Source organism: Quercus robur, chromosome 1 (genome assembly GCF_932294415.1).
Source record: "Quercus robur chromosome 1, dhQueRobu3.1, whole genome shotgun sequence".
In the NCBI taxonomy this organism is placed as follows: Eukaryota; Viridiplantae; Streptophyta; class Magnoliopsida; order Fagales; family Fagaceae; genus Quercus; species Quercus robur.
Genome location: NC_065534.1, coordinates 1,783,998 through 1,842,666, shown reverse-complemented (window position 1 = coordinate 1,842,666; position 58,669 = coordinate 1,783,998). Strand labels below are relative to the sequence as shown.

The window sequence follows — 58,669 nt, the reverse complement described above, 5'->3', positions numbered from 1 at the left end:
TTTTGGCTATATGTTATTAATTATGGAAATCAGTGCTAATTGACTAGAACTTTTTTTCAAACATTAGTGACTTTTTAAACTATCCATTGATATCTTTTCTTATTAAACATTTTCAAATGTTACTAGTTTATCCTCGATAAAAATGATTTTGAAATGATATTATGGTATGTACAAAGAAAATCAATTAGTGATTAATAAGAAAACTAATGTAGTATGTGCTTTTTAAAATATTTTTCCTAATTTTATACTAATGACATAATTACTTTCCACCCAAGTGAAAGTTAGAATCATGATATAAATTATTTGACTTTACAAGGAAGGAATAATTAGCAATCACTTATATAAATGGTGTTTTAAATGTTAATAATAAATTTGCTTTTTATCTAATGCAATTGAAGATTTATTATAGCTATTGTTTTTAGCCGAAAACCAAAATGAGAAAGGAAAGTTGTTAATTAAGGATTACACAATTAGGAGAGTAATTAATTTTATCTCATTCAACTTTATATAGTATTATTTTTGTGTGTGGATAAAGTATAGTATTATTAAAATGGTTTCACATAAGAGTATATAATTAAGAATTAATTTTTATTTATTATAAAAAGGATATGATTTTGGTAAATAGGAGAAACAAACCATAAGAATATCCTTACCAGTAATTTAGATATTCCTTTTATAGCATTATGAATCTTTTTTTGTTAAATTTCTGAAATTGTGTAATTTTTGTTTTGGTTTTTTTTTTTCACTTTTTTTTTTTTATGGAAGTTCAAAGAGTTTGAATTAACCTTGATAATAAATATAATTTGGCAGTAATTATTCAAGTTATCAATACATTCTTTTTTGTTAATACTTTTGACTTTATAATGTCAAATTAATATTGTACTCAATCAATATGGATATAAAACTCTCTCTCTATATAAAAGATGCAATTCAAATTTAAAAATCCGGTCAACCAACAATTAAATAATGAATAATAGTATACATTGGGTTAAAATGCTAAATTAGTACTATATTTCTATCTGTTCTTAAAGCAAAAATCACAAGCTAAAATCAAGGACCACTTAAAAACAACCTCTCTAATCTCATGCATGCATACAAAACAAAAATATAGCATTAGATTGCATAGGATAACGTCTGACGTGTGCAAAATCAACTAAATTAGATACTATAATATAATAATACAATATTATATAATATTTTCATCCTCTATTATATTATAATATAATATAATAGTCTTTTTTACTTCAAAATTTCATGAGCTAAAATGAGGCCAAATTATTAAGTATGCTACTCCAATTCTTAATATTGAGATTCTTTTGAGCTTTAAAGAAAGAGCTTTTAGTTTGCTATTCCTTCATTAAAAGTTTGCTATTCCATCTGAGTAAGATTAGATTTATGTTTTATTAATTAGGTGGTTTTATTGCAAATTGTGAATGAATATTGGGAAAATATCACTATCATTCTTAATTTTTTTGGTTCCTTTTACATGTTTTATGAATTAGTTTTGCTTGTTTAGTGTGGATATTCTTATTGAAAAATAACTTATAATTATACAAATTTTTGCCTTTAGTAGATTACTAATTGTTTCCCTTTTCTTTTTATTATTCAAGTGATATGGCGATACGAATTCTTTTTCTTCTACTGGCTTGTATCACCATCACCACCACCACCACTACCAACTTCACCTCCTCCCATATCTCCACCTCCACCATTGCCTTCAATGCTAAAATAGGACTAGTTGAGACACAAACCAACCCTACTGATGATAGAAAATCATGGAAGTTAGAAGTGGTACATAGAGATTGGATTCACCCTAATAGCTTTCAATAGCGCATGAAATGCGATGCCAAAAGGGTGGCAAATCTTATCCACCAATTAGATGAAGATGGAGAGTTTTAACACATTCCACCTCAGGATAGTAAACTCCATCTTCATCTAATTGGTGGATAAGATTTGCCACCCTTTTGGCATCGCGTTTCATGCGCTATTGAAAGCTATTAGGGTGAATCCTATCTCTATGTACCACTTCTAACTTCCATGATTTTATCTCATCATTAGGGTTGGTCTGTGTCTCAACTAGTCCTATTTTAGCTTTGAAGGCAATGGTGGAGGTGGAGGTATGGGAGGAGGTGAAGTTGGTAGTGGTGGTGGTGGTGGTGGTGATACAAGCCAGTAGAAGAAAAAGAACTCGAATCGCCATATCACTTGAATAATAAAAAGAAAAGGAAAACGATTAGTAATCTACTAAAGGCAAAAATTTGTATAATTATGAGTTATTTTTCAATAAGAATATCCACACTAAACGAGCAACACTAATTCATAAAACATGTAAAAGGAACCGAAAAAATTAAGAATGATAGTGATATTTTCCCAATATTCATTTACAATTTGCAATAAAACCACCTCATTAATAAAACATAAATCTAATCTTACTCAGATGGAATAGCAAACTTTTAATGAAGGAATAGCAAACTAAAAGCTCTTTCTTTAAAGCTCAAAAGAATCTCAATATTAAGAATTGGAGTAGCATACTTAATAATTTGGCCTTATTTTAGCTCATGAAATTTTGAAGTAAAAAAAGACTATTATATTATATTATAATATAATAGAGGATGAAAATATTATATAATATTGTATTATTATATTATAGTATCTAATTTAATTGATTTTGCAGACGTCAGACGTCATCCTATGCAATCTAATTCTATATTTTTGTTTTGTATGCATGCATGAGATTAGAGAGGTTGTTTTTACGTGGTCCTTGATTTTAGCTTGTGATTTTTGCTTTAAGAACAGATAGAAATATAGTACTAATTTAGCATTTTAACCCAATGTATACTATTATTCATTATTTAATTGTTGGTTGACCGGATTTTTAAATTTGAATTGCATCTTTTATATATATATAGAGAGAGAGTTTTATATCCATGTTGATTGAGTACAATATTAATTTGACATTATAAAGTCAAAAGTATTAACAAAAAAGAATGTATTGATAACTTGAATAATTACTGCCAAATTATATTTATTATCAAGGTTAATTCAAACTCTTTGAACTTCCATTAAAAAATTGAAAAAAAAAAAAAAAAAAAAACCAAAACAAAATTACACAATTTCATAAATTTAACAAAAAAGATTCATAATACTATAAAAAGAATATCTAAATTAATGGTAAGGATATTCTTATCGTTTGTTTCTCCTATTTACCAAAATCATATCCTTTTATAATATTTAAAAATTAATTCTTAATTATATACTCTTATGTGAAACCATTTTAATAATACTATACTTTATCCACACAAAAAAAAAAAAAAAAAAAAAAATACTATCAAGTTGAATGAGATCAAATTAATTACTCTCCTAATTACTTCATCCTTAATTAACATCTTTCCTTTCTCATTTTGGTTTTCGGCTAAAAACAATAGCTATAAGTAACCTTCAATTGCATTAGATAAAAAGCAAATTTATTATTAACCTTTAAAACACCATTTATATAAGTGATTGCTAATTGTTCCTTCCTTGTAAAGTCAAATAATTTATATCATGATTCTAACTTTCACTTGGATGGAAAGTAATTATGTCATTAGTATAATATTAGGAAAAATATTTTAAAAAGCACATACTACATTAGTTTTCTTATTAATAACTAATTGATTTTCTTTGTACATACCATAATATCATTTCAAAATCATTTTTAATGATGTTAAACTAGTAATGTGGGGCCCAGTAGTTTATGGGCCCGGCTCGCTCGCTTATAGGGAGTCCACATGCCCCAAACTAAAGGAGGCCAGGGTCCAAGCCCAAAAATAGTGAGCCCGAAATGGCCCAAAGATACGTCCGAGGACCGCTCAGTCCTCGGAAGACCCAGAATCCCATTGACGAAAGTGGAATACAAGCAAACTTAAAAGATCAGAAAATATCTCAAGGAAATAGTCCTTAATACCCTTCATTGACATGACGCCGCACCTAACAGAGCCGGATTCTTAGGCTTTATTGACCATCTCCCACAATTTCGGGATTAGACTGATGGGACAAATCTCTGTCTTGGGAAAGTCGACCCTACACGTGGACGGGGGATAATGAACGTAGGTTAGTATAAAAGAAAACGCAAGGTAACAAAGTAGGGATCCTCCATCTCACTTCCGAAAAAAAAGACTCTAAGAATAAGAATGCCCGGAGAGTATATGCGCTCACCAGGGAGAACCCATCGACGGGTAACCGGAGAATACACTAGTGCTCCTCGGACACGATCCGAGGAGCCCAATCCCTCAATTCATAAAGTTAATGGGCTTAATAACCGGACCAAAGCCTTTTCTGGTCTAGGTTTATCTAATGTCCGGTCTGTACTAACGCCCCGTGACCCAACTCCAGCCTTTCAAGCCCACTCTCTACAAAATTTATTGTGAGGGATCCATCACGCGCGAGCCCAACGTCATTGTTGGACCGCTTGAAAATCGTGTCCCTACAATTGGCGCCGTCTGTGGGAAGGCTTGCGCGTTGGCGCGAGTGGCGCATAAGTCAGCTCTCTAGCAAGCAGAGATTCACGAGTCTTTCTCATCTCCGGCGATGTGCAGTTGTTGCTCCGCCATAAACTTCTGCTAGGGGCTACGCCTTGCGCCGCTAACGGCGCGGGCTTCTCTAGGGGCTTCCGACCCCAAGTCAGCTTCCCCCGTCATGGCCAAGGGGCTGACCTCCAAAACAAGAAATCTTACAAATTTTGGACAGAACCAAGGCCTTGCATGGTCCTCGGACCCAAGCCTATGGGGAAACCAAGTACAAACAAGAAATCTTACAAATTTTGGACAGAGCCAAGGCCTTGCATGGTCCTCGGACCCAAGCCTATGGGGAAACCAAGTACAAACGAGAAATCTTAAAAATTTTGGACAGAACCAAGGCCTTGCATGGTCCTCGGACCCAAGCCTATGGGGAAACCAAGTACAAACAAGAAATCTTACAAATTTTGGACAGAACCAAGGCCTTGCATGGTCCTCGGACCCAAGCCTATGGGGAAACCAAGTACAAACAAGAAATCTTACAAATTTTGGACAGAACCAAGGCCTTGCATGGTCCTCGGACCCAAGCCTATGGGGAAACCAAGTACAAACAAGAAATCTTACAAATTTTGGACAGAACCAAGGCCTTGCATGGTCCTCGGACCCAAGCCTATGGGGAAACCAAGTACAAACAAGAAATCTTACAAATTTTGGACAGAACCAAGGCCTTGCATGGTCCTCGGACCCAAGCCTATGGGGAAACCAAGTACAAACGAGAAATCTTAAAAGTTTTGGACAGAACCAAGGCCTTGCATGGTCCTCGGACCCAAGCCTATGGGGAAACCAAGTACAAACAAGAAATCTTAAAAGTTTTGGACAGAACCAAGGCCTTGCATGGTCCTCGGACCCAAGCCTATGGGGAAACCAAGTACAAACAAGAAATCTTACAAATTTTGGACAGAACCGAGGCCTTGCATGGTCCTCGGACCCAAGCCTATGGGGAAACCAAGTACAAACGAGAAATCTTAAAAGTTTTGGACAGAACCAAGGCCTTGCATGGTCCTCGGACCCAAGCCTATGGGGAAACCAAGTACAAACAAGAAATCTTAAAAGTTTTGGACAGAACCAAGGCCTTGCATGGTCCTCGGACCTAAGCCTATGGGGAAACCAAGTACAAACAAGAAATCTTACAAATTTTGGACAGAACCAAGGCCTTGCATGGTTCTCGGACCCAAGCCTATGGGGAAACCAAGTACAAACGAGAAATCTTAAAAGTTTTGGACAGAACCAAGGCCTTGCATGGTCCTCGGACCCAAGCCTATGGGGAAACCAAGTACAAACAAGAAATCTTAAAAGTTTTGGACAGAACCAAGGCCTTGCATGGTCCTCGGACCCAAGCCTATGGGGAAACCAAGTACAAACAAGAAATCTTAAAAGTTTTGGACAGAACCAAGGCCTTGCATGGTCCTCGGACCCAAGCCTATGGGGAAACCAAGTACAAACAAGAAATCTTACAAATTTTGGACAGAACCAAGGCCTTGCATGGTCCTCGGACCCAAGCCTATGGGGAAACCAAGTACAAACAAGAAATCTTAAAAGTTTTGGACAGAACCAAGGCCTTGCATGGTCCTCGGACCCAAGCCTATGGGGAAACCAAGTACAAACAAGAAATCTTACAAATTTTGGACAGAACCAAGGCCTTGCATGGTCCTCGGACCCAAGCCTATGGGGAAACCAAGTACAAACAAGAAATTTTAAAAGTTTTGGACAGAACCAAGGCCTTGCATGGTCCTCGGACCCAAGCCTATGGGGAAACCAAGTACAAACAAGAAATCTTAAAAGTTTTGGACAGAACCAAGGCCTTGCATGGTCCTCGGACCCAAGCCTATGGGGAAACCAAGTACAAACAAGAAATCTTAAAAGTTTTGGACAGAACCAAGGCCTTGCATGGTCCTCGGACCTAAGCCTATGGGGAAACCAAGTACAAATGAGAAATCTTACAAATTTTGGACAGAACCAAGGCCTTGCATGGTCCTCGGACCCAAGCCTATGGGGAAACCAAGTACAAACAAGAAATCTTAAAAGTTTTGGACAGAACCAGGGCCTTGCATGGTCCTCGGACCCAAGCCTATGGGGAAACCAAGTACACAAAAGCATCATCGGAGTTCCCTATCTCCCAGCCGATTGCTCAGATGGATTATTTGGAGATTATCAGCCTTGGACGGTGTTCACGCACTTATCACAAAGTGTTCGACTGTTATCCCGGTTAGTTTCCTAAGTTTGATTTACTATGAATTATCGATATAATGCCTGGTAGCATTGATAAATTGGAGTTAGTTAGATTATGTTTCAAGCTATTTTGCTCTAAATATTCTGAAAGAAACACACGCATGGGGCACACTCACTCACAAGTAGTGTAATCAGAGGAACAGTATCCAAAACAAGTAAAGAAATTTCCATTACCACTAAAACAAAGAAATAGTACAGCGTACAATGAAAAGCTGGAATCAGTTTGCGTCAAAGCTCATTACATAACCGAAAAGAAAGGAAGATACAAGAGAATAAAATGAAGCTGAGGGAGTAGGTCAGAGGAGAGGTTGGCTACAGCCCCCAGACCTTGTTCTTCCTCAATGCTTTCACATGCCCACAACTCAAACAGCCAAAGAGACCCAACTTGAGCCTGACACCGTTGAAGGAAAGGTGTAGGGAGTTGGAGGTTGATGGGCTTTCTCTAAATATACGCCTGCCGCAAAGCAGAGGCGCTGATGGCGGAAAATCTTTCTTCTGACATACCAAAATTCTGGCATGAACAGAACCTGCTTCGGATTTTGGCTAAAAGAGGGAGAGACACCCTTCCCCCTCGGTCGAAATGGAGTATTCTCCTGAACTTATGCTTCCTATGCCCATACCGTACTATTCTGAGTCTCATAAAGGCACGGTGCTTCTGCGGCGGAGAGAGTTCTTTCTTCCCAACCCTTGCCTTAAACATGTTGTGCTAAGAGGGGAGAGCTCCAAATGTGGGAGTTACGATATGGGAGAAAACTGAAGGATTTGTGCGTATATAAAGCAACTTCCTCTCTCTCCTATTTATTGGAAAAGACAAGGGGGTGGCAGTCAACTCGCGCGGCATCCCCAGGGTGCGCTACAGACAAAACAGTTTTGGCTCAACTTCCAACATCAACTGCAACCACAAGATTAAAGAAGCCTCGTAAAGGCGCGCCTTGGTCATGGTGACATCAGAGAGTACCGCGTGGCCAGAAGTTGCAGGAATATCTCTTAATTCATGGGCTAAGGGGATTCGCGGCCCAGGCCCGCTTTGCGTGAGGGCCCAGATACTGTGGCCCATACCGAGAAACAGCCGTTGCCGAGGACGACCCCTGCTCGGCACCTTATGAAATGCCTGATGAAAGGGAGAATCTAAACTCGAAGAGTTTTGGACAGAACCTAGGACTTGTACGGTCCTCGGACTCAAGCCTATGGGGAAACCAAGGACGTAAAAGTCTTGGACAGAACCTGGGACTTGTATGATCCTCGGACTCAAGCCTATGGGGAAACCAAAGACATAGAGGTTTTGGACAGAACCTAGGGCTTGCATGGTCCTCGGACTCAAGTCTAGGGGGAAGCCAAATACATAAAAGGAAAAAAGCATAAGTTTTAAGTGAAATCCAGGCTTTGCGAAGTCCTCGGACTCAAGCCTTTTTGGGGAGTCAACTGCTCGTATGGAGAAGCTTCTCGGATCAAATACGGGAAAAAGTTGAGGCCAGTGCGTTAAGGAGACGGTGAAACGAACTGATGATCGTTAGCCTAAGGAAATTGTTCATTGGGAAGGTGACATGTCCTCGGATAACTACTTATTACACCTTATTGAACACTTAATCCCCATCTCGACTAATTTTAAGGTAAGTCTCGCTCCTCACTGGTCGGATTGTTATGTTGAATAGTAATTTTGTTAACGTTATTATGGCATCCTTTTTATTAGCGAGTATTGTAGCCTTAGTTATCATTGATTCAAATGCTATACTACTGTGCCGAGCAGACCTTGCAAATTTATTAAAACAAATAAACAGAACATGCGAAATAGAGTAACAGTAACTTTTATTAATATAAAAAAAAAATTTATTACAACGTACAAGGAAGGGCTTAAACAAGCCTATACAAAAAATGAACTGCCGAAGCAGTAATAACATCCGTAATACAGATAAGTAAACCGTCAGGTGTCCTTTAAACTCGCCTTCAAAGTCTCTCTGAAATCTCTGCCTCAGTACTGCTCATATCAGGAGAAGAACCTTATATAGAAAAGATGAAGGAGAAGGAAGAAGAATTGGAACACATGGAAGCACTTCAGCAAGCTCTTGTCGCTGAGGAGTGCAAAGGAAAAAGAAGATGGAAGACATGAGCAGGAAGGAGGAGAAGAAGAGGGAAGCAATGAAAAGAAAGTAAAAGGAGCAAAAGAGGGAAAAGGGGAGCCATATTAGGTATGCCCATGAGAGAGCGGATGGAGATGACAAGGGGGGTTTTCGACTCAGTCACACCGGAAGTGGGGTGTGACGAGTCCCTGCTTCGAATTTTGGCTAAAAGAATGGGGAGGCAAATCTTGAGTCTCCGCCATCCTTGTCCTGACCGAGCCATCTCAAGTTTTGTTAGGACATGGCGTTTCTGAGAAAGGAAGGATTTATTCATGGCTGACTATTATGGAGGATGTATTATTGGATAAGGAGTAACCAGACGGAAGAAGTGAACTATGAGAAGGGCCTGAGGGATTCAGATATGAGAGAATCACCTTTTGTCTTCTCTCTTTATATAGGGGAGTAAGACGAGGGTACGTAACACGTTCTGATCCCCAAGGAAATCTGCGAATAAATGTGTATCCGTTTCATTCCCCCACGCTATCAGTAACCGTTAGATTGGGGAGATCTCATAAAAGGAAGATATTTAAGGCGTGCTACGGATAACCAAACGGTATAAGCGCATCACGCGTAAATCGAGGGAAATATCTTGTAGATCGGTGCATTCCTCGTGGAGGTGAAAAGTCGCCCATGTTGATCAAGGGCCGAATTAAATGAGCCGCAATAAAGGCTCGGTATTACCAAAACCCACCTTTCCAACCAAGACGTTGGACAGCAGGGTTTTGAGGGGCTATTGTGGGGCCCAGTAGTTTATGGGCCCGGCTCGCTCGCTTATAGGGAGTCCACAGGCCCCAAACTAAAGGAGGCCAGGGTCCAAGCCCAAAAATAGTGAGCCCGAAATGGCCCAAAGATACGTCCGAGGACCGCTCAGTCCTCGGAAGACCCAGAATCCCATTGACGAAAGTGGAATACAAGCAAACTTAAAAGATCATAAAATATCTCAGGGAAATAGTCCTTAATACCCTTCATTGACATGACGCCGCACCTAACAGAGCCAGATTCTTAGGCTTTATTGACCATCTCCCACAATTTCGGGATTAGACTAATGGGACAAATCTCTGTCCTGGGAAAGTCGACCCTACACGTGGACGGGGGATAATGAACGTAGGCTAGTATAAAAGAAAACGCAAGGTAACAAAGTAGGGATCCTCCATCTCACTTCCGAAAAAAAAGACTCTAAGAATGAGAATGCCCGGAGAGTATATGCGTTCCACCAGGGAGAACCCATCGACGGGTAACCGGAGAATACACTAGTGCTCCTCGGACACGATCCGAGGAGCCCAATCCCTCAATTCATAAAGTTAATGGGCTTAATAACCGGACCAAAGCCTTTTCTGGTCTAGGTTTATCTAATGTCCGGTCTGTACTAACGCCCCGTGACCCAACTCCAGCCTTTCAAGCCCACTCTCTACAAAATTTATTGTGAGGGATCCATCACGCGCGAGCCCAACGTCATTGTTGGACCGCTTAAGAATCGTGTCCCTACAAGTAACATTTGGAAATGTTTAATAAGAAAAGATATCAATTGATAGTTTAAAATGTCACTAATGTTTGAAAAAAATTTCTAGTCAATTAGCACTGATTTCCATAATTAATAACATATAGCCGTCAAAAACCCCAACCAAGCCAAATTTTAATAAAAATTTATTAGTGTTTTTTTTTATTAGCCAATTAGTGATTCGCGATTCTTAGAAATATTAATGTGGGGCCCAGCCCAAAAATGATGGGCCATTCCAAGCTCAGGTCCGTCCGAGGAGCGTCCTGTCCAAAGAAAAGCCTCATATGAAGCGCTATTCAACCCCAATAGCGCCAAGGAAACCTGTCCGAGGAGCAAATCCTCCTCAGACATCACGAAGCCCAGACGAGGAACTTGCCTCAGCCATTTCAGCTCGTCTTCCCAACATATAAAATGAATTAAATTCAAAATATCTCACGGAAGGCTACCACCACATTAATTGCGCCCCAACCACCCTCTTGGCCGCATTAATGAGGAAAAGACTCCTGAACAGTACCGCCTTGGCCTCTGCAACTCACAAAGGGTCTGATGAGGGCGTCTGATGGGACAGGTGCTCAAGTGGATGCCTGGATGACTAACAAGTGTAAGGCTAAGATGAAAAGAAGAAGAATATATAATGTAGTGGAGTCCCTCAAAGAAGGGGACGGGAGAACTGTATCAGGAACAAAAAAGAAATAAAATCAGACTTGAGAAAGATCCATTCTGGTGTTTTCTATTTTCTTTTTTGCAAACCATATTGTCCATGCATTAGACCGAACAGGCTCACTGAGGCCAAGTTATTTGACCCATCCTCTACAAATAATTATTATGGGTTGCGCTTTGGGCCAGGGCCTAATCAATATAAGTTGGGCCAGGAAAATCGTGCAACCACAATTGGCGCCGTCTGTGGGGAGAGCTAGGGCATCAGCTAGTGCAACGGTCGAGCATGGAAGAACTAGATCCCCACCAGGAGGATCCTCACCAAGCTAACTCCCAACAGACACGACCCGCCGAGTCCCAGAGGCAAAATAACCCAACCAACCCAGGCGGCAGGGGGAATCGTGAGGGAAGTGTGCATACTATCCGGACGAGCCAGAGTCACACTCAGACAGGAAGTCATGTGTCTCAGAGGCGAAATAGTCACCAGGCCATGCAGCAAGAGATAGATGACTTGAAAAGGAAGTTACGACGCGTACAGCGAAGACGATCTCCCCCTGACTCAGGCGAGTCTTCTAATGCGGAGGACATGAGTTACAGATGAAGGTCAAGGACCCCCCCAAGTGAGACCACGCCCAGTACGGAAGTACGAGAGCCCATCCAGCAAAGGTTCGGGGAGCGACGCCATGAAGAAGGCGTTGGATCAGGTCTCAAGGTCACCCTTCACGAGTAGAATCGAAGGGGCTAAGCTGCCAAGACGCTTCAACCAACCGGTATTCGCCATCTATACCGGCAGAATAGACCCGGTAGAGCACGTGAGTCAGTTCAACCAAAAAATGGCGATCTATTCGCAAAACGAAGCCCTAATGTGCAAGATCTTCCCATCCAGCTTGGGATCGATGGCAATGAGGTGGTTCAACAGCCTGATGGCAATGAGGTGGTTCAACAGCCTGAAGGCAAACTCCGTAGGCTCCTACAAGCAGCTCACTCAAGCTTTTTGCTCCCGTTTTATCACAAACACCAGAGTCCCTCGACCTCTCAGTTCGCTACTGTCCTTATCCATGCACGAAGGAGAGACCTTGAAAGCGTACTCGGATAGGTATTGGGAGGTGTATAACGATTTGGATGACAACCATGATAATGTTGCTATCAGCACGTTCAAAAGCAGCCTCCCTACCTGGCATGGCTTAAGGAAATCCCTCACCGGAAAACCAGTTACTGACGTCCAACAGCTAATGGATAGGATCGACAAATACAAGAGAGTGGAGGAGGATCAGCTGCAAGGGAAGGGAAAGGAGAAGGTTATCCCCCTTAAAGCAAATGATTTCAGAACGGAACGTCACAATCCTGGTCAGCCGAGGAGAGATTTTCCGCGACAGGCTGGGCAGAACAACCCGCAAACAGTGAATGCCGTATTCAGAGAGCCGGTACAACAAGTACTGGAGAAAGTAAGGGATGAACCCTATTTCAGATGGCCGGGAAAGATGGCTGGAAACCCTGCCAGACGTAATCAGAACTTGTATTGCCACTACCATCAGGACCACGGGCATACTACTGAGGACTGCAGGAATCTGTGGAATCACCTGGATCAATTGGTCCGAGAAGGAAAGCTACGTCACCTGCTGCACCCATCGAGCGGCCATCCCGGCCCAGCAACGCAAGAACCTCAAAGGGACGTGTCTTTAAGACCCCCCACCGGGACGATACATGTCATCCTCGCTGCACCGGGAAGAACTGGGCCACCCATCCCCAGGGTATTAGCTGTGGATCGCCTTCCCTTCGAAGGCAGGCAAAGGGAGCCCAACAAGTTAAAAAAGGGAAGCTCTTTGATACTGGGGTTCTCGGATGAGGATAAGAGAGGAACAATTCAACCTCACGATGACGCTTTGGTGGTCACCTTGCGCATTGGGGGTTTCGATGTGAAAAGGGTATTAGTAGACTCTGGAAGTGCGGTGGAGATAATGTACCCCGACCTATACAAGGGGCTGAATTTGAAGCCGGAAGATTTGACAGCTTATGACTCCCCCCTCCTCAGCTTCGAGGGGAAGCTCGTTACGCCAAAGAGGCAAATCCGACTGCCCGTACAGACTGGGGCGGAAGTGGTGGAGGTGAATTTCATCGTGGTCGACGCTTATTCACCCTACACCGCGATAGTCGCAAGGCCATGGATCCACAGCCTAGAGGCCGTGACCTCCACACTTCACCAGAAAGTGAAATACCCATCCAGAGGACGAGTGGAAGAGATCCGAGGAGATCAGGCCGTGGCCAGGAAGTGTGTGGTGGCCGCCATTTTACATCGGCCCTTGGTCGAGTCCTCGGCCCCAAAGGGCTTATAGCAACCAGCCTCCTCGGCAAAGCAAGACGAGGGGCTAGCCGAGGAGATAAGGTGTGAAGGTTTAGATAAGGTTGCTGTCAGCAATGACCCGGAGAAGTTCTTTCAGGTCGGCTCTGAATTGCCCTCTCAAGAAAAGGAAGAACTGGTCAGATTTCTCAGAGAAAATGTTGACGTATTCGCTTGGGACGCCTACGATGCCCCTGGAGTTGATCCCAGCCTCATCTGCCACCACCTGAACGTCAACCCCTCTTCCACTCCGAGGAAGCAACCACCCCGACGCCCTTCAAAGGAACACGCTAGTGCCGTAAGAGACGAGGTGGCAAAATTGAAAAGAGCAGGGGCTATCAAAGAGGTCTTTTATCCCGAATGGTTAGCGAACACAGTGGTGGTAAGGAAGAAGACGGGGAAGTGGAGAGTCTGCGTAGACTTCACGGACCTGAACAAGGCGTGCCCCAAGGACCCATTCCCTCTACCCAAAATCGATCGATTGGTGGATGCAACCGTGGGGCACCCTCGAATGAGCTTCCTGGACGCCTTCCAGGGCTATCATCAGATACCCCTTGCGCTAGAGGACCAAGAGAAAACGGCCTTCATGACGCCCATCGGAAATTATCATTATAAGGTGATGCCATTCGGGCTAAGGAACGCGGGCTCAACCTACCAAAGGATGATGACCCGGATGTTCGAGCCACAACTGGGCAAGATCATTGAGGTGTATATAGACGATATGGTTGTGAAGAGTAAAAGGGAGTCCGAACACGTAAAAGACCTTGGAACAGTCTTCGCCATCTTAAGGGAGCACCGGTTGCGGCTGAATGCCTCCAAGTGTTCATTCGGGGTCGGGTCTGGGAAATTCCTAAGGTACATGGTCACCCATAGGGGAATAGAAGTAAGTCCCGACCAAATAAAAGCCATTAACAGTCTACAGACTCCTCGGAACCCGAAGGAGGTGCAGAAGCTCACTGGCATGATTGCGGCATTAAACCGGTTCATATCGCGATCGGCGGATCGATGTCGGCCTTTTTACCTCCTGATAAACAAGTGGAAAGAGTTTAAATGGTCGGAGGATTGCGTTCAGGCTTTCCAACAGCTTAAAGACTACCTGTCCCGACCACCCATCATGTCTAGCCCGGAGGCGGATGAGGTGCTGTTTGCCTACATCGCCGTAGCTCCCCACGCCGTAAGCCTGGTGCTGATACGGGATGATAATGGGGTGCAGCGACCGGTGTACTATGTGAGCAAGTCACTACATGAGGCCGAGGTGCGATACCTACCCTTAGAGAAGGCAATTTTGGCGATAGTGCATGCAACCCGGAAGCTTCCTCATTACTTTCAGGCGCACACGGTCATCGTCCTGACTCAGCTTCCACTTCGAGCTGTGCTTCGAAGCGCTGACTACACAGGAAGGATCGCCATGTGGAGTGCTCTTCTGGGGGCTTTTGATATTAAATATATGCCCAGACCCTCCGTCAAAGGACAGGTCCTCGCAGACTTGGTAGCGGAGTTTGCTGAGCCCTCTATAGAGACGATGACCGAGAAGAAAGACCTGGGTGGAAAACTGATTAGCGCGATTTCGGCCGGGGAAACCATGCATTGGAAGGTCTACGTGGATGGCGCGGCCAACCAGAGAGGATCAGGAGTTGGGATAGTTTTAATATCGCCGGACGGCGCTGTCATTGAAAAATCATTAAGACTCGGATTCTCGGCTACGAACAATGAAGCCGAATACGAAGCCTTACTTCAAGGAATGGAAATGGTTCAAAGATTGGGTGGAAGAGTAATAGAAGCCTTCTCGGACTCCAGATTAGTGGTCGGGCAAGTGATGGGAGAGCTAGAAGCTCGAGATACTAGGATGCAAGAGTATCTGGCACGAGTCAGGCGGCTAAAGACGAGTTTTGAGTCCTTCAGTTTGACGCACATCTCCAGGAGCGTAAACACTCATGCAGACTTGCTGGCCACTCTTGCCACCTCCTCGGCACGTAATTTGCCACGAATGATCCTAGTCGAAGATCTAGTCAAGGCCAGTCCCATCAGCGGAAACCCGACCCAAGTCCATCAGATTGGACAGAGCCCCAGTTGGATGGACCCCATAAGGAATTTCCTCCAAGACGATATCCTTCCGGAAGAAAAACTAGAAGCCGAGAAGATACGTAGAAATGCTCCTCGTTTTTGGCTATCAGAGGATCGCAAACTTTATCGGCGCTCCTACTCTGGACCGTACTTACTCTGCGTACATCCAGAAGAGTCCGAGTCTCTTCTTGAGGAGTTGCATGAGGGAGTATGTGGAAGTCACACCGGAGGAAGATCGCTGGCGCACAGGGCACTCACCCAAGGATACTGGTGGCCGAACATGCAGAGACAGGCCCAGGAATACGCTAAGAAGTGCGATCAGTGCCAAAGATTCGCCCCAAATATCCACCAACCCGGAGGGGTTCTCAACCCACTCTCCAGTCCATGGCCTTTCGCGCAATGGGGTCTTGATATTGTCGGGCCTTTCCCCAAGGCTGTGGGGAACAAGCGATACATAATAGTCGGAACTGATTACTTCACTAAATGGGTGGAGGCTGAACCTTTGGCCAACATCAGGGACGTGGACGCCCAGAAATTCATCTGGAAGAACATTATCACCCGCTTCGGAACTCCGAGAACCCTCATTTCCGACAATGGTCTTCAGTTTGACAGCAAGAATTTTAGGGAGTATTGCCGTGAGTTTGGGATCATTAATCGATATTCCACCCCCGCATACCCCCAAGGAAATGGGCAAGTCGAGGCCGTAAACAAGGTCATAGTGAACGGATTGAAGAAAAGACTGGACGAGTCAAAGGGGAGATGGGTAGAAGAACTACCGCACGTCTTATGGACCTATCGGACAACGCCGCGGCGTTCAACCGGTGAAACCCCCTTCTCAATGACTTACGGGGCTGAGGCTGTGCTTCCGATCGAGAACAATTTCCCCACGTTGAGGTCTAGCTCGTTTACCCCAAGCGATAACGATGAGTTGCTAGGAAGAAGTCTGGACCTAGCCGAGGAAAGAAGGGAGAAGGCCACGATTCACATGGCCTATTATCACCAGAAGCTAAGACAAGGGTATGATGCTAACGTCAAATTACAGCCTCTGGGTCCAGGTGATCTCGTGATGAGGAAGATTCTCGGCAGCGCAAAGAACCCCTCTTGGGGCAAGTTGGGGCCCAATTGGGAAGGACCATACCGTGTCACATCCGTGGCCGGAATAGGCGCCTACTACCTAGAAGATTTGGATGAAAAAGCTGTACCTCGACCATGGAATGTAAATAACCTCAGGAGGTATTATTATTAATATGAATGGCTTAGTATACGTTTTCTTTTATGACTATTTGCCGCTTGCCAGTCTACATTACAATTATTTACAAGTTTTAAACAAAACCTAAGTCCTGCATGGCTCCTCGGACCACAGACTTGGCGGAAATTATTATTTAAGCCAACTATTTATAAGTTTTAAACAGAACCAAAGTCCTGCATGGCTCCTCGGACCACAGACTTTTGGGGAAGTTATTACTCATGACAGCTCATAGTTTTAAACAGAACCTAAGTCCTGCATGGCTCCTCGGACCACAGACTTTTGGGGAAATTATTACTCATGACAATTCATAGTTTTAAGCAGAACCTAAGTCCTGCCTGGCTCCTCGGACCACAGACTTTTGGGGAGATTATTACTTGTGATAGATTGGGAGATTATTACTTAAAGGAAATCACTTTTAATACATGCGCACAGTCTAGTACCATCGCGACCCTCAAATGCGCAACCCAAAAACCCATTTTCATTTTGACCGTTTGCCTGTATCTGCCTCGTTGCAAATGTTTAAAAAGAAAAAAGAAGAGCGCTATTGACATACATTCATAGTAAGCAAAACGAACATTTTATATTAATATTCCGAGTACATTAGAAAGAGAGGTCCTTACAAAAGAATGAAAAAACAAGACAACTCTCATTTTAAAAAAAAAAAAAAAAAAAAAGGCGAAGAGTACGAAGATCAAAAGCCTAAAAGGCTAAGCCTTAGCGGGAGAATTTTCTTTCTGCTCGGGTTGAGGAGGAGGAACCTCAATGGTAGAGTCTGTGGCAGGATCCTTAGCCATATCAGGCACAAGGACGGCATCAGGCACCGCCAGGTCTTGCTCCGAAGCGACTTGGGCTTCATCAAGGTTAGCTCGAATCTCCGGAGGATAGAAGATGCTCTCGGGCAGTCTTAGGGCCGAATCCGCAGGCACTCCTGCAGCGTCGAGAGCATGAGCCCATGAAATGTCGCAGTACTCTCTGCATACCTCAGGAATCTCCTCAGATAGCCTGGCCTCCGTCTCTTCGGCCCCGAGCTAGCGAGCAGCATTCTTCTCGGCCTCTGTGGCCTCTCGGATCAGCTGGGCCTCCTCCTTTACCAGTCTCAGCTCATCCTCTACCTTCTGCAGGGCAGTCCTAAGATCCTGTACTACCTGCCTCTCGGTGGTGAGGTCAAGCTGCGTCGCGTACAGCTCTTTGCGCTGGTCCTCCGCCTGGGTCTCAGCACTCTTTAAACCAGCCTCTGCACTTTTGCGCCGGTTCTCCGACACCTTAAAGTCGTCCGTGAGCTTAAGGTGCTCGTGCTTGAGGGACCCCAAGGCTTTCTCCATCTCTGCCCGAGCCTGGGTCTCAGCCTCAACCCGACTTCGGCTATCGCGGCAAAACTCATCAGCCACGAACACCTGTTGGGTAATCTGCGAACGAAACAAGAGTGTTACAGAAATCTAACAAGATAGGAAAATCAATAGAACAGTAAAAGGATTACTTACCAACGCGAGATCCCTTTTTAGGGATAGGAAGAGCTCGGGCTAGGAGAATCGCCTATAGGCCTCCATGTCCCGAGGAAGGAGTAAGGATTGCTCTAAGGCATCCGCCACGTACCCTGCCCGGCCTCGGTTATACTCTCGGACCGAAGCATTGTAGGAGATGGCAACCCCATCCAGCTCCAGCTTGGGGTTCCATACACGAGGGGAGGCGCGAACGTCAGCAAGGTTCTCCTCATCCCGGCTCTCCGAGGAGTTACCCCTTCTGCTCCTTGGCGCCCGCGTGGTCTTTTGCTGCTTGGTCGGCTGGGCAATCACCTCACCTTCCTCAGTAGTGTCAACCGGCCTCTTCTTCTTCAGGTCCGGATTAACCTTAAGACCAGGGTCCGAGACGCCCTGGGGCACCACAGGGGGAAGGGATTTGACCTTTGATGGACTTGGTCCCTTCGATGGCTGAACCTTTGATGACTGACCTTTCCCCCGGGAGGACATCAGCTCCTTTAGAGTCTTTCCCTTTCCTGCCATGGGCTCTACCTCTTCGTCTGAAGTATCGTCCGAGCAGATAACGATTGAGGGAACACCAACTGCGGAATGTTGGTCCTGCTCTGCTTCGGGATTAGAAAGCTCCACCAAGGGGTTTTGCTGAATTTCCTCCTCGAAATAAAACTTGTCTATTTCTTCCTCAAGGGAAAGACGAGATGATTCAGCTCCTTCTTCAACCAAAACAGCAGCACCAGGCTCGTTTACCGGAGGTAGCTGCTCTGCCAAGTAGGGATTTCTGACACCTGGCAACACCACTGGTGGCAAATCGTGGTCAGCTAGGAATCCATCCTGGGACACGTCAATTCTAGCCAGCCTCGGACTGCCAGCCCTTATAGCGTGACCGACTGCCTGGAAAGCACTGCTCAGAGGTTGATAGCCCAAAACCAGATGGGCCGCACGCAACTGTCCGTCCTCGGTAGTGTAAATCTCCGACCTGAGAAGATAGTTTAGCGCTGGCACGTTCACAAGGCTTAGCCGAGGAGCAACGTGAATTTTGTCTGCAAACAAACCAAGAAAAGTGAGGTTAGACCATGAAATTTTCCAATTACAAAGAAAGCAAGAAAAATAACCCCTCAACACTAAATCCTTTCCCAAAAAGAACCAATCCTAAAAGCACCGCACCTGGGTTTCCTGCCCGAGTTGGACAATGAATACCGTCGAACCACTCCCCAGAAGCAATGAGGAAGTCATTCTTCACGGTCTTATTGGAGACTGGAAGACAAGAGATCAACCTAACGTCCTCGTTCCGGGATTTAAGATAATACCCATCATCCCCGAGGCGGTGACATTCGTACAGATAAGCCACATCGTGCCAAGTAAGGCCTAGATTCATCCGCTCGTCTAAGACATCTACACAGCCTAGTATCTTGAATATATTCGGGGCACACTGATACGGCGTCAACTTATGGTTGAACAGGTATTCCCTTGTGATCCTACGCATGGGAAGTGTCATCCCTCCCTCTATGAAAGCAATCATGGGGATAACGACTTCTCCCTCAACTCTATCGGTCAATATTCCTTCAAGAGGACAGTGCCGCAGCCCAACCCTCGGGGGAATGTGGTATTTCGTCCTAAAGGCTTCCATAGCGGCAGGAGTTTTTACTAATTTTTCGAATCTACCCATCTGAACTGAACTGGGGAAATGAAAGTAAAGACTGAAAAAAAAAGTAGAGTCCGAGGAGGGAATTGAAACGGAGAGAAAAGCGAAATGTACTGGTACCTTCACAAAACGCTCAAGGGGACGCCTGGAAATCTCTCTTGGACGAAACGCTTCACAAAAACGGCTACGACGGCGTAACGGACGCGAGCGTTCGTGTATCTCTGGGATTCGATGGAGTTCTCTGGAGTCTTTTGAGGTTTGTGAAATGCAGATGAAAGAAGAAACTGAACCCCTCTGACGTCTTATATAGCCGGGAGGAGAGAGAAAAAATCATCCCTGCCTAACAATACGGGAAAAAACGATGGCCGTTCGATCCACGCCAAGCCGTTGGATGAAGGGAACATAACGCCTCCAGAAGTTAATGGCCACGCCTCGTAAATTGTAGCGCGTCAAAAGTAACGGCCCGCACGCGCGCCCCACGATCTCCTTATTTCCCTCCACTCACAAACATCAAAACCCCACCTTTCCCCTCGGAGGGAGGTAAAAACCGGAGTTTTGAGGGGCTATTGTGGGGCCCGGCCCAAAAATGATGGGCCATTCCAAGCTCAGGCCCGTCCGAGGAGCGTCCTGTCCAAAGAAAAGCCTCATATGAAGCGCTATTCAACCCCAATAGCGCCAAGGAAACCTGTCCGAGGAGCAAATCCTCCTCGGACATCACGAAGCCCAGACGAGGAACTTGCCTCAGCCATTTCAGCTCGTCTTCCCAACATATAAAATGAATTAAATTCAAAATATCTCACGGAAGGCTACCACCACATTAATTGCGCCCCAACCACCCTCTTGGCCGCATTAATGAGGAAAAGACTCCTGAACAGTACCGCCTTGGCCTCTACAACTCACAAAGGGTCTGATGAGGGTGTCTGATGGGACAGGTGCTCAAGTGGATGCCTGAATGACTAACAAGTGTAAGGCTAAGATGAAAAGAAGAAGAATATATAATGTAGTGGAGTCCCTCAAAGAAGGGGACGGGAGAACTGTATCAGGAACAAAAAAGAAATAAAATCAGACTTGAGAAAGATCCATTCTGGTGTTTTCTATTTTCTTTTTTGCAAACCATATTGTCCATGCATTAGACCGAACAGGCTCACTGAGGCCAAGTTCTTTGACCCATCCTCTACAAATAATTATTGTGGGTTGCGCTTTGGGCCAGGGCCTAATCAATATAAGTTGGGCCAGGAAAATCGTGCAACCACAATTAAGTATATTTTTTATAAGGAAAATTTCCATATTAATAGGAGTTCTATTTCTATAACGTTCTAGAAAGAGAGAGTTCTAGCTTCATACATTTCTCAAGATATTATAATACTAATTCTAATGATTTATCTGAATTGCATTGTCATCTTTTACAATTTTTTGTTTTTGTTTTTAATGCATTCATAAAGATTAGAGATGTTGTGAAATACTAAGTGTAGGGTCACGTTTTTCAGCCCAAGCCCAAGATGTATGGGATCTTGGACCAGTGAACCCAGTACAATAAATTTGTAGAAAGTAGGTCGAAGAGCTAGGCTTTAGTGCACGTATAACAGTTAATATGGTGTTTGTCATGATCAAGCTGAGATGAACTGAGTTTATCAAGGAAGATTGATCCTTGGCACAACCCGAGGAGCCTTCTCCAGTTCGCGTTGAGTGGTAGGGATTCCTGAGTCCCCCCCTCCCCCCCCAGTTGCCTCCCATTCCATCCTTTTTATATCCCCTCTCCTTCCCATAGATTTTTAAATTTATAGCGCTGCTCCTTGTCCCATCCGCCCATCCCCAAAGTTGTTGGGAGTGGTTGTAAAGGCAAAGAGGCATGGCTATGTTAGGTACGAGGCACTAAATGCAATAATGGCAAATTTCCCTTAGATATTTCCATTCTTCCCGTTGTCCTTTTCTGTCTTAGTACTTATCCTATTCCATGGAATGACCCGGAGTGTCACTCCCAGTAGTAGGCTACTCCCTTTGTCCTCGGCTACGTCCATGGCCGAGAAGGGTTCTTCCCATGGCCGAGGAGGGGTTCTTCCTTGGGCTGGGCCCTTGGCCCAATGTAGATATTGACATGGGCTTCTCGGTCTTTTACCCCCCACAATAGCCCCTCAAGATTCTTCTTTTCTTCCCCATGGGAGGAAAGGAGGATCTCGATATGATGATTGTCCTTTCGCGCTCGTTTTGCACTATGCCTAGTTGTGAGACATTCTTTTAGTTTATTCAAGTCACGTTCCTGCCGTTTCGGTACATGAGGCGCGCTTTCATTAAGGTTTTCTTACAAGGTGACGTAAATCCAACGGCTGAAGACTGCTTTGGAAATTAAGCGAGATTTATCTCGCTTGTAATTCTTTCTTAGAGAATTAGGCGAATTGATTGCCACCAGGTTTGCCTCCTATATAAGGCGCATGGGAGGGTCGTTCTTCTTCATTCGTAGATCCTTGAGTCCTGTGGGAGTTTTAGGCTCTTAACTCTTCAAATATTCCCAAGGGCCCCACGAAGGTGGTGATTGAGATTTAGGGAATGAAATGGTCAAGGATAAAGGTGAGGGTGAAGGGACCAAGCCCTCTTCAGAAGCCATGGGTGTCACCAAGATTCAGAATGACACAGTTAAGGCAAGGGAAGTAGAGGCCAAAGATATTTCTCCCCTTCAACCAGATAAAAAAGAAGTCGCTCTTCCTTCAGCCAAAATCCGAAGCAGGTGTAGGTCGCATTAGATTTTTGGTGCGACAAAATTTGGATTTCATCCGACGTCGTGTGTCACGCGTGTGCGGATTTGGATTTCTCATCACCGGTACCATCCATACTTGCTCGATTGCTGCTAGAGCAAGATTATGGATTTGGCGTCTCTGCTTCTTCTTCTCTTCCGTCGCCGATACCATCCATTCTTGCTCGATTGCTGCTGGAGCAAGATTGTGGATTTATTGTTCCTATGGACTGCTTTTTATAGTTAGCTTTTGAAACAGGCTTGTCTAAGCCCTTTTATGTACACTGTACTTTTTTTTTATCTAATAAAAAGATGACTTTATTTCATTTTGCATACCTTTCCTTTTCTGCAATAATTGTTTTATGAATGGGTGTGTTGGTATCTTTTCTTTCGAATAGTATTTAGAATTGATGTCGTTGATAGGAATGGCAACGGGTCGGGTTCGGGCCGGGTTTTTCAATACCCGGACCCGACCCACGGGCCAAGACCCGCAACCCGGACCCGGCCCGTTTACTAAACGGGTTTTTTTCCGGGGCCCGGACCCGCCCCAGCCGGGCCCCACGGGCCCCGCGGGCCCCGTTAAACCCTGCCAAATTTGGGCCCATCTGTGGCCCAAATATTGGCCCAACCAAAAAAAAAAAAAAAAAAAAAAATTCCTCAGCTTTTCTTGAATGTTCTGGGCAGCCAAACACTACAATCCAGAAGAACAATACAAACTCAGAAACACTGCAATCCAGAACAATACAAACTTAGAATTCTTCTACCGATTTTAGTTAATTTTTTTTTTTCAAAACTCTTCCCCTCTCTCAACCTCAAAATCGGAACTCCATGGCCAGACTTTCATGCTTCGCAACTCGTCGTTCACCACCGTTCCCTACTTTTCTTTCTCTTCGCAACTCGTCGTTCCCCACCGTTCAAAATCGGAACTCCATGGCCAGACTTTTCTTTCTCTTCACTCCATGGCCAGCTTTTCTTTCTCTTCTCTTTCAAGCTCTCTGTCGGTTTAACACCCATTAGTTGTGACCGCTGCTTGCCACTACCATCTACCGCCATCTAGATTCAATCTTCATCAACGATTCACTCTCTCTCTCACAAACAGTTCGACCGATCTGACCGAAACCCATTTCGGATGATTTCAGAGTGGTGGGTTTAATTGACTCAGTGGGAGTTCATTTGGATTTGTTGTTAAGTTGATTTCAATGGTGGTGGGGAGGCGAGGCGTGAGGCAGTGACTGAGAGTGAGTGAGCTGAAATGAGGTGGTGAGGGTGAGGAGGTACTGAGGGAGGCGTGAGTTGCTGCGGAAGAAATGAGGGATTTAGGGTTAGATAATAGCTATATATATATATATATATATATATATAGGGGGTATTTTTGTAATTACAGGGAAACCGGGTTTTATCCGGGTCGGGTTTCGGGTCGGTTTCGGATTTTTTTATAAAACCCGGACCCGTTTCGGGTTTTTTTTTAAAAAACCCATACCCGACCCTATTCCTAATCGGACCGGGTAAAACCCGACCCATTAGGGTCGGACCGGACCGGGTACCCGCGGGTCGGGCAAAAATTGCCATCCCTAGTCGTTGATGGTAAAGAGTCGTCACCCTGAATTTATCAAAACGGACAGGCACACCACTGCTAACTTTAAATAAGTTAACTATATAGGACTAATCAGGAAAATAACCGCGTGCTTAACATTGCGAATAGCGCAACCGCCCAAGGATGTGTAATTTAAAGTGAACAGTCCGAGGGGGTCACCGGGTGCTATGGTTCTTTTCAACATTTATGATGATGTTTATAGCGTTAGCTTCCCTTAAGTGTCTGGTCTGAGGACCGAGGCATGATTGAATTTAGTTTAAACACTTAGAAGGTTGTCAGCGTGTGTTAGTTTCTACAAAGCAGGAGGTTCGAGAACCATGCAAGACCTTGGTTCTATCTAGCACTTAGATTCTTCTTTGAAGTAATTAGTTTCCCTATAGGTTTGAGTCCGAGGACCATACAAGACCTTGATTCTGTCTAGCACTTAGATTCTTCTTTGAAGTAGCTAGTTTCCCCATAAGTTTGAGTCTGAAGACCATGCAAGACCTTGGTTCTGTCTAGCACTTAGATTCTTCTTTGAAGTAACTAGTTTCCCCATAGGTTTGAGTCCGAGGACCATGCAAGACCTTAGTTCTGTCTAGCACTTAGATTCTTCTTTGAAGTAGCTAGTTTCCCTATAGGTTTGAGTTCGAAGACCATGCAAGACCTTGGTTCTGTCTAGCACTTAGATTCTTCTTTGAAGTACCTAGTTTTCCCATAGGTTTGAGTCCGAGGACCATGCAAGTCCTTGGTTCAGTCTAGCACTTAAATTCTTCTTTGAGGTAACTAGTTTCCCCATAGGTTTGAGTCCGAGGACCATGCAAGATCTTGGTTCTGTCTAGCACTTAGATTCTTCTTTGAAGTAGCTAGTTTCCCCATAGGTTTAAGTCCGAGGACCTGACATAGTTAAGGTTCTGTTTAATCGCTTCAAAAGATTTTGGTGCGTGTTAATTTCCCAAAGTAGGAGGTCCGAGGACCCGACATAGCTAAGGTTCTGTTTAACCGCTTCAAAAGATTCTACTTTGGCCCTCGATTTCTTTCTTCGAAGGGAATTCAACGAACTGGACTACTAGACCCGCGAGAACTAGCCCCTTGACAAGTGCACAGAGCATATACTTGACATCAGAAGCCCCTAGAACTGCGCTCCATTTAGCAATCCTTCCCGCGTAATCAGTACTTCGAAGTGTAGACCTAAGCGGAAGCTGAGTTATGACAACAACGGTGTATTCTTGGAAATAATGGGGAAACTTTCGTGTAGCTTGCACCACCGCCAAAATGGTCTTCTCGAGGGACTCTTGCTGATAGGAGCTTGATCCCACCCTGATTAACCGTTGCATTCGCTAACGCACAAGCTCTTCCCACAGACGGTGCCAATTGTAGGGTCACGTTTTTCAGCCTAAGTCCAAGATGTATGAGATCTTGGACCAGTGAACCCAGTACAATAAATTTGTAGAGAGTGGGTTGAAGAGCCAGGCTTTAGTGCACGTATAACAGTTAATATGGTGTTTGTCACGATCAAGCTGAGATGAACTAAGTTTAATCAAGGAAGATTGGTCCTCGGCACAATCCGAGGAGCCTTCTCTAGTTCGCATTGAGTGGTAGGGATTCCCGAGTTCCCCCCTCCCCCCCCCCCCCCAGTTGCTTCCCATTCCATCCTTTTTATATCCCCTCTCCCTCCCATAGATTTTTAGATTCATAGCGCTGCTCCTTGTCCCATCCGCTCATCCCCAAAGTTGTTAGGAGTGGTAGTAAAGGCAGAAAGGCATGGCTATGTCAGGTACGGGGCACTGAATGCAATAATGGCAGCTTTCCCTTAGATATTTTCATTCTTCCCGTTGTCCTTTTCTATCTTAGTACCTACCCTATTCCATGGAATGACCTGGAGTGTCCCTCCCAGTAGTAGGCTGCTCCCTTTATCCTCGGCTACATCCATGACCGAGGAGGGTTCTTCCCATGGCTGAGGAGGGATTCTTCCTTGGGCTAGGCCCTTGGCCCAATGTAGATATTGACATGGGTTTCCCGGTCTTTTACCCCCCACACTAAGATTCAGTTTTAAAATATGCCAAAAAGTTGTGTCCCACTAAAAAGGGTTCCCAACTTCTTGTCTTTTCCCTTTATCTATATGGTCATTTTTAGTCCGGTGTTAAAGCAATTAATATTATATTAATATTATAATATCATCAAAATACCAAATAAACTAGAACTCCGCACTTGTCCATATACATATTGAAAGAGTAAAAATTATATTTCTTGTCCAATTTATGTCTTACTACCAAATAAATGAAAGTTAATCAGGACAATTTTAAAATTCAACCGCACCAGAGATATGTTCATAATCCTCAACAAACAAAATTTTCACTTAATTATTATTGTAATATAAAAGATAGAATTGTATTAAGAATTAAAATAAATGTATAAATTTGTAGGCTTAAAAGCAAAAATGTACATGCAAGAAAGAAAATAAAAACAACAGGAGATTAATGCATAAACATAGTTTGTGATAGTGGTGGAACTAGGAAAAATTCCTAGGGGTAAGGTAAATATATATATATATATATAAAAATTGTTAATTAATTTATAAGGCTTTTGGCAATTTATAATTGATTCTAAACTAATTTTTTTATAGTAATTTCTATATGTGCAGTTAGATAAAACCAAACAATTGAATTGTAATTTTTCTCAATAAAATAATTATACATACTACGAGCTAGATCTAAGAAGTGCTAGTGGTATGCGGTATTCTTACCTAGGAACTAGAGTAGATGCAAAGAAGCAGATGAAGATAGTTCTGTCTCTGTCTTTGTCTTTGTCTTCGTCTTCTATTATCTTCCAGTCATCTAATGGCAGTCCTAAAAGATCAAATATAATTATATAATATAATAATCAAGCAAATACCAATAACTTATTCGGAAAAAAATTTTAAAAAAAAAAATTCCTAGGGGTAAGTTACATATAATAAACAAGCAAATACCAATAAAAATTTCACTAAATTAGATCCAGTATGCATATTATGCACCATACATTGATCCAATATTTTCACATGTTAAATATTTATAACATGCATTATAAGCACAAATGAATAGTAGAAGTTAAAAATTAAAAATTAAATTAAATTAAATAAATGAACAGGTGATGTGAAATCCAACAACAAAACAACCTTGGCATCTAAATTCACTTGCAGAACTAAAGAAAACTCAACAACAAAGCTATAGTACCTTAACAAAACTAGATCATATTATCACTTTAAATCACAAAGACTTCACTAAAAGCCACTCCATTAACAAAAAGAGCTATACAAGAATATATTACTTGACAATCTTATTGCAATAGATTGCAAATAATTTGGATCAAATTATTGCAACGATATATTCGTTGTAATAGATAATTATTTCATATTTTTCATTGTAATAGATTGTAAAATAATTGATATTATGTTATTGCAATGCTATCTTAATATTTGTTGTTGCAATAGATTGTAAAAAAATTGATATCAAATTATTGCAATGCTATCTCAATAATTTTCATTACAATAGATTGTAAAATAATTTATATCAAGTTATTGCTATAGTATGTTAATATTTGTTATTACAATAGATTGAAAAATAATTCATATCAAGTTATTGCAATAATATCTTTGTTGAAATAAGTTATTATTTCAAAATTTTTGTTGTAATAGATTGCAAAAATAATTGGTATCAAGTTATTATTCTTTTGAAATATCCATGATTTTACTTAATTAAAATATAAATAGATGAAGAAATCTTAATACAAGTTGGATTTTTTAATGAAAAAATTTATGATTTTATAGGCTTCGATTGAGCGTTTTGTTTTGACCCCTTAAACATCGCAATTTTGATTATATAATATAAAATTTTAGCTATGTGTGCCAGCTTTACAATGACTTTCAATGATTTTTTGAGTCAATGAAGAATCAAAAAATGTGAACGAAAAAAATGGAAGAGAGAGAGAGAGAGAATTTTTTGGTTTCTGGAAATCCAAGGTCCATTCTGTTATATAACAGAATGGACCTTAGATTTCGAGAAATTTACGATCTTCACCACCAATGCATACAAAAAAAGTTCAGAGAGTGAGAAATGTGGAAGCTGTTTGATGATGCATCTGTGGGTTTTGTAGAAGAGAAGAGAAGAGAAGAGAGATTTGATAAATTTGAGTTTTTTTTGTTTTTTTTTTCTTTTCTCTTCTCTTTTTATGCCCCATGCATTGATCCACTATTTTCACATGTTAAATATTTATAACATGCATTATAAGCACAAATGTATAGTAGAACTTAAAAATTAAAAATAAAATGAAATTAAATAAATGAACAGGTGATGTGAAATCCAACAACAAAACAACCTTAGCATCTAAATTCACTTGCAGAACTAGAGAAAACTTAACAACAAAGCTATAGTGCCTTAACAACACTAGATCATATTATCACTTTAAATCACAAAAACTTTACTAAAGGCCACTCCATTGACAAAAAGAGCTATACATGAATATATTACTTGACAATCTTATTGCAATAAATTGCAAATAATTTAGATCAAATTATTGCAACGATATATTCATTGTAATAGATAATTATTTTATATTTTTCATTGCAATAGATTGTAAAATAATTGATATCAAATTATTATAATGCTATCTCAATAATTTTCATTACAATAGATTGTAAAATAATGTTTTCTTTACGTTTGCCATTTGGGGTCCATGGCTACTGGCTTAAGCAAGGTCAACCTTACCTAGCACTGGCAGCAGCTGTTTAGTTAGAGAGATGAGGAATTTGGATTTGGAATTTTTCTTCTAGGCTGGTCGGGTGAAATCTGTAGCTAGCAAGAGCCCAGTCAATTCCCACTCTAATTAGGACTTACTAGATCCATAGGAATAGCAATCTTGTTGATGCAGAGCTGTGGGCTTTGAGTGATGGGTTGAAAGCTCATCTACTACATTCATCAAAACAACTCATTCTAAACCTGCACATACATCAACTATGGCCTAACTCAATCACCAAAACTCAAACCCTTTCAACCTAGTCGGTTCACACAAAGCAACAACCAACCCAATCCAAAATTGATGTACCCAATTTAACTTATGAGGGGTATAGTAAGCACCTTTAGAGGCCCACAAATATCAGATTTTTTGGTCAAATAAGTGTAGGTAAGGGAATCAATAAATCCAATGCAATCTTTGGTTAGAAATTAGGGTCATTTAGGGTGTACTTTCAAATTTCTTACAGAACTTGAGGTATACCCATATTGGCTGCATAAACATGTAACTTGTCAAAGCATCTGGAGAAAATTATTATTTTCCCTTCACAATTCTTTCTCAATCGTATCAAGCCCTTTTACTACTCTAGCATGATTAAACTATTTTTTAGCTCATTCTACCACATCTTGAGAAGATAAATTCCATGTCAACGGTGCAAGGGGCTTAAGACAAAGTAAAGGCTCATTGTCCTTAAAATGTCCATAGCACTTAAGAAAAACATGAACTTTAGCCCGGGGAGTGAGAAGTAATGTTACATTGCACTTTGATTGAAAGAAAATTCTGTTGAGGTGTATAAAACATCTTGGTCTAGCCCACATGGTGAAGGCCCAATGTACGGGCGTGCCCTTTTTTAGTGTAATTTTGTCATCCTATATTCCTATTTCAAATAGAACTAGTCGCTAACCCGTGCGATGCACGAGATTGTTTTAAATTAAATCAAACGCTAACATGTTTAGGTTTAATCATTTCTCAAATTTTAATTATTGAAAGCTAAATTGGCTCTAATATAAGATGAAACATGTAATATTATGAAGTAATATATTGCTATAATCATAATGTGCCCTTACATTTGGTTTAATAAGTATTACAAAAGACCTAGTAAATAGAATAAATATACAATTGTGCTTACATTTTCAAGTTTTATTCAATGCTTTTCAAGAATGTATTTCCTCCCTTTCTTAAGCTCTTCTCAACTTCTTTAAGCTACTTAATTTTTCACTAAAAAAATTTTCTAAAATAGTTTATTAATATATACCCTAAAAGTATATTTTAGTAAAACCCAATTTGTAATATCCCTGACAATTTTTGTTGTTACAATTATCTCATCTCAAGTACCGTAGTACCTAACATTAAAAAAAAGGAAAGTACAGCAGTACCTAACATTTGACAGCCATTTTTTTTTTTAAACTAACGTTTTTTCACCTCCACTCATTCTTTGTTGCTTTTAGGTTTTATTTATTTTCTTAATCTTCATATTATCTACTCCACATGTTCTCTTCCAATATGTACTTACATTTCAAAATTTACAAAACAAAAGTCTTGGCAACAGAGAAAACCAATAGAGAGAAGCGGTAACCAACAGAGAAAGATCTGATAGAAAAAACGAAGAAGACCGAGAGCAGAGGAAGTTAAGGAGTACCTAAAGGATCCTAGCAAGTTTGCTGTTGCCGCTGCCCCTGTTGCAGCAGCTGCTTCTGGTGGTGCCCCTGCTGCTGCTGCTGCCAAGGAGGAAGAGAAGAATGAGCCTGCAGAGGAATCTGACGATGACATGGGTTTTAGTTTATTTGACTAAAACTTGTGTTAGTGGTGTTTATTTTTTGATGGTTTTACTCTAAATATGTTATGTTTTTTGGAGATTTTAAGTTTAATATGCCATTTTACTTAGACTTGCAAAATATTTGCTCCGGTTGAGAGGAATTAGAGAAGCATCAGATTGGCAGATTTGGGATAATTCTAAGGAAGTATTTCTGGCTTCTGAAGTTGTCGAAGAGTTAAGAATTTATCAAAGAGCATAAGAGACGTTGGACAAAAAAAAGTCGGGTTTTTCAAAGCTTTCGTGTTTGTGGGTCTTTTGATGCGACGCGATGTGATGCTTGCTGTTGGTTTACCATGAGTTTGATCGAGGAGGAGCTGGTAGAGGAGGAGTTGGTAGAGAAAGGCAGGGAAGCGATGGCAGAGCATTGCGCAAGGGAAAGGCAGAGCATCGGGTTTTAGAGAAAACTTTTATTACGTTTTTTTTTTATATGTTTTTTTTAAATATTATGGTGACGTGGAAATTTGTGGGAGCTTCAAAAGTTTCGGTTTTATATGTATATATAGATTAGTCGCAGCCCCCCTTGTGATGCATGAAACTTTTTTCATAAATTTATAATGTCATTATTATGTTTGTCTTAAACTGAAAAAAATAAAATTTATTTCTATAGGCTTCTTACCTTCATAATTTATACGGACTAAAAAATTGGTAATCATGAAAAATCATAAAATGTTGGCTTAAAGAGGATTCATATGCTAAGCATTGTTTCACAAGTTTTACTAACATAAAGAGTAATTTTATCCTTCATAACTTTACCCTTGGTTCTTCTCACAACTTATTCAAGTTATATGCAATTTATTTATTTATGTTAGAAATACTGAATGATTGTATTGTATTTCTCAAGCAATAGAATATACATAAGTGTCTTTATATAAGAGGCAGAGTGTGTAGTACAAATAAGTGTGCTATACAAGTAAACAAGGTGGGCTTAAAGCCCACATACCCTAATACACGTTAACAGCCCCCCTCAAACTCAAGGTGGATGTGAAACCAACTTGAGGTTGTCAACCAAAGTGCGAAGACGTCCCTTAAGATGTGACTTGGTGAAGATATCTGCAAGTTGATCTTTAGAAGAAACTGAGATCAGCTTGAGAGCACCATGGATAAGATGATAACGGATAAAATGACAATCGATCTCAATGTGTTTAGTCCGTTCATGGAAGACATCATTGTGAGCAATATGAATGGCACTCTGGTTGTCACAATAAAGAGGAGTAGTAGAGGATGTGAATACACCTAAGTCTTTGAGAAACCACCGTAGCCAAAGGAGCTCAGATGTGGTATCAACAAGGGCACGATATTCTGCTTCAGTACTGGAGCGGGCCACATGAGTTTGTTTCTTGCTTTGCCAAGAAATCAGAGAAGAACCAAGAAGAAAGCAATAACCAGTGGTGGACCTGCGATCAGTGGGATCTCTTACCCAATCAGCATTAGAAAATGCACGGAGTACAAGAGGAGACTGAGCAGAGTAGAAAAGACCATGGAAGAGAGTGCCATTTAGGTATCGAAGAATGCGCAGAACAGCAACATAGTGAGTCGATCGTGGAGCAGACAGATACTGACTCACCTGGTGAACAGTATAGGAAATGTCTGGACGAGTGACAGTGAGATAAACTAGGCTGCCAACTAAGCGTCTGTAAAGAGAGGGATTAGACAACGGTTTCCCCCCTGACGGAGTCAGATGCGCATTAAGCTCAACTGGAGTGTCAACAGTCTTGCTATCAGTGAGTCCAGCTCGAGACAAGAGTTTAGAGGCATACCTGGCTTGAGTAATATAAATTCCATCTGTAGAATGAGTGATTTCAAGACCCAAGAAGTAGCTGAGATATCCAAGATCTTTCATCTCAAACTGCTGACTGAGAAAATCCTTGAGTTCTTGAATGCCACTGAAGTCATCACCAGTTATGATCATATCATCCACATACAGGAGAAGTAAAATAGTGCCTTTGTCAGTGCGACGAAGAAATAAGGCAGAATCATAATGACTGGCCATGTAACCTAAGCGAGAGATGGTAGAGCTGAATTTGGCAAACCAAGCTCGTGGAGCTTGTTTAAGGCCATAAAGAGCACGCCGAAGGTAACAAACCTTATTTGATTCAATAGAGAGACCAGGAGGAGGTTGCATATAAACTTCTTCACTTAAATCCCCATTAAGGAATGCATTTTTGACATCCATCTGAAAAAGGTCTCATTTTCTGGCAGCAGCAACAGCTAAGAGAGCTCGAACAGATGAGATACGAGCAACCGGAGCAAAGGTCTCTTCATAATCAATCCCATACTCCTGTGTAAAACCTTTTGCAACAAGACGAGTTTTGTAGCGCTCAATGGACCCATCAGAGCGAGTCTTAATCTTGTAGATCCACTTACAACCAACCACAGATTTCCCAGGGGGGAAAGTCACCAAATCCCAAGTATGGTGTTTAGATAATGCATCAAGTTCCTCTTTCATTACAATCTGCCATAAAGGGTCAGTGGAAGCCTCACAATAGGTGTGAGGCTCATGCAGTGTAGCAAGGGCAGTGTAACAATGATAATCAAGTAAATGTGTAGGAATGGATCTTACTCGAGTTGAGTGACAAGGTGGAATGTCTTGTGCAAGATCTTCAAGCGGATCAGGAGCAGGGGACCCAAGCTCAGGGTTGGGTAGCTCGTCTTCAACCTGTGCATCTTCCACCTGTTCATTAAAGGGTGAACTAGGAAAGGGATCAAAGGTATCTGGTGGTTGGATAGAGAAGTCTATAGGAGAATCAGGAGCAACTATAGGAGGATTAGGAGCAGTTACAGAAGGAATATGTGCCTCATATGGAAAAAGATCTAAAACAGAGGAGGAAGATAGGGAGGCACGGAAGTGAAAGAGCTCGACAAAGGAGCGATGTTCCCAAAAGACAACATTACGGGAGATACGAAGACGATGAGAGACAGGATCATAACACCGATACCCCTTTTGAGTTTCGCCATAGCCAAGAAAACAACAAAGCCTTGACCTAGGCTCAAGTTTGTTATGCTTATGTGGCTGAAGAAGAACGAAACAAGCAGAACCGAAGGAGCGAAGGTGGTGATAGTCTGGAGGTGACCCAAAAAGGCGCTCATATGGAGTTTGATTTTGAATAACAAGACTTGGAATGCGATTAATAGCATGAACAGCATGAAGGGCAGCTTCACCCCAAAAAGGAGCAGGAACTTTGACAGAGAGAAGAAGAGCACGAACAGTGTCAAGAATATGACGAAGTTTTCATTCGGCTCTACCATTTTGCTGAGAGGTACCTGAACAAGTTAGTTGATGAACAGTGCCATAGGAATGCAAAACAGCTTGGAAAGCATATTGAGTGTACTCAAGAGCATTATCAGATCGAAAAATTTTGATACATTTGGAAAATTGAGTTTTAACCATTTTTGCAAAATTAGAATATACTTGCAATAACTCAGAACGATGTTTCATATTAAAAATCCAGTTATAGCGAGAGTAATCATCAACAAAGACAACAAAATATCGAGACCCACCAATACTAGAGACAGAGGAAAGCCCCCAAATATCAGAATGAATAAGGTCAAAGATATCAGTGGATATTGATTCACTAGTATTGAAAGGCAAAGATGGTTGTTTTCCTAACTGACATGAAACACAATCAAAATTTTCTGTAGACACTGAACCTAACACACCTCTAGAAGCCAATTGTTGTACACGAGAGGAAGATGCGTGACCAAGTCGAGTATGCCAAAGTACAAGGGAAGGAGTAGAAGAAACTGCAGCAGCTGCTACAACAGAAACATGAGCAACAAGTGGAAGACGAAAGTTGTCCATGGGAAACATACGCCCAACTCTAGGACCGGTCCCAAGCTCCTGTCCCGTCCTTGGATCCTGCACAATACACCCAGAATAATCAAAGATAATACGATAACCTAACTCAGCTAATTGTCCCACAGAAAATAAATTGTAAGAAAGGTTAGGAACATTAAAGACACCAAGAACCGAGAGACTGGAGGTCGAAACGGAACCTATATTATGACCAGACATAGTGGAACCATTTGCTGTGTGAATATTAAGAGGGTGTGGTGCAGGTTTAAGTTCAGAAAATAAGGACGAGTGAGGAGTCATGTGATTGCAACAAGCAGAATCCATAAGCCAAGAAGAAGGAGACATACCAGATAAAGTTGAGAGAGAAGAGGAATAAGATGCATTACCAACCATACGAATGACATTGGTGATGATATTTTTAAGGTCATCTGTAGACATGGTAAAAGTGCGTCCTGAAGACTTAGACTGTGCAGAGACGGGAGCCATTGGTTGGACACTCTCAGTGTTAGCAACAGTAGCAGCGGAAATTGACACAGCTGATTTGTTGCAATGATAGCAAGTCTCAATATTGTGGCCAAAACGTTTGCAAAAACTGCAAAAACGTTTGCTAGATTGTTGGCGACGATTATTGCAACAAGAAGAAGACATGTCCTTATTTCTCATTTAGAAGCAAAATATGCAAAAATAGACTGCAAAAATGAAATCTACGCGAAAAACTGGGTAAGGAGCACTTGGACTGCAAAAAGTCAACTCTGGTCAAAAGTCAACGGTCAACCTGGTCAAAGTCAACAGGATGACGTCAGCAGATGATGAAGCACTGACGCAAGCAGGTGACGTCAGCTAGGGCTGACGTGGCAGGGATGACGTCAGCAAATAAGCCAGTGGCGCGTGCAGCGCGTGAGGCACGTGGACCAGCTTCGTCGAAGATTCTGTCGGCGCGTGAGAGTGCGTGACCTGTCCGATGATGCCGTTTCTTCTTCGATGATGTAGATCGGAGAAAGACGATTCTTATGGTGTCGGCGGCAACAAGATCGGAGATACCCTGGTTGCGCGTGAGGCGCGTGGATCAACTTTGCAGAAACTTTGACCGGCGCGTGGCGGCGCGTGAATGGTCAGATGTGGATGTTTCTGGCGGCGGTGTGTAGATCGATTGAATATCTACACGATGATAGGTCTTATGTCCTAATCGGAGATCAGAGGTGAGAAATCCGATGATGGCAGTGGTTTTGGCGGCGAGGAAGATCTTCTGGCGGTGGAGATTCAACCTTGAGGACCTCTAACTGCAGCGGAGCAGTTGGGAGATGGCACTGAAAGGGTTTACTGACCACAGAAGATGAGGCAACGGAAAATATCGACAAAACAAGACTGCAAGACACAAGAAAATTAGAGCAGTGGCTCTGATACCATGTTAGAAATACTGAATGATTGTATTGTATTTCTCAAGCAATAGAATATACATAAATGCCTTTATATAGAAGACAGAGTGTGTAGTACAAATAAGTGTGCTATACAAGTAAACAAGGTGGGCCTAAAGCCCACATACCCTAATACACGTTAACAATTTATTTATTTTAAAGAGAAAAGAGAGTAAAAGATCATACAATTTGAGAGCCTTTAGCCCGCTCCAAGAGCCTTCCATGGATCCAAACCCTGCTGCCTTCAGCTTTCTCTGCAATAACGCTAATGAAAATTGAAATTAAAGTGAAACCCAACCCACCATTTGTTCCCTCCCACATTCCAAACCCAATTGCTAAACAAACTCTCCAGCATCTCTGAAAATTTGCTCATACTGCCAAAGTCCAATGCCTTATGTAACTCGGTCTTTCGAAAGGTTCAATTTTTCTCTCAAAACTCAAAAAGGTTTGTCTTCTCTTCTCAATGCTTAATTTCTTCTGCAAAAATCCAGTTTTACACCCATATTTGCTAAATGTTAGATTTTTGCTGACAATTAGTTTTGCCCATTTAACTGCTAACGCCTTTTATTTTTGTATTATGTTATCTTATTTTCATTGGATTGTGATTGTAATTGTGTTTAAGAAAATTCTTTCCAAATGCTGAAGAAGGTGAATACTGAATACGGTAGAAGAAAAAGAGTAATTAAAAAATAAAATAAATAGTAAGTCTGTATATGGTACTTTAGAGCCATAGTTAAAAACATTAGTCATGTCATGAGAACATGACTACATTATCATAACTTAAAAACTATGGATAAAAGGTGGTGGTGGTGGTGGTGGTGATGAGTATTTAAAGAGGATACTTTTGGCTTTTGGTTATGCCATATGGGAGGTTGATGGTTGCTTTTGGCTTTTAGATGGCGTGGCTGTGCCTTCTTTAATGGTTGTTTGCTCAAGATTAGTTCCATGCAAAAGCTTCCATAAATTATGTTGGTTTGCTTTTGAAATTGGTTTGCCTATTGCCTGAAAACTGGCACATTAACACGCATGATCAAATACTCAACTAGCTAGATTATTATAAATTACTATATTAGGGATCATTGAAAAGAGAAACATAAGAGCATTGGGGTTTAGGCTTACATCGTTCATGTGATGATCTCTATTTAAGCTAAAGAGCTTTTTTAAAGTTTTGTGAAGCGTAGCAAATTTATGAGTTACGTTAAATTTCTAGGATTAGCAGCTTAGTCAAGAGCCTGCTTAATACTTACTAATTTGTTTACCACTGAGGTTTAAATGGAGGTGAATATTACAGCCGATTTGGTTTGTATGGGTTGAGCTGCCTCAGTTTTGTGGTGATGTGCACGCCTTACGTGCTCCACATGAATCTAGATCAAGAAGTGAGGTGTGCCTTATTTTTCACTTTTATGCTACCTTTCAGCTGTCTTTATTCATATTTTACTGTCAAACTAAAGTTCGCTCATTGCTAACCTCACCCTGTATACTCCCACTTAGCCAACGTTATTTGACATAATATGTCTTTTTTCCCATCTTCAAGAGGCTATATCGCCTTTATTTGGTGGCTGAATATGGTAGTTCTGTTCAAGTTCTCTGAGGTCTCAGCTGTCATACACCATTTACATACTAAAGCATGTATCATGATTTCTTACAAGGCTTTTTGCTGATGGAAATTAGATAGTAAAGGCTATCTTCCGTTACTAACTTAGAGCAGCTATTTTAACATATATGTATATATGCTTAAAGTACAATTCCATAAACTTCCAAAAGTGATAACAAAAGGCATGCCCAGGACTGTGAGTAGTTGAGTTTTGCTAAAACATTGACACGATAATTACACCAAAAATGAATAACATGATATGCTTCAATTGAAGACTTCCATCAAACATCTGTAACCATCCACAATATTGTTAAATTCCATGAATAAATGATATCATATATGCTTTGGCTGAAGAATTTCATTATACAACTACAACCATCCACAATGAACAATTTTTCATTCATATTTACTCATTTATCTTCTTACATTTTATGCGTCTGGCTTTTATGTTTAGCTCACTTAATTTTTCATATGTTTAGTTTACTCATTTTTTAATGAAAACCTTTTTATCCAAAGAAAAGAAAAAGAAAGCACATGTCATCAAAGAGACAAATCGAAGATTATTGTAAAATAATTGATATCAGATTATTGCAATGCTATCTCAATAATTTTCATTGCAATATATTGTAAAATAATTTATATCAAGCTATTCCTATGGTATATTAATATTTGTCATTGTAATAGATTTAAAAATAATTCATATCAAGTTATTGTAATAATATATTCATCATTGCAATAAACTGTTATCTCAAAAATAAAAAACAAAAACAAAAACATTATAACTCCTCAAAACCCTAGCAACCTTACCCCTCTCTCAAGTTAAAAAATATAAAGCCACGGTTTCTGCAAACTCTCTCTCTCCAAACGTAAATATCAAATTCAACCCCTTTAATTTCTCTTTATATTTTTGAGGCTTCTATAGAGTTATAGTAAGTTATGTTGATTTTGTTTTTTGTGTGTGTGTATAGATGGTCATAATAATTCGGTATTCCAAGAGAAGTTTGTGTTTTCGTTAATTGAAGGCCTTAGAGAGATAAGTGTTGTAGTTTGGAACAGCAATATAGAAGACGATTTCATTGGCAGCGGAAAGTAATTACTTTGTCTCATATTTTTGTTTTTGAATTGATTTTGTGTGCTTTTTAGACCCTTTTGGATCAAGAATTAAACCAAATTTCTAACTGCGCTATCATAAAATATTATTATTAATATGAATTTTATGGAGTTACAGTGTTCATGAATTAAACCAAAATTCTTTTAAATTATTTATAATATTTTGTCCTCCGAAAATTCTCTCTTTAATTTTCGTATATTGTGTTTCTTAAGCTATAGAGAGATTTTCTTTGTTTCTTATTTTCAATAATAAATCATTTTATTGTAATACCGATAATTGTTTGAGAAATCCAATATATTCATATCTCTATAGAATAAAGAATAGTAGAAGCCAATTTTATTACAATTACTTAAATTGAGTTGACTTAATTCCGTACAATTACAAATTATAGCATGAAAGATAATGGAATTAATTGTTGTAATTTTTATTTTCTTTCCATGTTTTGAATTTCCTCTATATTATTATTACAACTGAGCAAAGATTGAGAAAGTAACATTACTACTCTAATTTGAAGTTTAATGCGTCATTCTCAAGTCATGGTCTTTATTTATATATTTGCAGTTTATATTTCTAACCGTTGATGAGAAATTAAGGCTTAATTGCACAATATGTGTAAATTCTTCAAAATGCTACTTTAAATAGTAAGTCAATGTGTCTCTTACATTTGGGTATTAGTTAGAATTATTTTTAAATGATTGTACCAATAAAAGTGAATATGTGTAAATTTTGTTTAACTATCCCGTGCATCGCACGGGTTAGCGACTAGTAGATTTAAAAATAATTCATATCAAGTTATTGTAATAATATATTCATCATTGCAATAAACTGTTATCTCAAAATTTTTGTTGCTATAGATGGCAAAAATAATAGGTATAAAATTAAAAAAAAAGAAAAAAAAAAATATATATATATATATATATATATATAACTATTTCCACTATTCATACGTATTTTTTCCACTCCCTCCTCTTTTACACATGGGTCATCCTTATTTAGAAAATGAAGTCCAAACTTTATACTCCATTACGGCCCATTGAATACAAAGCCCACCCATGTCCACGAACCCTAAAACCCTTCAAAAACCCTAGAACCTAGAACCTTCCATTGCCATCCAGAGCTTGAATACCAAAAAATCTGAGCCCCCATTTTTAAAAGCACATCCAAACCCAACTCTCAGTCGGTGAAAAAATCACCAAAAAAAGCACAAAACTTTGAGCTTTTACTACAAAAAAACCATGGCAAAGCGTCTGATCCCAAGCCTTAACCGTGTCCTGATTGAGAAAATCTTGCCCCCCACCAAAACTAACACTGGTATTCTTCTCCCAGAGAAAGTGGCTAAGGTACTCTCCACTTTTCAGTTTTACACAATGTGTGTGAATCTTTGTTTTTGTTGTTGTTGTTGTTTTTTTTTTTTTTTTTTTTTGGGGGGGGGGGATCTAACGGTTGTGATTGGTGTGATTGGGGTGTGTAGTTGAACTCAGGGAAAGTGGTTGCAGTGGGACCTGGAGCACGTGATAGAGCTGGAAATTTGATACCTGTGAGTGTGAAGGAGGGTGACAATGTTCTTTTGCCTGAGTTTGGGGGTACCCAAGTCAAGCTTGGTGAAAAAGAGTATGTTTTTGTATTTGCTTTGCTCTGTTCTGGTCTCTTTGAACCTATTAAGGATTTATATTTATATTTTTTTTTTTGGTTTTGGTATGTGGGTTTTGTTGTGCAGGTTCATTTTGTACAGGGATGAGGATATCTTGGGCACTCTTCATGACTGATTGGTTTTTGGCATTCAATGGGATTTTATTTTGGGCTTAGAAGGAATTGTGGTTTTATTGGATGTAACTGATTATTGATTAGAGATTGGAGATTCGGGTTGTCCTATTGGTGTTAGTTTGATTTGGAATGTGCTAATGGAAATGGTTTTTTTCTTTTTAGTCTCTAATTTAGTATTCATGATTGGGGTTTGCTATTTGCATTAGATCTCTGTTGCAAAAGTTAATATGATACTATGGTGTAGGTTAATAGGTTCCTGAGACAGCAAGACAAGACAATTGAAAACTTTTTCTTGCAATTGAAACCAACAAGTCTGTGACACAATTTTTTTTTCTACAACTCTTTTTAAAATTATTGCTGCCATGACCTACTTGATACAACTTGTCACTTCAGTCAGCGAAGTTATGAAAAAATTTGTATCTACATCTCTTGACAATCAAAACAAAACAAGAAAGAACTAGAAAAACTTGAGAAATCTAGGCTATGTTTGGTTTAGTCAAAACCATCACTCATTCCCAATTTCCATCACTCAATTCTCAAAATGCTGTGAACCTATTATGATTAATTAATTATGGGCTTCAATAAATCTAGGATATGACAATCAGAACAAAACAAGAAAGAAGTTGAAAAACTAAAGAAATCTAGGCTATGTTTGGTTTAGGCAAAACCATCACTCATTCCCAATTTTCATCACTGAATTCTCAAAATCCTGAGAACCTATTATGATTATGGGCTTCAATAAATTTTAACTTTTTGGGGTTGCAATCTCTGTTAAAGGGGATTTATTGTTGTAATATGATGCATTTTACATTGATATTGTCTTGAGAATGTCTTTGTTTAGATGATTGTTACCAAATGATAGAATTCTCAATTCTTAGATATGGTTAAACCTTTTAATTTTGGGACCCCCTTGTTTTTTGGTTTCCCTTCAATGGATATGGTTGAAACATCATGTTTCCTCCCAAATTCACATTTATGATTAAAAGGTTAGTTCTTTTATGTGGTGAGGTGAATGCTATGAGTACTGGAAGATCCATTGATGTTTTTCTATTGTGCGGCACCAACCTCTTTGGCTGGAATCATAGGCAAAGCTAGGGGGGTGCCAAGGGGGGCATGGCCCCCTTGGCTTTTGAAATTTTTCATTAATCTTCATTTACATTTGGTAATAAATCTAAAAATTACACAAAAATGTATTCACTGTCCCCCTTGAGAAAACTTCCTGGCTCTGTCATTGGTTGGAATGATAATAGTTGTACCTCAATTTTAGTGTAAAATGTGTTTATACTAAAATTGTGTTTTCAAAATATGATTTGAGTGCAAAATGTGATATAACTAAAATTGTGTTTTGGAAATATGATGAGAGTGCAAAAATCGTGTTTTCAAAATCAATAATGTGCTTTCAATTTAGACATTCAAGAATTGAGTGTTTGGTTTTTGCCTCATTAAGAAGACTTATAAAAGTTGAATCTTGAATGTCATCCAATGAAACAAAATTAATCATAACTAAATAAATGATTAAACTAACTCAAAGATATAACAAAGCAAGTAAATTTGTTGATCCCAAATGTGAATAGCAATATCATTAGAGTGGTGATTGTAGACTACAGTCTTGTGAATAGCAAGTAAGTTTCTCACTGCTGCTAATGCTCTTATAGTATAGCTTTGAAGTCACTTTAAAGTGCCTTGATGTGCCAAGGACGGTCTCTTTTTCAGTGTCTTTTCTCTACATTCTCTGCACTTTTTTTTTTTTTCAAGAATAGAATGGAGTGTTCCAGTGTACTTTGATTAGAGAATCTAATAGATGGCTTGCTGATTAGTGTGCTTGAAATGTTGATTGATTGATTGATTGGGTTTATATATATTCATCAAGATGGACTTGAACGCAGACTAAGTTTGGGGTTTCTTCAACCCATGCAATCTTGTCATCAATATTACATGCATACTCAGGCTTTTGAAACTTGATTTGTTGTTGTTGATTTTACGTTTGCAACTCATTTTCAATCAAATGGTAAGCGTGAGTTAGAAATGGTGTCATCATTCCAATATTACATTATTCAAGGAGACAACATTTTATTTTTATAGGTTATTAAAAATATATACATTAATATGTTGTTGATCTTACATCATGAACCCTCCCACTTGAACTTTTTAACATTTTGTGCATGTATTAAGAGGTGTCGTAATATGGCATTATTCTTAATAAAAATCATTGCAGTAGAGACTAGAGAATGCCAATGCGATTGGCAAGTGACTCTTTATCAGTCGTGAGATGTTGTTTTCAAGCCTTGACTATCACAGTTTACTACAATTTACAAACTGTACCTAGAGTTTGCAGAGTTGGGATTGGTATCTTAATCTTATAGAGTTGTTAATTATTAAAGAAAAAGAAAGGATTCTTGACCTTCGAAGAAATCAATTGCCCACGCTTTCAGTTAAGGTGTTGAACTGTCCCTCTCTCTCCATATATGTTGCCGTGCCGTCCGAATTAAAAGTTTAAAACACTCACACGCAATAATTTAATAATTAATCATAACCTTTTGACATTATTCTTGATTTTTTTTTTCCATTGCTTGTCATAAAATTTGAATGATGCAAATGGAGGATCAATTTTAAATACTAAATTATATTTTTGATCCTTTTATGTTTGGAATATTTTCATTTTGGTTCCACATATTACAAAATTTCATTTTTATTCCTCAAGTTTTATAATGTTTTTGGATATACACGTCTCTAAACACAATTTTTTTTTTCCCTCCTGTTTTCCTCTATATTTTTTTCACCGCTAGTGATGACCTCTGTCACACATTTTGTATTTTTTTTCTTTGATAATTCATGGTTACAACCAGGGAGGGGAGAGGGGAGATTTGAATTCTAAATGCCTCCATTGTAAATATTAGGAAATACTAACTGCAAGGTTCTCAACCACCTTTTATAAAGTAAACGACCGTTATTTTACATTTTTACTAAAGTATCAATTATACCTTTATAGTTTATTTTGTTTTTTTTTTTTTTCTTTTTTCTTTTCAAAAGGGTAATTCTTTAAAAACTTATATTCTCTTTATCAAGTATTGCCCTAAGAAGCAAATGGTAGCAGCACAATATCACAGTGAACTCGACTGAATGGACCGGACTGATCCAAATGAACCAAAGTAAATTGTTTGAACTGTCTCTTTTGATCTGATTTTTAGAACTATGCTAAATAATGCCAACCAGTTGAAACTACAATACTCTTACCCACCTTTTGCAAAGTTAATGACCATTATTTAATTTACATTTTTATTAAACTTTCATATATACCTTTATCGTTTATTTTATTTTTTTCAGAAGGGTAATTCTTTAAAAACTTATATTCTCTTTATCCAGTAGCAGCACAAATCACAATGTACAAATTGGTTTGAATATTCATGACATCCTAAAAAAAACATTAATCCGTCAGATCGGTTTACAACATTCCAACCCACATGTGCAATGGACTAGGGGAGATGAGATAGTCAACTGACAACTGTGAGATGTTCCAATCCAAATATAAATGAACATATATTTGTTGAATAAAATCCTTTGTGATAATTTTTCTATTTCACATTTTCACTTTATATTTTACCCATCAAGGCTTATAACATTTTTTTTTTAAAGTAATTAATTTTTAAAAAAATAAAAATAAAAACATAGAACACTGCATTTGGTAATTGATATAGTATAAAATATATAATACCAAAACAAGTATAACTTAAAGAGTAATAAAATATTAAAATTCAAATCTGTGTCTTCAAACAACACCCACAACCACAGGGATAGGCCACCCCATGATGAGGTATCCTCTCCCAGTGGCGGTGGGTCACGTGCTCCCTTTGAAAGGACAATTGAAATTGCATCACTCATTCACCAGCATGCAATTCTTTATTTATGCACCAATTTGGTATCCTTCCCAGCCTGTACTAGAGTTGTAACTCCATGAAATGCGTTATCAAACAAACTAAAAAATAAAAAACTCTATGAGCTTGCTTTGATAGGGATCGGGATCTGATGCATTTATAGAATTCCTAAACATTACATCACTAATGAGTCTTTTATAAAATAGAAATACAGAAATGACTATGTGAATACTATTTATACTAAGGGCATCTATTAGTATACCCCTTGACTCTACCGAATATTCCTCTTAGTATTGCTATAGTTGAGTTCTTTGCCCCTCCCAGTCTCCTATTTATACCCTTAACACTTTTAGATTGAACTATTTTCTAAAGTTATTTTGAGCAATCAAATTAGATGTCTAATCTTTTGGTCTTTTGATTAATCTCTTACTTTAATTGTTAGTGACTATGGATGAGCTATTTTTGTTTATTTGTTTTAATATATGAAATATATATTTGTAGTTAATTAAGATTGTGGAGAATCCTAAATGTAATAATGAGTCCGAGGGATTCTAAACAAACTCATATTGAAGTAAATTTTGCAAATGTTCCTTCAGATCCTTCTTTAAGAAAAAATTGTTTTTATTAAGATAGATATCATGTTTGAAGAATGTATCTACAATTTGGACCTTATCAACTAGTTGACCATACTTTTCCACAAAGAGAATTTGAAAAAAATACAGTGTTGATTTAATTCAACATGGTTCAATGAATATAAAGATTGAATTTTTTATTATTGTTGATTTAATGTTGATTTAATACAGTGTTGATTTACTGTGTTGATTTAATGTTGCTCTCCAGAGCTGAAATCCTAGTTTTACTATTAACTGGCATCTTTTAATGTTTCTAATAAAAGATATTTAAGATTCAAGTCCTTATTTCTTCCATTATTATGACCATCAAATTAGTAACAAAAATAAAAATAAAATCATAAGTTCCACACTCTATGTAAAATACGCATGAGATTGCAGATAATTTTTTGGTCTTTGGTATATTGGTGTATATATATATATATATATATAACTTAGCCAAAAAGGATGTATGTGTAGACTCTTCACACTTTCAACACACTTTCAATTAATTGCAAGTTTAGTACTTTTAAAAAGAAAAGAACAAGTATAATTTATGTGGAACTCGTATAAATAGGTAAGGTTCAAGTAATTAGCTTCTCGAAAAGATTTTGACAACTTGATTAGTAAAAAATAAAAAGTCAATTGACTTAGTAATGGAAGAAAAAGACTTGACTTAGTTTTGAATGAGAGAGATTATATGAAAGATGAGAAACCACCTCAACGTGAACATAAACGATCACAATGCCTTATGAAATCGATCACAATTTTCTCCACTTGCTACGTGACAGTTGATAAAATTATTTGCATACTTTTAGTCACATCACTTATTTAGGATGACCTTTGTTTAGTTTTTCCAACTAAAGAAAATTTACCATAAAATTAGTTTGAATGAAACTTCTTCAAACTCACTACGTGGCAGTTAAAGAGACGATTTATTTGTATTTTGAATTACATGAATTTTTAAATTAGTCAAATGACTTGTTTAAATAATACATACATAAACAGTTTTATAAATAGTCACAGCAAGCGAGTTAAGCAAAATTCTTCCAAACCTTTTGTTTAAATTTTTTTTGAAAAAATCACGTTGTTGTAAATGAGAACATAGAAAAAATACTACAATTGCAAATGAAGAGTGAATCCCCCATGTTGAAAGAAGAACAGAAAAGAACAGAGAAAATTATACTTTCCTTCCAAACAAACACATGATTATCACAACCACGTGCACCCCCTACCCCCTTTTCAAACCCGAAAACAAAAAAACGTTCCCTTCTCTCTCTCTTTCTCTCTTTCAGAGAGAAGAAGAGAGATAGTGAAAAGCCAAGCCAGCTCATACAACGACGTCGTAGAGAGACACACAAACAGTACGTGGGAGAGAAAAAAAAAAAAAAAGATGCACGCTTACAATAGAATACCAAGCAGCGGGCACACCACGCCGTCGCCGCCGGCGTCGCCGTTGCGCTCGCCGCGGTACCGGAAGCCGTCGAAGTCGGGTCGGTTCGGGCCGGCCCAATCACAACCGGGTCGGACCTTGGCACAGAGGCTCGCGTGGCTGCTCCTCTCTGTACTTCTCAGAAGGCAAGGCATATTCCTCTTCGCTCCTCTAATCTACATCTCCGTCATGCTTCTCTACATGGGTTCCGTCTCTTTCGATGTCGTTCCAGTAATTTCTCATAGACCCGCAACCGGCTCCGTTTACCGTAGCCCGGAACTATATCTCAAGCTCAAACCCGATATGGACTCTGATAACTCCTCTGCCGATGCGGTGAGTTTTTATTTATTTATTTTTTAGCTTTTAGTTGTGATGGTATGATTGCTAGTGAAAATAAATTTGATGCCTTTGTTGGGTTTGTGAAAATTTATTGTATTTTTGGGTGAATTATGAGGTTTGGAGCTTTTAGTTTTAATGCCACAATTGCTAGAGAAATAAATTTGATGACTTTGTTGGGTTTGTAGATGTGGGTGTGGTTTGGTTTGTGGAAATTTTTGGTTTTTTTGGGGATTGGGGATGTGGGTAAGGTTTGGTTTGGGAAAAGTTTTTGGTGAATTATGGGGATTGAGGTGAAATCAATGGGATTTGGGAAGTGGGGTCTGTTGAATTTCCTGGTTTTCTGTTGAGATTTGGTGCTGAGGATTTTTGTCTTTTGGGTGTTTCTTTTGTTTTGATTTTGATTTGGAGAGACTTGGAATGGTGCACTGGTTGTTTGGCACTGCATGTGTTTGTATTGGACAGCTTCTTATAAGTTGTTTGAAGTGCACGAATTTCAACTGTACCATTTCATGGTGCATTATGATCGTTTGTGTTTCTGTTGATTTTAGTTATCTAGTTCAGAAGGGGATAATTTATTAGCTAGTTTTGTGGTGTCTCTCTTTCCAAGAAAAATGGAAAACTTCTGATTTGGAAGCCAGATTTTTTAATTTTATTTATTGTAGTTCAATCTGTTATTGCTGGAAATTAGAACATGGATCTGATGAAATAGGGGAAATCTTTCCCTGCCCGGTGGGTGTCTAGCTGTTTGTATTAAGGTCATTCAAAGTAGGGTAATGTAGTGGACAGATTTGTATTTGAAATCTAGCGCAACTAACTCTATCAATCTGACTAACAGTATAATCTCTATGCAAAAGGGTAGTGATGCTTTAGTTGGGTCATGTTCTAATGTATTGGCTGTGAGAAATTCGGAATGAGTAATGGAAATGAGTTAGAGGCTTAGTTTGTGGAGGATTGTAGGAACATGTCAATCTAGTGGGGAGTGCTGCAAGTTCCAAAGGAAGTGGAAATGAATATTACTTTTAAATTATCAAAACACCTACAGAAAAGGGACATTTTCTTTTTTACAATGCCAGAGTACTTTTTGGTGTTATCTTATCGTTAATTTTCAGTCATCATTAACAACCATCACTAAGCTATAGTCCCAAAATTTTGGAGTCTGACTATGGATCCTCAGCAGACTAATCAGGATCGGTTACATGTATTCTTTCCAATCATGTGGCCTTAAGTATATAATTAATTTTTGGAAGAGAAAATGCTGGTAGCATCTATGTGCCAGCTTTAGGTTCTAGTTATTATATTTAATTCCAAGATCATTTGAATGCAATACAATTAATTATTCCATTGAAGGGTTTCCATCCAGATATTGACCTGTATCAATATTCTTTGTTGGAATCGATGCATGGCTAAAGCCAATAGCCTTGTAGCGTAGTGGCATAGTCTGGTTTCCTTTATAAGGAAAACCAGGGTTCAAATTACCCCTCCCCTACTTGTTGTAACAGTTAAAATAAAATAAAAAATAGAGAGAAAAAGATGCAAGGTTGATACTTTTCTACATTTCAATACTGGCTGGTAATTCTGGATGTAGATATTTTTGTTGAGCCTGTCTTTTGGCTTGTTGCTAGCTTGTTTTTAGATATCTTTGCAATAGATTTTTTGCAATTTCATTTGGTTTTTTGCATGTGCTACTTGTACTGACACAAGCTAACAAATCCTATCAGATATCAACTATATGGAAACGGTCCTATAAAGGTGGTGAGTGGAGACCATGTATTAAAAAATCTTCTGGAGGTATGAAACCTGTATTCTTACTTTGGAGAGTTCATGATGATATTCCCTTGCTCCAATTTCTACATAATGGGGGGTTCCTGTTCATCAAAAAATCAAATAAATAATAATGGGGGGTTCCTGGGTCCTTTTTCACTACATTGATTGAAAAGTAGCATTATTCTATGGCTAGTTTATATTATATTTGGGGATGACCACTTCTGGTTGTTGATGTTGCATCTTGGCAATAAGTTTAGCTTACCATCTCTTTATTGTGGGGTAGTGTCAATAAACTTTCCTGTATTTATTTTTTTTGTTCTATATTTCCACGTAATCCAAATTGAAATGAACATTCATAGTCAGATATAGGAAGAAATTCCAAGAGCATCCTGTTTTTGGATACAATAATTTTGCTTTTAACTTTATAACACCCACCATCTTGCTATCAAAAGCACTGTTACATTCACCATTACACTGCCAATGCCACCATCAGACTGCCTGTCAATGTTTATGTGCAATTCATAAATACAATCTCCACATACCAGCACATCATGGTAGGTGCAACCTTTTATTATTGCAGTCATCACCACTACCTTGAGCTCCCTTTTTGTCATTAGCCTGTCACCTATTCTTCTAACCATGCATCTCTTTGTCCTCTTCCTATAATGCCATAGCTACTAGCAGCTCAACCCACAGTCCTCACTACCATTACTACTTTGACTACTATCACTGTTTCCATCATGATATCATGAATCAAAAAACATTTCCTGCTCCAAAATACATATTGAATTTCTTGTTATGTACTTCTGCTGATATACATGTTGTAAATCCTGCTTGATTCAAATTATGCATATTGATTTATAGTACAATTAAAATATGTTGTATTCTTCATTTTTACCCCCTCCCTTTGCCATCTTTGTCATATCTGTAATTGTTTTATGTATGTTTCCTTACGATTATACATAATGCATGTGGTCATTCTTGTCTAGTGGTTTGTTCTTCCAATTTGAATCTATGGTTGTGTACATCATTATAGGTTTGCCTGAAACAAATGGCTACATATATGTCGAGGCGAACGGTGGCCTGAATCAGCAGAGAACATCGGTTGGTTTTATTCCTTTTATAAGTTCATTTTTTGTATATATATGGTCAAACTACAACTTTGGTCCTTAAATTATGAGTTATAGTCTTTTTTTGATAGGTAAGAAAAATTGTATTAAAAAGAAACTACTCAATCAAAGAAATGAAGTAGACAAAGAAATATATACCCAAAAAAAAAAAAAAACAACTTATGTACAAGAACTATGAGTTAGAGTCTAGGAAACACAAATACTCCACTTTTACTCACGTACCCTTATCCGCATGCGTGTCCCATTTTTTTAGGCACCAATATGTTTGGGATACACCTGTGATGCGGCCCTAATACAGTCATAACCCAACCCCTTCTAAAGTGAGGGATAGCCCAAATTTGTGAAGATTTATATTTATATTATATATATATATATATATTGGTTTCAATGAAAAATACTCATCTAGCTATCATTTATTTACTCTTCTAAATCTTGATTTGTGTTCTAAACATCATTTAAGGGCAATGGATTCACTTTATTATCCATTATTGCTCTTGAATTGATATATGCTTAACAATATATGGAAAATAAATGCTTAACAATATAAAAATATATATTTAATTATTAATTAATACACGTATCCCCACCATATCGTAATTTAGTTCATGAAGTTTTAAAAGCAATTCAATAACACACTTTCCTCCAAAGTTCACTGCCAAAATAAAGGATCAAAATTGACTACAGGTTGAATCATTTTGTAAAACAATTTCATCAATTTCTAAACGGAAAAAAGGGGGGGGCCCGTGTTTAGGGTTACATCGCATTGTTTTCAAAACTTCAAGTAATAATTAGTAAATCAACATAATTGATAGTTCAGAATCAACTTGGACTTTGACATATAGTTCAGGGACCAAAATTGTAGTTTACTCCTATGAGGCTTTAAATTCGATTATTGCTTCTTTGTATAAAAATTGCTTATTTATAATTATGTTGACACATTTCCCCACATGGTTTTTGGTTGTTTGTAGATATGCAATGCAGTTGCTGTCGCGGGCTACCTTAATGCAACCCTTGTAATCCCTAATTTTCATTTTCATAGCATTTGGAGAGATCCTAGGTTTGTCTGCAATTATGTTTCTTTAACATTTTGTGTGTGGATGAGTGGATCCAAGGTGCCTGATGTGCAGTAGTAGTAAATGAAGTATGAATATTCAAAGATATTTAACTTTAAAATGGTAATATATTTTTAATAATTGCAAATGTAATATCTACATGTAATTATTTATACACCCCATGTACTAGAATAGCACCTTGAGAATGCTATTAAATGACAGTATCATGCTGCAAAATGTAACTGATTAATAATGCTACTGAATTAGACTTCTAAGCATTTGTTCTTATGAAATTTATTTAGGACTCTAGAATTCACTCGTGGGCTGAAACTCTCATGATGAAACTGATGAAATTTTCTTGTTACATAGCAGGCATACATGTGCTGCATGTATATAGCGGTTTCTTTGATGCGTTGAAGCTACTTCTTCAATTATTGATATCTAATTGTTAGACTGACTTCGTTATAGGCCGTAATATTGTTTGCCAAGTATCTATTTAAATAATAATCTTAAACTGTTTTGATGTTTATAGCCTCATGGTTCTTATTTGGTCCCACTTGTGTTATACTAAAAGGGGAGGGTTTAAACTTTATAAAAGAGGCCTCTATCAATAGATGGCCTGGTATGTTGATTAGGATTGTTTCTTATTGTTAGACACCCTAACTGCATTACAAAATTTAGCTGGTAGCTTTTAACCATTTATGACAAGATTGAAGTATTGGGTATCAACTCCTGTTTGCATTTTAATGTCACAGGAGTTGTTTCATGCAAGATAAACTGGTTATAACATAACCCTTTGTTAGGTACCATTTTAAGCTAGTGGGTTTAATTGGATATCAGTCATGATGAGATTGAAGTGTTGGTATACTTTAGTTACAATGTTGTTTTGTGCAAGCTAAAATTACTTCATAAGTCTTAACAGCAGCTCACCGTATAGTTGCATCATGAATTTAACATCACAGTAGTTCATTGAACTTTTATAGTACCACATTGTGTTTCATATTCTAACGTGGGCTAGATTATCTGACTTTAGGTTTTACTTGTGCAGCAAATTCAGTGACATTTATGATGATGATTATTTCGTCAATGCCCTGGAAAATGATGTGCAAGTGGTTAACAAGATTCCTGGATACATCATGGAACGGTTTGACCACAACCTGAGCAATGTTTTCAACTTCAAAATAAAAGCATGGTCTCCCATTCAGTATTATAGGGAGACAGTCCTTCCAAAGCTACTTGAAGAACAGTGAGTTAAAATATCAATCCTTATCTCTTTGTTTTTTCTATTTCCATGTGTTCCCACTCTTCTTTTATTATTGTGGTAAAAATTTTATTAAACAATGAAAGTTTATTTTCAAATAAGCTATTCTTATATAAGCATAAGAGGAAAAAAAAACTAATTTTTTGAAGTTGTATTTGCAAAAAAATTCTTTCTTATATTTATAGGTGTATTCTTTACAGGCAATGTTAGGTGGTAATTACACAATTAAATACAATCAACTGGAATCTAATAACTTTACTACAAAATGATTTTGGAGCATTTTGTTTCTCAGTTAATTGATCACCAATTTTTATTTAGCATACAGTGGAAGAGCTTAGGTGATGCAGGACAACCAGAACAAAATGAACAATAAAATTGAAAGACAGGAAATAAAAGGGATATGACCTAGGAGTCAGCACCTAGGATGAAACTAGATTCAGCACCTGACCAAAGAGACCAAAAGACCATTTTTTTTTTTCATTCATCAAAATATCAACTAACTCCAAAAAAGGAGTACAATAGTTTGTTTATAAAGGATTGCTAAACCCTAGTTCTATTTGTTGTAGGAAATCCTAATTGACTTATTAGAAAAATCACAAGTACCTAATAGCCTAAGCTTTTGGGACAATCGATAATTTAACGGCAGCAATTGTCATGGCATGGCATTGGCAAATACTAATGGAGCTCATCCAATGCTTATCATTGTGTCATGAATACAGAATGATGCTTAATGTTGCACAACTTTGAAACAAATGTTTATTTATTTATTTTTAATAAAACAGGGTTATAAGAATATCTCCTTTTGCGAATCGACTGTCAATTGATGCTCCTCCAGCTGTCCAACGGCTTAGATGCTTAGCAAACTATGAAGCCTTAAGGTTTTCAAGTCCTATACGAACATTGGGAGAAAGTTTGGTTGCAAAAATGAAAGAACGCAGTGCAAATAATGGTGGGAAATACATTTCTGTGCATCTTCGCTTTGAGGAGGTTAGATTCAGTTAAATAAGAAGATTTATGTTAGAACCATCAGCATTGAGATTAGCATCTCAATTTTGGTTTCAAGTTTTAATTATTCTCTCATGTGCAGGATATGGTTGCTTTCTCTTGCTGTGTATATGATGGTGGAGAGGAAGAAACGAATGACATGAGAGCAGCAAGGGAAAAAGGTTGGAAAGGGAAATTTACAAAACCTGGTCGAGTTATACGTCCTGGAGCAATCAGGATCAATGGCAAATGTCCCCTTACTCCTTTAGAGGTAATATCTCTTTCTCTATTTTTACATTTAATGATGTATAGACTTGGACTTCTTTTTGCATTACCCTGCCATAGGATGCTAATGCTTCAAAATTTTATTATCAATGCATTGTGTTCACTGTTCAGGTCAAAAATAGAGAAAATTGCTTTAAATGATTGTTCATTTTATCATGATTTACCTACATTGGGTTAAAACCAATATGTATCAAATGTTGATTTGTTTCCCTTAAAATCTTGATAAATTGATCTATTGGATTCTTTCTTATTGCATAGCAATTGCATTTGCTTAGAAACTGTTTAGGTAAATGTGTAAACTATTTAGGCTGCAAGAATCTTGAAAAGCCTGTCTTCTTCACTTATCAAAAAAAGAGAGAAATGTCTGTATTCTTTAAATTTGTAGATTGTTTTAGAAAGTGAACGAAATCCGAGGAGAAGCGAAGGCTTGAATTCTACATTCAGTCAAGTGCCTTATTTTTAGTCAACTCTGGACAGATGTAAGGTTGATGTGCTAGTGCTAGATTTTAGTTGACCAATTGTGTGAAACAAATGCATTTGTGAAGCTCATGAACCTTGTAGACATTGGTTAGTAGTAGTAATGCCTTTGCTGCTCTTTTATACAAGCCAAAAGCATAGTTGATGTGATTATCAAGCTGGATTGAAGAAAAACAAAGGTTGTCATATAAACTGACTGGATTTTCCAGTCAGTAGAGTGACATTTGTAGAGTTCTTCATGCTACAGATGAAAGAACATAAGTTAATTCATTGAATGCTATTATGAGCTTTTCTATTAATTTTAATTTGTATTTAATATATGTATGTATGCATGTATATACATATATGTTTTCTCAAACAAAAAAAAAAAATGTAGGTTCATGTTTTCTTATATCTCATCAGGTAGGCTTGATGCTTAGGGGAATGGGGTTTGATAGAAGCACATATATCTATTTGGCATCTGGAAAGATATACAATTCTGAAAGATACATGGCCCCACTATTGGAAATGTTTCCCAATTTGCAAACTAAGGATATGCTGGCATCAAATGAGGAACTTGCCCCATTTAAGGTTTGAATGATTTGTGGTTGTTTCTGTCTCTCCTTCAATCTCTAAGGTCTAATTTAATGTCATTGTTTTGACTGGAGTTAGTTCTTCTAGAGTTTTTCTTCCAGGATGGCTGCTGTAGACTACACTGTCTGTCTTCACAGTGAGGTTTTTGTAACAACTCAAGGTGGAAACTTTCCTCATTTTCTAATGGGCCACCGGAGATACTTGTATGGTGGACATGCAAAGACAATTAGGCCTGACAAGCGAAAGTTAGCGCTACTCTTTGATAATCCCCATATTGGGTATGTATTTATTAATCTTTTTATTTTACAAATGGTCAATGCATTTCATGTGGACTGAAATGGTTGAAAGGAGGAAAAATTTACTAAACTTCACTTCAGTAGTCAAGACAAAGGCCTTTCCAAATTAGGTTTTTAGCTGAATGTTTAGGCGAGAACCAAGATTTACAGAATAATTATGGGTAATGATGTATTTTAGGCAACACACGTATCTTTCAATTTCAACAACCTGGTTAGGACATATATACTCCTTAAGAAAGCTTCTTCTTTTTTTTTTTTTTTTCATTTCTATGGAACGATACTATTGGAGTGACAAACTCGATAGGCTTTTCAAATTTTAAGGTACTAAATTTTGAGTATCTTTCTATTTTTAATTTTTTCCCCTTAAGTAAATACTAAATTGATTCCTAAGACAGTAATAAAAATGCTTGATTATGTGGAGTGTGGACTCATATTTTTTGGCTTTTTCTTATTCAAAGCGCTCTAAACCTGCAATAAATAGAAGTGACACTATCTGATATGTATTTTTCTTTATTTGGTTCCCAGATGGAAAAGTTTTAGGCGACAAATGCTGAATATGCGAGCTCATAGTGATTCCAAGGGATTTGAATTAAGAAAGCCAAATGAGTCGATATATTCCTTTCCATGCCCAGATTGCATGTGCCATACAAACAAAACAGAAGATTCAAGATCATCATCAGCACATGATCTGCCTAAATAGAGAATACGATTGGTGTTTCTTCTCCCTGTAACTTTCTGAGCACATCTTGCTGCTGACCTCGTTTTTCCATGTTGTAATTCTTTCATTTTTTCCCCTTTCCATTTGGTGAGAGGGCAAACACATCAATTTTGGGAGCTTCAAGGATTTTGTTGGAGGTCACATTGATCTGATTATTTCCCGGGATTGGGCCGTAGGGGACTTGCTTCTTTTTGTATATGATGCCAAAGAACATAGAAAGGACATTCTTTCCATTCCAGAAGTTGTCCCATTGCAGAGCTTCCCGGACGTAGACTGAACATTGTTTCATATGTTAAGTTGCAGCTGCTGTATCTAACAAGCTGCGAAATGACGCATCACATTCCTTCACACCACACCCCGGTTTTGCCATGTTTGTACATTTTTTGGAGTTTGATCTGCATGTGTAAGACTGTAAGACAGGTTGAACCATCTGTACATTTGCCAGAAATCAGGGTAACGATTCTTTTTGTTCCAAAATCATTTTTGTAGCTCTTTCCTTTTTCTTTGGCCTCCCTCTTTTGAGGATGCCTTTTGTTAGAGACAACACACTTATCATTCTATTTTAATCACAACCTCATTCTTTTTTGTGCAAGGTCACAAATGTAACTTAGTTTTATGTTATTGTTCTACACTTCTTATGTCCTGCGTGTCTGTCAGTGGGTAAGATTACCTTCAAGAATTCTCTCTCTCTCTCTCTCTCTCTATGTATATATATATTATCCAAGGATTCTATACTGTTTTGTCTAGTTATGGACATCCAATTTACTGGAAAGCAGAAAGTACCATGCAGAAGTGAGGCATTTCTGATTTCTGTTTTAAGCATGCAGAATATGAATTTTACAATTTCTTGGTAGTTAAAATTGTGTTGTGGCCCTTGTCCAAACATGTAGCTATTCCTGAATCGAGAAAATGAAACCTTTTGGTAGTAGAAGCTTTTTAGTGCGATAGGGCAGGGACAGAGGTAACAAGGGGATCCCCAAGGGATTTGCTCCCAGGAACTACCCTTGTTTGATTAAATGGATGAGTTAAAGAAAGTTGCTTTATGTGGTTGCATGGTTGTCAAAATCGCGATCTGGATCGTAAAATCGCACCAAAAAGTTTAAAATCGTAGCAGGATCGTAGAATTGATAGGATCGTATGTAGAATCGTGTAGGATCGCATAGGATCGTAGGATCGTATGGGATCCTACCGATCTTGCTGATCCTACCATTTGGATTGAATTATTATTATTATTTTTTTTTTTTTAAGTGGGATTCATTTGGGTAAGATAATCCACCTAAACCCACAAGCCTAACAGGTTATCAAAAGCCCAATAATGAATTGAAATCCCAAATTTACCCCTATGTCAACATAAAATCTCAAAAAAAAACCTATAGTACTTAAGTTTAACGTTTTCAAAAACAAACCTAAAATATTTAGATGATGAAATGGGATATGACAATGACAGTGAATAAATTAGAAGAACCTTAGAATGAGAATTCTCTTTTGGATTTCATATTTGTAATTAGTTAGTTTACCTTAGATTGAGAATTCTCTTTTGGATTACATATTGTAAATTTGTAGTTAGCTAGTTTTTATATGCTAACTAGCCAAACTTATTTTGGATTTGGAACTTAGAATTTGGAAAACATTTTCCATATTTGTAGATAATATTTTGATACTTAGTTGCTACTTAAACATATACTAAATTTTTTAGATATATTATGTCAAAAGTTAAATATATTTTGTTTCGTTAGAATGACATAAGAACGATGTAGTGCGTGCAAATTACATTTTATGATGCAATTTTTTTTTAATGGATGGATTCATATTTTAAGTGATTATATAACATACAAAGTCACTATCAATAGGTTTTTTGCTTAAATTTTGAAAATAAGTAGGATCTTACGATCCACGATCCGATCCTACGATCTACGATTCTACCTACCTCCCACGATTCTACGTAGGATCTCGATTTTGACAACCTTGTGTGGTTGTACTTCACAATGGAAGCAACCTTAAACAAAACAAATTTAGGGGCTAAAAAATGTGAATTAACATGGAAATTTTGAGGTGAATTTACTTTTACTTTTTTTTCCTAATTATTTTTTGAAATGCCCAATTAGGATGTGAAAATTTATATATCTAAAAGTTGAAATGTAATATTTATTATTGCCACGCATATGATGAGTCACATCAATGTAGCATTTCAGTTCACTTTGGTTCATTTGGTCTACTTTGATTCGTTTGGTCCACTTTGATCCACTTTGGCCCATTCACTCCAATTCAATCCATTAGGTCTATTTTGGTTCACTTTGGTCCATTGCGGTCCATTTCAGTCCATTCAGTTTATTCGGTTCACTTTGGTGATGCATTATGAGGAGATGTTTGCATAGAAAGAGGAGCTACTTCATTGACAATTATATAATTTGCTTAGTGTAATGTTTGTAGGTTCTTGATTCAGTCCACTTTGGTGATGCATTGTGAGGAAAGGTTTGTGTAAAAATAAAGGTAAGTGCTACATTCACAACATTTTTCACAACACATTCATAACGAATCATAGGTGATAACTTGTTATTGGTTCTAATTTAAACTTACCAATGAAATTACTTTTTTACCTACCAATAACAACCTACTACTAATGATTTGTTGTGAAAATGTTGTTGACATAATATTTCTTTGTGAACATGTTAAGATGTCTTGTTATCGTCACAATATTTTCAAAACTGCTAAGCGGTTAATTTTTTACAAGTCAAAATAAAATATAACAAAATTATAAAAGTATTATGAAAATGTTGTATCATTTTATTGTGTTTCTAGAAATTTTTTTGTTGATTTAAAAATTCACCATATCACATACAGTTTTCTTGGTTGACTTTTGTATTTTTTTTTTTCTTACATACCATTTAAGTAAAAGTAAAAACACATAGTTTTATACAAAAAAACAAAAACTTAGGATACAAACACTTTTCATCATTTATGTTGGGGGTACTTTACAATTTCTTCTTAAACTTTAAATTCAAGCAATTTTTCCCTTAATATTTTGGAAAATAAAAAAGATTTTTTATGTTATTCACTCAGTTAAACTCTAATGAAAGCTTATGATTCTTAAAATATTTTATTGTGTAATGTTTAAAATACTCCTACTAAATTTTAATATCTCAAAAAAAAATTTCATGTATTTTGAGTTTTAGATGGTAATAATACTTTAAAAATTGGAATGATGATATAAGATGTTTTATTTATTATCTAAACAACATTGGTTTTATAGGTTTATAAATTTTCAAAACTTATAATTTATCTAATGGAAAATTCGATGACACATGCCTTTTGTTATCTTTTTTTTTTTTTTTTCTAAATAAAACTCAGTTGCTTATTGTTGGAAGATGATGATATTTGTTATCATTTTTAGAAATTTTTAGTGAGTGGATATATTTTCTTTTGCAAATAGGTTCTAACATACTATTATAGTAAAATAGATATTTATATGTTAGATAGCTGTCCTAACTTTGT

General features: G+C 38.6%; 3 protein-coding genes across 3 annotated transcripts; all 3 read left to right on the top strand.

The window, feature by feature from the left end:
- The first annotated feature begins 22,371 nt into the window (after positions 1 to 22,371).
- LOC126692471 (60S acidic ribosomal protein P2-like) lies at positions 22,372 to 30,685 on the top strand. The gene is made up of 2 exons (XM_050388088.1): positions 22,372 to 22,546; positions 30,579 to 30,685. Exons 1-2 carry the CDS (start codon positions 22,372 to 22,374, stop codon positions 30,683 to 30,685), a joined length of 282 nt encoding a protein of 93 aa, XP_050244045.1.
- Positions 30,686 to 39,713: 9,028 nt separating this feature from the next.
- Positions 39,714 to 40,547, top strand: LOC126715138 (10 kDa chaperonin-like). Its single transcript, XM_050415591.1, has 3 exons — positions 39,714 to 39,962; positions 40,094 to 40,233; positions 40,340 to 40,547. Exons 1-3 carry the CDS (start codon positions 39,858 to 39,860, stop codon positions 40,386 to 40,388), a joined length of 294 nt encoding a protein of 97 aa, XP_050271548.1. The 5' UTR covers positions 39,714 to 39,857; the 3' UTR covers positions 40,389 to 40,547.
- A 5,434-nt stretch (positions 40,548 to 45,981) lies between these two features.
- On the top strand, positions 45,982 to 55,769 carry LOC126715132 (protein ESMERALDA 1). Its single transcript, XM_050415579.1, has 10 exons — positions 45,982 to 46,631; positions 48,356 to 48,425; positions 49,438 to 49,505; positions 50,500 to 50,588; positions 51,632 to 51,829; positions 52,627 to 52,831; positions 52,932 to 53,099; positions 53,993 to 54,160; positions 54,251 to 54,441; positions 54,985 to 55,769. Exons 1-10 carry the CDS (start codon positions 46,260 to 46,262, stop codon positions 55,157 to 55,159), a joined length of 1,704 nt encoding a protein of 567 aa, XP_050271536.1. The 5' UTR covers positions 45,982 to 46,259; the 3' UTR covers positions 55,160 to 55,769.
- Positions 55,770 to 58,669: the final 2,900 nt, after the last annotated feature.

Bases quoted from the DNA above. Each gene is read 5' to 3' on its own strand.
- LOC126692471 (XM_050388088.1), top strand. From the start codon at position 22,372: ATGGTCAAGGATAAAGGTGAGGGTGAAGGGACCAAGCCCTCTTCAGAA. The intron at 22,547-30,578 runs GTAGGTCGCATT...CCCCTGTTGCAG, and splicing joins AGCCAAAATCCGAAGCAGGT to CAGCTGCTTCTGGTGGTGCC.
- LOC126715138 (XM_050415591.1), top strand. From the start codon at position 39,858: ATGGCAAAGCGTCTGATCCCAAGCCTTAACCGTGTCCTGATTGAGAAA. The intron at 39,963-40,093 runs GTACTCTCCACT...TGGGGTGTGTAG, and splicing joins TCCCAGAGAAAGTGGCTAAG to TTGAACTCAGGGAAAGTGGT. The intron at 40,234-40,339 runs GTATGTTTTTGT...TTTGTTGTGCAG, and splicing joins GTCAAGCTTGGTGAAAAAGA to GTTCATTTTGTACAGGGATG.
- LOC126715132 (XM_050415579.1), top strand. From the start codon at position 46,260: ATGCACGCTTACAATAGAATACCAAGCAGCGGGCACACCACGCCGTCG. The intron at 49,506-50,499 runs GTTGGTTTTATT...GGTTGTTTGTAG, and splicing joins TGAATCAGCAGAGAACATCG to ATATGCAATGCAGTTGCTGT. The intron at 53,100-53,992 runs GTAATATCTCTT...ATATCTCATCAG, and splicing joins GTCCCCTTACTCCTTTAGAG to GTAGGCTTGATGCTTAGGGG.